Source organism: Zea mays, chromosome 3, assembly GCF_902167145.1.
Source record: "Zea mays cultivar B73 chromosome 3, Zm-B73-REFERENCE-NAM-5.0, whole genome shotgun sequence".
Classification (NCBI taxonomy): domain Eukaryota; kingdom Viridiplantae; phylum Streptophyta; class Magnoliopsida; order Poales; family Poaceae; genus Zea; species Zea mays.
This window is the reverse complement of record NC_050098.1, coordinates 163,742,026-163,811,349: the sequence shown is the minus strand read 5'-3', so window position 1 is coordinate 163,811,349 and position 69,324 is coordinate 163,742,026. Positions and strand designations below refer to the sequence as shown.

At 53.0% G+C, this 69,324-nt stretch overlaps 5 protein-coding genes and 1 pseudogene across 10 annotated transcripts; 1 reads left to right on the top strand and 5 right to left on the bottom strand.

Moving 5' to 3' along the window:
* The first annotated feature begins 31,267 nt into the window (after positions 1-31,267).
* Positions 31,268-38,624, top strand: LOC103650852 (leucine-rich repeat receptor protein kinase MSP1). 5 transcript variants are annotated; one of them, XM_008676446.3, is made up of 4 exons: positions 31,305-31,553; positions 32,773-32,857; positions 33,939-34,063; positions 34,477-38,624. In XM_008676446.3, exon 4 carries the CDS (start codon positions 34,499-34,501, stop codon positions 38,378-38,380), a length of 3,882 nt encoding a protein of 1,293 aa, XP_008674668.1. In that variant the 5' UTR covers positions 31,305-31,553; positions 32,773-32,857; positions 33,939-34,063; positions 34,477-34,498; the 3' UTR covers positions 38,381-38,624. The 5 variants fall into 5 exon arrangements, with proteins under 5 accessions (XP_008674666.1, XP_008674668.1, XP_023157788.1 ...); XM_023302020.2 differs by lacking the exon at positions 31,305-31,553 and adding an exon at positions 31,593-31,915; XM_008676444.3 differs by lacking the exon at positions 33,939-34,063 and having other exon boundaries at positions 31,268-31,553.
* A 4,948-nt stretch (positions 38,625-43,572) lies between these two features.
* LOC100285421 (Wiscott-Aldrich syndrome, C-terminal) lies at positions 43,573-44,951 on the bottom strand. Its single transcript, NM_001158314.2, has 2 exons — positions 44,310-44,951; positions 43,573-44,218 (listed from the first exon to the last, which is right to left on the bottom strand). The coding sequence occupies exons 1-2, from the start codon at positions 44,458-44,460 to the stop codon at positions 43,803-43,805; spliced, it is 567 nt and encodes a 188-aa protein (NP_001151786.2). The 5' UTR covers positions 44,461-44,951; the 3' UTR covers positions 43,573-43,802.
* Positions 44,952-50,353: 5,402 nt separating this feature from the next.
* Positions 50,354-50,943, bottom strand: LOC103652330 (neural Wiskott-Aldrich syndrome protein-like; annotated as a pseudogene).
* An 819-nt stretch (positions 50,944-51,762) lies between these two features.
* LOC100381751 (putative RING zinc finger domain superfamily protein) lies at positions 51,763-53,084 on the bottom strand. Its single transcript, NM_001174554.1, has one exon. It carries the CDS (start codon positions 52,926-52,928, stop codon positions 52,008-52,010), a length of 921 nt encoding a protein of 306 aa, NP_001168025.1. The 5' UTR covers positions 52,929-53,084; the 3' UTR covers positions 51,763-52,007.
* A 1,690-nt stretch (positions 53,085-54,774) lies between these two features.
* On the bottom strand, positions 54,775-55,932 carry LOC103652329 (uncharacterized). Its single transcript, NM_001367265.1, has one exon. It carries the CDS (start codon positions 55,229-55,231, stop codon positions 54,803-54,805), a length of 429 nt encoding a protein of 142 aa, NP_001354194.1. The 5' UTR covers positions 55,232-55,932; the 3' UTR covers positions 54,775-54,802.
* An 8-nt stretch (positions 55,933-55,940) lies between these two features.
* On the bottom strand, positions 55,941-59,688 carry LOC100280154 (uncharacterized). 2 transcript variants are annotated; one of them, XM_008674528.4, is made up of 9 exons: positions 59,305-59,688; positions 58,261-58,316; positions 58,051-58,173; positions 57,470-57,558; positions 57,264-57,324; positions 57,076-57,178; positions 56,929-56,966; positions 56,773-56,853; positions 55,941-56,631 (listed from the first exon to the last, which is right to left on the bottom strand). In XM_008674528.4, exons 1-9 carry the CDS (start codon positions 59,334-59,336, stop codon positions 56,357-56,359), a joined length of 858 nt encoding a protein of 285 aa, XP_008672750.1. In that variant the 5' UTR covers positions 59,337-59,688; the 3' UTR covers positions 55,941-56,356. The 2 variants fall into 2 exon arrangements, with proteins under 2 accessions (XP_008672750.1, NP_001146558.1); NM_001153086.2 differs by having other exon boundaries at positions 55,946-56,631; positions 56,929-56,972; positions 59,305-59,593.
* Between the last annotated feature and the right edge of the window lie 9,636 nt (positions 59,689-69,324).

Genomic DNA, 69,324 nt, shown 5'->3' with positions numbered 1-69,324 from the left:
TGGACGGTCGTGCGCACCATGCGCGGCGGTTTGGCTTCTTCTGCCCTGAGCCGGCTTGCATGACATGCGGGACCCAGCCCCCGAGTCGCAGGGGAGGGCCTTGGAGCGTGTTGGAGAAGACTCGGCCCGCGGCGCTTGGGGGCGCACGTAGGGGGAGTTGCCTTTAAAAGGAGGGAGGCTCCCTTCGTAAGGCAACCATGTCTTCTTCCTCCCTTAAGCGTCGGGTCTTCCCGTCTTCCAAGCCCCCGGATGGGGGGTATCCGCCGCCTTTCCGCCTCCTCGTTGGAGGAACGCAACTCCATGGGAGCTGGTACCTCTCAGCCATCGTTCGGCTTCAAGGATTTTCATCAGCCGGCCCGGCCGTACCCCCATGCCGACGATCACCCAGGATGGTGACTGTCGGTTTCTGGGTGGGGAAGAGCAAGCCAGGCTGCGATCTTGGTCCCACCCTCAGCTTCAAGGATGTTCATCATCCCCGCTGGGGCGGGAGCCACGCTGAGCCGGCGCTCTACCTTCCGCGTGGGTCCGCGGGTCGCCCTTTCCCGTGGCGCTTGGGGGTAGAGGCGTTCGCTGGCCCTGCGGACGGCGCGGACTTCGATAACGTGGGGTTGAACGACGGCGAGCGTCGTCACCTCCAGCGTGTCGGAGTCGTCGGCCGGGCTTCCGGCGGCCCCTCCTGCCGGAGGGCGGCCGCCGCATCGTGTGCACGGGAGGGCCACCCAGGGTTCCACGCGCCATTAGGGCGGCGTTCGTGTTCTGGGGTGGTCCTGCTTTTGCACTGGAACGACGCCCTTGCACAGAGGCCGGCGCCCCACTCATCTGGGAGGATTTGAGTGGGGATCTGCCGGGGGGCTGGTGTCCCCTGCCATCGGCGCTGATGCAGAGGCGGCTTGAGAAGTCCTCGTCACCGACGGGATCACTGCCATCACCGGCGCCTCGGGCTACCGCGCCGGTGTGCTTGTCCTCGCCCCCTCGAGCGTCGGCGAGGGCGAGGGCAAGATCGCAGCAGCGCCGACCCACTGTTGTCGTAGTCGGGACGAGCGGCGGTGAGCCGGCCATCGGCCTTCCGTGGTTCCGTCGAGGCCTCGGATCGGGCTGGCGCCCTTGGGAGCCGGTTGACCGAGGCCCCAGGGGTAACCGGTTGAGCCGCCTGCTCGGGCCGGATTCCCGGAGGAGCCCCTGGACCGCGGCGCCGCCCGAGGCTGGGTCGGGCTTTGCTGAAGACGTCGTCGATGCCGAGGGTGCTACGGCTCCCTTCGGCGTGAAGACCCGAGCCTGCAGGATCCGATCATCTTGTAGCGTGTGCTTCCTGCGGCCGCCGAGGCCAGAAGAAAACACCCTCGCTGCACTTGCGAAGCTGCGCCTTTTTTCCTCCTGTTTCGAGCATCTGGACTTCGTCGGTAACAGGGATGTTTGTGTGAGCAAGAGCTGCTTTTCGCGGAAGGGACGAGTGAGGTATCCGTATCCCAGAGGCGTGGGAATCCCTCGGCTCGGTCGGCCTTGCCGCTTACGCGTACTTTCACCCGTCCATGAGGCCCTGTCCCCGACTTAGTCGAGAAAGCTTGAAGGACTGCTTCGGCAGGAGAGCTTCCGAACGTGATGACTCGTTCGGTCCACGGAGTCGCTTTATCCGAGCGCAAGTTACTTATCGCAGAAGGGGACGAGTGAGGTATCCGTATCCCGGAGGCGTAGGAGTCCCTCGGCTCGGTCAGCCTTGGCTGCTTACGTGTACCTCGTCGTTTCCAGGATCCGCTTTCCGAAGTAGTCAAGAAGCACGAAAGAAATCCTGCTAAAAAGAGATCCTTTTTCGAGGAAAAATTCGACGCAGAGGGGGTCTCCCCCCTTTTAGCCCCCGAGGGAGGGTCGGGTTTTGCCGAGGCTAGGCCGACCCTTCCTTGACAACTAAACTTTGCGTAGGTGCGAGGTATATGAACAACTTGAAAACATCTTAAGGATAGAAGCGACGTAGCTGTTTGATGTTCCAAGCGTTGCCGTAGATCTCGCCTTGATTGCTGGCCAGCTTGTATGTTCCGGGCTTCAGAACTTTGGCGATGACGAATGGCCCTTCCCAGGGGGGCGTGAGCTTGTGCCTCCCTCGGGCGTCTTGTCGCAGCCGAAGCACCAGGTCGCCCACCTGGAGTTCTCGGGACCGGACCCCTCGGGCGTGGTAGCGTCGCAGGGACTGTTGGTACCGCGCCGAGTGTAGTAAGGCCCTGTCCCGAGCTTCCTCCAACTGGTCCAGCGATTCCTCTCGGCTGGCTTGGTTGCTTTGTTCGGTGTAGGCCCTCGCCCTTGGGGAGCCGTATTCCAGGTCAGTGGGCAAGATAGCTTCGGCCCCGTAGACCAGGAAAAACGGCGTGAAGCCCGCGGCACGACTCGGCGTCGTCCTTAGGCTCCAGACCACCGAGGGGAGTTCCTTCATCCATCGCCTGCCGAACTTGTTGAGGTCGTTGTAGATCCGAGGCTTGAGCCCTTGTAGAATCATGCCGTTGGCACGCTCTACCTGCCCATTCGACATGGGATGAGCCACGGCGGCCCAGTCCACCCGGATATGGTGATCTTCGCAAAAATCCAAGAATTTTTTGCCGGTGAACTGGGTGCCGTTGTCGGTGATGATGGAGTTCGGGACCCCGAAGCGATGGATGATGTTGGTGAAGAATGCCACCGCCTGCTCGGACCTGATGCTGTTCAGGGGTCGGACCTCGATCCACTTGGAGAATTTGTCGATGGCGACCAGCAGGTGCGTGTAGCCCCCGGGCGCCTTCTGCAAGGGACCGACGAGGTCCAGACCCCATACAGCGAAGGGCCAGGTGATGGGTATTGTCTGCAGAGCCTGAGCGGGCAGGTGTGTCCGCTTCGCATAGAATTGGCACCCTTCGCAGGTGCGGACAATTCTAGTGGCGTCAGCCACCGCCGTTGGCCAGTAGAAGCCTTGCCGGAAGGCATTTCCAACAAGGGCTCGGGGTGCTGCGTGGTGGCCGCAAGCCCCCGAGTGTACTTCTTGCAGCAGTTCCCGACCTTCGGCGATGGGGATGCATCGCTGGAGGATGCCCGAGGGGCTGCGATGGTAGAGTTCCTCTTCGTCGCCCAGCAAGACGAATGACTTGGCGTGTCGCGCTACCCGCCGAGCCTCGACTTGGTCGAGGGGTAGCTCTCCTCGACGGAGATATTGCAGGTATGGGGCCTGCCAATCTTGGTCTGGCGTGGCCCCGCTCTGCCCTTCCTCAACGTTCAACGCCCCGCCCTCGGGGGCCGAGGGTACCTCGGGCTGAGCCGAGGGTACCTCGGGCTGAGCCGAGGGTACCTCAGGCTCGGGCGCGTCGTCGAGCTTGACGGAGGGTTGATGTAGATCCCGGGAGAAGACGTCCGGGGGGACTGTCGTTCGCCCCGAGGCTATCTTGGCCAGCTCGTCTGCGGTTTCGTTGTAGCGCCGAGCGATGTGGTTGAGCTCGAGCCCGAAGAACTTGTCTTCCAGGCGCCGAACCTCGTCGCAGTAGGCCTCCATCTTCGGGTCGCGGCAGTGGGAGTTCTTCATGACTTGGTCGATGATGAGCCGCGAGTCACCGCGGGCGTCGAGGCGTCTGACCCCTAGCTCGATGGCGATCCGCAATCCGTTGACCAGAGCTTCGTACTCGGCCACATTGTTGGACGCCGGGAAGTGGAGGCGCAGCACGTAGCGCAAGTGCTTTCCGAGGGGCGAGATGAAGAGAAGGCCCGCACCGGCCCCCGTCTTCATCAGCGACCCGTCGAAAAACATGGTCCAGAGCTCCGGTTGGATCGGAGTCGTTGGTAGTTGGGTGTCGACCCATTCAGCCACGAAATCCGCCAACACTTGGGACTTGATGGCCTTCCGAGGGGCGAACGAGATCGTTTCGCCCATGATCTCCACTGCCCACTTTGCGATCCTGCCCGAGGCCTCTCGGCACTGGATGATCTCCCCCAGGGGGAAGGATGACACCACAGTTACCGGATGGGACTCGAAGTAGTGTCGTAGCTTCCGCCTCGTCAGGATCACAGCATACAGCAGCTTTTGAACTTGTGGGTAGCGGATCTTAGTCTCGGACAGCACTTCGCTGATGAAGTAGACCGGCCTCTGAACGGGCAATGTATGCCCTTCCTCCTGCCTTTCGACCACAATCGCGGCGCTAACCACCTGAGTGGTCGCGGCGACGTAGACTAAGAGGGTTTCTCCGACCGCCGGCGGCACCAAGACTGGCGCCTTTGTAAGGAGCGCCTTCAGGTTGCCGAGGGCTTCCTCGGCCTCAGGGGTCCAAACGAAACACTCGGCCTTCCTTAAGAGGCGGTACAGAGGCAGACCTCTTTCGCCGAGGCGTGAGATGAAGCGGCTCAGGGCCGCGAGGCATCCCATGACCCTCTGTACCCCTTTTAAGTCCTTGATGGGCCCCATGCTGGTGATGGCCGCAATCTTCTCCGGGTTGGCCTCGATGCCTCGCTCAGAGACGATGAACCCTAGGAGCATGCCTCGGGGCACCCCGAAGACATACTTCTCAGGATTAAGCTTGACTCCTTTCGCCTTGAGACACCGGAATGTCACTTCAAGGTCGGAGAGGAGGTTGGGAGCCTTCCGTGTCTTGACCACGATGTCATCGACGTAGGCCTCGACTGTGCGACCGATGTGTTCGCCGAACACATGGTTCATGCACCGCTGGTACGTCGCGCCTGCATTCCTCAGGCCGAACGGCATGGTGACGTAGCAGTACATGCCGAACGGCGTGATGAAAGAAGTCGCGAGCTGGTCGGACTCTTTCATCCGGATCTGGTGATACCCCGAGTAGGCATCGAGGAAGGACAGGGTTTCGCACCCAGCAGTGGAATCCACGATTTGGTCGATGCGAGGCAGAGGGTAGGGGACCTTCGGACATGCTTTGTTGAGACCAGTGTAGTCTACACACATCCTCCATTTCCCCCCTTTCTTCCTCACAAGCACAGGGTTGACAAGCCATTCGGGATGGAATACCCCTTTGATGAACCCTGCCGCCATTAGCTTGTGGATCTCTTCGCCAATCGCTCTGCGCTTCTCCTCGTCGAATCGGCGCAGAGGCTGCCTGACGGGTCGGGCTCCGGCCCGAATATCCAGCGAGTGCTCGGCGACATCCCTCGGTATGCCGGGCATGTCCGAGGGACTCCACGCAAAGACGTCGGCGTTTGCGCGGAGAAAGTCGACGAGCACTGCTTCCTATTTGGGGTCGAGCCCGGAACCGATCCGGATCTGCTTGGTGGCGTCGCCGCTGGGGTCGAGGGGGACGGCCTTGACCGTCTCCGCTGGCTCGAAGTTGCCGGCATGGCGCTTCACGTCTGGGACCTCCTTGGAGAGGTTCTCCAGGTCGGCGATGAGGGCCTCGGACTCGGCGAGGGCCTCGGCGTACTCCACGCACTCCACGTCGCATTCGAACGCGTGTTTGTACGTGGGGCCGACGGTGATGACCCCGTTGGGGCCCGGCATCTTGAGCTTCAGGTAGGTGTAGTTGGGGACGACCATGAACTTCGCGTAGCATGGCCTCCCTAACACGGCGTGGTAGGTTCCTCGGAACCCGACCACTTCGAACGTCAGGGTCTCCCTTCGGAAGTTGGAGGGTGTCCCGAAGCAGACTGGGAGATCGAGTCGCCCGAGGGGCTAGACGCGCTTCCCAGGGATGATCCCGTGGAAGGGCGCAGCGCCTGCTCGGACGGAGGACGGATCGATGCGCAGAAGCTTGAGGGTCTCGGCGTAGATGATGTTGAGGCAGCTGCCCCCGTCCATCAGGACCTTGGTGAGCCTGACATCGCCGACAACGGGGTCGACGACGAGCGGGTATTTCCCCGGGCTCGGCACATGGTCGGGGTGGTCGGCCCGGTCGAAAGTGATGGGCTTGTCGGACCAGTCTAGGTAGACTGGCGCCGCCACCTTCACCGAGCAGACCTCCCGGCACTCTTGCTTGCGGTGCCGAGCCGAGGTATTCGCCGCATGCCCTCCATAGATCATGAAGCAGTCGCGGACCTCGGGGAACCCCCCTGCTGGGTGTTCTTCGTTCTTGTCGTCGTCGTGGGCCCTGCCACCCTCGGCGGGTGGCTCGGCCCTGTGGAAATGACGCCGAAGCATAATGCACTCCTCGAGGGTGTGCTTGACGGGCCCCTGATGGTAGGGGCACGGCTCCTTGAGCATCTTGTCGAAGAGGTTTGCACCTCCGGGGGGCTTCCGAGGGTTCTTATACTCGGCGGCGGCGACAAGGTCCGCGTCTGCGGCGTCGCGTTTCGATTGCGACTTCTTCTTGCCTTTCTTCTTGGCGCCGCGCGGAGCAGACGCCTCGGGAGCTTCTTCCGACGGGCGGCCCTGGGGCTGCTTGTCCTTTCGGAAGATAGCCTCGACCGCCTCCTGGCCGGAGGCGAACTTGGTGGCGATGTCCATCAGCTCGCTCACCCTGGTGGGGGTTTTGCGACCCAGCTTGCTCACCAGGTCGCGGCAAGTGGTGTCGGCGAGGAACGCGCCGATGACATCCGAGTCGGTGATGTTGGGCAGCTCGGTGCGCTGCTTCGAGAATCGCCGGATGTAGTCCCGGAGCGACTCCCCCGGCTGTTGCCGGCAGCTTCGAAGGTCCCAGGAGTTCCCGGGGCGCACATATGTGCCCTGTAAATTGCCAGCGAAGGCTTGGACCAAGTCGTCCCAGTTGGAAATCTGCCCCGGAGGCAGGTGCTCCAACCAGGCGCGAGCAGTGTCGGAGAGGAACAGGGGGAGGTTGCGGATGACGAGGTTGTCGTCGTCCGTTCCGCCCAGTTGGCAGGCAAGGCGGTAGTCCGCGAGCCACAGTTCCGGTCTCGTTTCCCCCGAGTACTTTGTGATAGTAGTCGGGGGTCGGAACCGAGTCGGGAATGGCGCCCGTCGGATGGCCCGACTGAAGGCCTGCGGACCGGGTGGTTCGGGCGAAGGACTCCGATCCTCCCCGCTGTCGTAGCGCCCCCCACGCCTGGGGTGGTAGCCTCGGCGCACCCTTTCGTCGAGGTGAGCCCGACGGTCACGTCGATGGTGCTCGTTGCCGAGGTGGCCCGGGGCCGCAGGCGCGGTGTTGCGCGTGCGCCCGGTGTAGACCGAGGCCTCCCGCATGAATCGGGAGGTCGCGGCATGAGGTTCCGAGGGATATCCTTGCCTCCGGGATGCAGTGCTCTCGGCCCGCCGGGCCGCAGCGCCCTCCAGGAGATTCTTGAGTTCTCCCTGGATTCGCCGCCCCTCAGTGGTTGACGGCTCCGGCATCGCGCGGATGAGCATCGCTGCGGTCGCCAGGTTCTGACCGACCCCGCTGGATGCGGGCGGCGGCCTGATCCTGACGTCGTTGGCGACGCGGTGCTGGAGACCTTGGGGCAGATGACGTATTTCTCCGGCCAGGGGTTGGCCCACCCATGTCTGTCCGGCGTCCCGACGGATCGGCTCAAGCGCCCCTGTTCCCTCGTTGAGCCTGGCCTGCGCCTCGCGGACTTGCTCGAGTTGTGGGTCGTAACCCCCCGCCGGAGCGGGGACCACAGCTAGCTCCCGTGGGATGTCGGCGCGAGGCACCGGCCTAGGGAGATCACCATCCTCCGGCATGCCAAGATGGTTGCTTTCGGTGGGATCCCCTAGCTTGATGTGGAAACATTCGCGGCTTGGGCCGCAGCTCTCGTCACCGAGGCTGCGGCTTCCGTCGGAATGGTCGGATAGACAGTAGTCACATGCGGTCATGAAGTCCCGCATGGCACTGGGGTTGCCATGTCCGGAGAAATCCCAACCGATGCCGGGATCGTCATCTTCCTCGGACCCGGAGGGCCCGTAGGTCGAGACGTCCGTCAGTCGGTCCCAAGGCGACCGCATACAGAACCTCAGTGGGGTTGCACTCGCCTCAATGAGAGCGCCCGCCAAAACGAGGTCGTTTGGCGGGTTGAGGCCGAGTCGAAATGACGCAAGATGGGAGTTAGTCGTTACCTTTTGGTCGACGTGGAGCGACGTAGTCACATCGGGGACTGGTTGCGCCGTCATCTCTGGTTCGAGGGCGACGTCCTGCAGGCTTTCCGCGAGCGCGCCGGCGTCGTCTTCTTGCTCGGGGTCAGCGTGCCGCGGGGGGACGGCGCTTGCCTCCGTCTCGAACGCGAGGTCGACGTCCGGCGTGCCTTCCGTCGGGGCGTCGGGGGCGTCGATTCGCTCGACGGCCAGCGAAGCGTGGCCTCCCGTCTGGCCTTGACGGCCCCGCCTCCTCCTCCGTTGGCGGGGGAGAGAACGGAGCGAGCCCGAATGTTGCTCTTCCACCACGCGGGGTAGACGTCGTCGATTCCGCCGCCGGCGGGCGGGTTGTCGGCCGCCATTGTCGTAGTCGCGCGGCGGTGGAAGAAGTGTCATGTCGTAGCTGCCGTCGAAGGACATGAACTCAAGAGTCCCGAAACGAAGCACCGTCCCGGGCCGGAGAGGTTGCTGGAGACTGCCCATCTGGAACTTGACGGGGAGCTGTTCGTCAGCACGCAGCAGGCCCCTACCTGGCGCGCCAACTATCGGCGTTTCGAGACAGGGGGGTCCCTAAGCCGACGAGTGAGTGTGCTGCGTGCCCCAGCCCAGATGGGTCGAGCGCGTGGGCGAGCGCGAAGGGGGGAGAGGCGAGGCGGCCGGAGCCGAGCGTGAGAGAGGTGGAAGTCCCGCGGCCTTCGTGTTCGTCCCGCGCCCAGGTCAGGTGCGCTTGCAGTAGGGGGGTTACAAGCATCCACGCGGGTGAGGGAAGCGAGCGGCCCCAAGAGAGCGCCTGTCCCGTCCTCGGTCCCGCGCGGCCAACCTCCTCTGAGAAGGCCCTGGTCCTTCCTTTTATAGTCGTAAGGAGAGGATCCAGGTGTACAATGAGGGGTGTAGCAGAGTGCTACGTGTCTAGCGGAGGGAGAGCTAGCGCCCTAAGTACATGCCAATGTGGCAGCCGGAGAGATCTTGGCACCCTGCTGGCGTGATGTCGTGGCTGTCGGAGGAGCAACGGAGCTTGGTGGAAGGACAGCTGTCGGAGCGGTCGAGTCCTTGCTGACGTCCACCTGCTTCCGTAAGAGAGCTGAGAGCCGCCGCCGTCATGGAGCTTGGGAGGCGCCATCATTGCCTATCTGGCGGAGCTGGTCAGATGGGACACCGGTCTTGTTCTCTGCGGCCCGAGTCGGCTCGGGGTAGAGTGGTGATGGCGCTCCCTGTTGACGTGGCGGGCCCGCGCCCGAGGCCGGGCGACGTGGGGGCTCCTCCGAAACTGGGGTCGAATCTGTCTTCCGTTGCCGAGGCCGAGCCCGAGCCAAGGGGTCGGTCGAGGCGGAAGTCGTTCGGCCGAGGCCAGGGCGGAGTCCGAGCCCTGGGGTCGGGCGAGGCGGAGTTTCGTCGTCTTCCGGGTCTTAGCCCGAGTCCGAGCCCTGGGGTCGGGCGGAGCGGAGTTCGCCGTCTTCCGGGTCTTAGCCCGAGTCCGAGCCCTGGGGTCGGGCGGAGCGGAGTTCGCCGTCTTCCGGGTCTTAGCCCGAGTCCGAGCCCTGGGGTCGGGCGGAGCGGAGTTCGCCGTCTTCCGGGTCTTAGCCCGAGTCCGAGCCCTAGGGTCGGGCGGAGCGGAGTTCGCCGTCTTCCGGGTCTTAGCCCGAGTCCGAGCCCTGGGGTCGGGCGGAGCGGAGTTCGCCGTCTTCCGGGTCTTAGCCCGAGTCCGAGCCCTGGGGTCGGGCGGAGCGGAGTTCGCCGTGGCGCCTTTGGCGAGGCCTGACTGCCTGTCAGACTTACTCTGTCGAGTGGCGCTGCAGTCGGAGTGGCGCAGGCGGCGCTGTCCTTCTGTCAGACTGGCCAGTGGAGCGGTGGAGTGACGGCGGTCACCTCGGCTCTGCCGGAGGCGCGTGTCAGGATAGAGGTGTCAGGCCTCCTGTGCGTTAAATGCCCCTGCAATTTGGTCAGTCGGTGTGGTGATTTAGTCAAGGTTGCTTCTGAGCGAAGCCAAGGCCTTGGGCGAGCCGGTGATGTGTCCGCCATAAAAAGGGGGCCTCGGGCGAGACGGAAGTCTCTCGAGGTCGGCTGCCTTCGGCCGAGGCTAGGCTCGGGTGAAGCGTGATCGAGTCACTCGTGTGGACTGATCCCTGACTTAATCATGCCCATCAGGCCTTTGCAGCTTTATGCTGATGGGGGTTACCAGCTGAGAATTAGGTGTCTTGAGGGTACCCCTAATTATGGTCCCCGACAGGATGTGTGTCCTAAGGAATCCGAAGAGCCTCCACATGCACAAGATCAACCATCCTCCTCCATGCAAGCATCTCCACCAACTCAAATTGAGGATGAGGCTCAAGATGTTGAACAAGAAGATCAAGAAGATGAGCCACCTCAAAATGACGGCAACGATCAAGGGGGAGATGCAAATGATCAAGAAAAGGAGGATGAGCAAGAACCAAGGCCGCCACACCCAAGAGTCCACCAAGCAATCCAACGAGATCACCCCGTCGACACCATCCTCGGCGACATTCATAAGGGGGTAACTACTAGATCTCGTGTTGCACATTTTTGTGAACATTACTCGTTTGTTTCCTCTATTGAGCCACACAGGGTAGAGGAAGCACTACAAGATTCGGATTGGGTGGTGGCGATGCAAGAGGAGCTCAACAACTTCACTAGAAATGAGGTATGGCATTTAGTTCCATGTCCTAATCAAAATGTTGTAGGAACCAAATGGGTTTTCCGCAACAAACAAGACGAGCATGGTGTGGTGACAAGGAACAAAGCTCGACTCGTGGCCAAGGGGTATTCACAAGTCGAAGGTTTGGATTTCGGTGAAACCTATGCACCCGTAGCTAGGCTTGAGTCAATTCGCATATTATTGGCCTATGCTACTTACCATGGCTTTAAGCTTTATCAAATGGACGTGAAGAGTGCCTTCCTCAATGGACCAATCAAGGAAGAGGTCTATGTTGAGCAACCTCCCGGCTTTGAAGATAGTGAGTACCCTAACCATGTTTATAGGCTCTCTAAGGCGCTTTATGGGCTCAAGCAAGCCCCAAGAGCATGGTATGAATGCCTTAGAGATTTCCTTATTACTAATGGCTTCAAAGTCGGCAAGGCCGATCCTACTTTATTCACTAAAACTCTTGCAAATGATTTGTTCGTATGCCAAATTTATGTTGATGATATTATATTTGGGTCTACTAACGAATCTACATGTGAGGAATTTAGTAGGATCATGACACAGAAATTCGAGATGTCTATGATGGGGGAGTTGAAGTATTTCCTAGGATTTCAAGTGAAGCAACGCCAAGAGGACACCTTCATTAGCCAAACGAAGTACACTCAAGACATTCTAACCAAGTTTGGAATGAAGGATGCCAAGCCCATCAAGACACCCATGGGAACTAATGGACATCTCGACCTCGACACGGGAGGTAAGTCCGTGGATCAAAAGGTATACCGGTCGATGATTGGTTCATTGCTCTATTTATGTGCATCTCGACCGGACATTATGCTTTCCGTATGCATGTGTGCAAGATTCCAAGCCGACCCTAAGGAATCACACCTTACGGCCGTAAAACGAATCTTGAAATATTTGGCTTATACACCTAAGTTTGGGCTTTGGTACCCTCGGGGATCCACTTTTGATTTGATTGGTTATTCGGATGCCGATTGGGCGGGGTGTAAGATTAATAGAAAGAGCACATCGGGGACTTGCCAGTTCTTGGGAAGATCCTTGGTGTCTTGGGCTTCAAAGAAGCAAAATTCGGTTGCTCTTTCTACCGCCGAAGCCGAGTACATTGCCGCAGGCCATTGTTGCGCGCAATTGCTTTGGATGAGGCAAACCCTGCGGGACTACGGCTACAAACTAACCAAAGTTCCCCTTCTATGTGATAATGAGAGTGCAATCCGCATGGCGGATAATCCCGTTGAGCATAGCCGCACTAAACACATAGCCATTCGGTATCATTTTCTTCGGGATCACCAACAAAAGGGGGATATCAAGATTTCATACATTAACACTAAAGATCAATTAGTCGAATCTTTACCAAACCACTTGATGAACAATCTTTTACCAGACTTAGGCATGAGCTTAATATTCTTGATTCTAGGAATTTCTTTTGCTAAACTTGCACACATAGCTCATAAGTATACCTTTGATCATGTCTCTTTTATATGCTATGACTAATGTTTTTTCAAGTGTATTTCAAACCAAGTCATAGGTATAATGAAAGGGAATTGGAGTCTTCGGCGAAGACAAAGGCTTCCACTCCACTCTACTACTCATCCTTCACCGTCACTCCGAGCATCTCTCCAACTTTGGTATAACCTTCACTCATTTATCTTATGACCAAAGGAGGAGAAAGTACTTCGTTGGGCTCTAATGATTCTGTTTTTGGTGATTCATGCCAAAGGGGGAGAAAGTATGAGCCCAAAGCAAAAGGACCGCACCACCACCCTAATTTTAAAATTAATGATTTTCAATTGGATGGAAAATTTCAAAATTGGTATCTCTTTGTGTTCTAAAGGGGGAGCAAGTAGTATTTTCAAAACTTGTTATCTTAAAACCCTCTTGAACACCAAGAGGAGAATTTATTTGAGGGGGAGTTTTGTTTAGTCAAAGGAAAAGCATTTGAAACAAGGGGAGAAAATTTCAAGCTTGAAAATGCTTTGCAAAAATCTTATTCATTTACCTTTGACTATCTTGCAAAAGGATTTTGAAAAGAATTTACAAAAGGATTTGCAAAAACAAAACATGTGGTGCAAATGTGGTCCAATATGTCAAAAACAAAGAAACAATCCATGCATATCTTGTAAGTATTTATATTGGCTCAATTCAAAGCAACCTTTGCACTTACATTATGCAAACTAGTTCAATTATGCACATCTATATTTGCTTTGGTTTGTGTTGGCATCAATCACCAAAAAGGGGGAGATTGAAAGGGAATTAGGCTTACACCTAGTCCCCAATTAATTTTGGTGGTTGAGTTGCCCAACACAAAAAATTGGACTAACTAGTTTGCCCAAGTGTATAGATTATACAGGTGTAAAAGGTTCACACTCAGCCAATAAAAAGACCAAGTTTTGGATTCAACAAAGGAGCAAATAGGAAACCAAAGGCATCTCTGGTCTGGGGGCACCGGACCGTCCGGTGTACACCGGACAATGTCCGGTGCACCACCGGACAGTGTCCGGTGCACCAGAGGACTCCGACTCGAACTCTTCACCTTCGGGAATTTTCAAGAGCCGGCGCGCTATAATTCACCGGACTGTCCGGTGTGCACCGGACAGTGTCCGGTGCTCCAACGGGACGCGGCTCAGGAACTGGCCAGCCTCGGAAAATTAGAGCGACTGCTCCGCTATAATTCACCGGACATGTCCGGTGTGCACCGGACTGTCCGGTGAACCAGCACAGCAACGGCTAGCCGGCGCCAACGGCTACCTGCGGCACATTTAATGCGCGCGCAGCGCGCGCAGAGGTCAGGCGCGCCCATACTGGCGCACCGGACAAGGAACAGTGCATGTCCGGTGTGCACCGGACATCCAGGCGGGCCCACAAGTCAGAAGCTCCAACGGTCAGATTCCAACGGCACTGGTGACGTGGCTGGGGCACCGGACATGTCCGGTGTGCACCGGACTGTCCGGTGCGCCATCGAACAGACAGCCTCCACCAACGGTCATGTTTGGTGGTTGGGGCTATAAATACCCCAACCACCCCACCATTCATTGCATCCAAGTTTTCCACTTCCCAACTACTTACAAGAGCTCTAGTGTTCAATTCTAGACACACCAAAGAGATCAAATCCTCTCCAATTTCCACACAACGCCATAGTGATTAGAGAGAGAGATTTGCTTGTGTTCTTTCGAGCTCTTGCGCTTGGATTGCTTTCTTCTTTCTTGATTCTTTCTTGTGACCAAACACTCACTTGTAATTGAGGCAAGAGACACCAATCGTGTGGTGATCCTTGCGGGAACTTTGTGTTCCAAGTGATTGAGAAGAGAAAGCTCACTCGGTCCGAGGGATCGTTTGAGAGAGGGTAAGGGTTGAAAGAGACCCGGCCTTTGTGGCCTCCTCAACGGGGAGTAGGTTTGAGAGAACCGAACCTCGGTAAAACAAATCCGCGTGTCTCACTTCATTATTCGCTTGTGATTTGTTTTGCACCCTCTCTCGCGGACTCTATTTTATTTCTAACGCTAACCCGGCTTGTAGTTGTGATTATTTTTGAGAATTTCAATTTCGCCCTATTCACCCCCCCCCTCTAGGCGACTTTCACTTGTCCTTCCGGAAGATGGCCTCAACCGCCTCCTGGCCAGAGGCGAACTTGGTGGCGATGTCCATCAGCTCGCTCGCCCTGGTGGGGGTCTTGCAACCCAGCTTGCTCACCAGGTCGCGGCAGGTGGTGCCAGCGAGGAACGCGCCGATGACATTCGAGTCGGTGACGTTGGGCAGCTCGGTGCGCTGCTTCGAGAATCGCTGGATGTAGTCCCGGAGAGACTCTCCCGGCTGCTGGCGGCAGCTTCGGAGATCCCATGAGTTCCCAGGTCGCACGTACGTGCCCTGGAAGTTGTCGGCGAAGGCTTGGACCAGGTCGTCCCAGTTGGAGATCTGCCCCGGAGGCAGGTGCTCCAGCCAGGCTCGAGCGGTATCGGAGAGGAACAGGGGGAGGTTGCGGATGATGAGGTTGTCATCGTCCGTTCCACCCAGGTGGCAGGCCAGCCGGTAATCTGTGAGCCACAGTTCCGGCCTTGTCTCCCCCGAGTACTTTGTGATAGTAGTCGGGGTTCAGAACCGGGTCGGGAACGACGCCCGTAGCGTCCCCCACGCCTGGGGTGGTAGCCTCGGCGCACCCTCTCGTCGAGGTGGGTTAGACGGTTGCGGTGATGGTGCTCGTTGCCGAGGCGACCCGGGGCCCCAGGCGCTGTGTTGCGCGTGCGCCCGGTATGGACCGAGGCTTCCCGCATGAATCGGGAAGTTGCGGCACGATGTTCCGAGGGGTACCCCTGCCTTTGGGAGGCAAAGCTTTCAGCCCGTCGGACCGCGGCATCCTCCAGGAGATTCTTGAGCTCTCCCTGGATACGCCGTCCTTCGGTGGTTGATGGCTCCGGCATCGCGCGGAGAAGTATTGTTGTTGCAGCCAGGTTCTGGCCGACCCCACTGGAAGTCGGTGGCGGCCTTGCCCTGACGTCATCGGCGATGCGGTGCTGGATGCCCTGGGGTAGATGACGCGCTTCTCCAGCCGGAGGTTGGCCCGCCCATTCCTGCCCGATGTCCCGGCGGAATGGCTCAAGCGTTCCTGCTCCCTCATCGAGCCTGGCCTGCATCTCGCGGATTTGCTCGAGCTGTGGATCGTGACCCCCCGCCGGGACGGGGATGACAACTAGCTCCCGAAGGATGTCAACGCGAGGCACAGGCCTAGGGGGATCACCGTTCTCCGGTATACCAAGATGGTTGCCTTCGCCGGGACCCCCTAGATCGACGTGGAAACATTCATGACTTGGGCCGCAGTCCTCGTCGCCGAGGCTGCGGCTACCGTCGGAACAGTCGAAAAGGCAGTAGTCGCATGCGGTCATGAAGTCCCGCATGGCACTGGGGTTGCCAAGTCCTGAGAAATCCCAACAAAAGTTGGGCTCGTCATCTTCCTCGGAACCCGAGGGCCCGTAGGTCGAGACAGCTGTCAGCCGGTCCCAAGGTGACCGCATACGATACCCCAGAGGGTTTGGACTCGCCTCTACGAGAGCGTCCACCGAAGCGAAGTCGCTTGGTGGGTCGAGGCTGAATCCGAAAGGCACGAGATGGGAGTCGGTTGGTACCTCTTGGTCGACGGGCGGTGACGAAGTCACGTCAGGGGTAGACTGCACCGTCGTCTCAGGTACAAGGGTGACACCCAGCAAGTCCCTCGCGAGCATGCTGGTGTCGTCCGTCCGCTTGGAGTTGGCGTGTTGCGGGGAAACGACACTCGTCTTCGTCTCAGACGCGAAGTCGATGCCCGATGTGTCCCCCGTTGGGGCGCCGGCACTGTCGACTCGCTCGACAGCCGACGAGGTGTCGCCTCCTGCTTGGCCTTGGTTGCCCCGCCTCCTCCTCCGTCGGCGGGGGAGGGGACGGGACAAGCCCGAATGTTGTTCTTCCGCCATGTGGGGAAGACATCGTCGATTTCGCCGCCGGCGGGCGGGTTGTCGGCCGCCATTGTCGCCGTCGCACGGCGGAGGAAGGAGTATCATGTCGTAGCTGCCGTCGAAGAACATGAACTCAAGACTCCCAAAACGGAGCACCGTCCCGGGCTGGAAAGGTTGCTGGAGACTGCCCATCTGGAGCTTGACGGAAAGCTGTTCGTCAACACGCAGCAGGCCCCTACCTGGCGCGCCAACTGTCGGCGTTTCGAACCCGGGGGGTCCCTGGACTGACGAGTAAATTGTCGCCGCGTGCCCCAGCCCAGATGGGTCGGCGCGAGACGGAGCGCGAAGGGGGGAAGAAGCCTGTCGGGGACCATAATTAGGGGTACCCTCAAGACTCCTAATTCTCAGCTGGTAACCCCCATCAGCATAAAGCTGCAAAGGCCTGATGGGTGTGATTAAGTCAGGGATCAGTCCATTCGAGCGACTCGATCACGCCTCGCCCGAGCCTAGCCTCGGACAAGGGCAGCCGACCCCGGAGGATTTCCGTCTCGCCCGAGGCCCCCATCCAACGGCGGACACATCTTCGGCTCGCCCGAGGCCCTGCCTTCGCTAAGAAGCAACCCTGACTAAATCGCCGCACCGACCGACCAAGTCGCAGGAGCATTTAACGCAAAGGCCCTGCCAAAGGCACCATAGGAAGCTCCGCCCGACCTAGGGCTCGGACTGGGGCTCAGCCCCGGAAGACGGCGAACTCCGCTCCGCCCGACCCAGGGCTCGGACTCGGGCTCAGCCTCGGAAGACGGTGAACTCCGCTCCGCCCGACCCAGGGCTCGGACTCGGGCTAAGACCTGGAAGACGGCGAACTCCGCTCCGCCCGACCCAGGGCTCGGACTCGGGCTAAGACCCGGAAGACGGCGAACTCCGCTCTGCCCGACCCAGGGCTCGGACTCGGGCTAAGACCCGGAAGACGGCGAACTCCGCTCCGCCCGACCCAGGGCTCGGACTCGGGCTAAGACCCGGAAGACGGCGAACTCTGCTCCGCCCGACCCAGGGCTCGGACTCGGGCTAAGGCTCGGAAGACGGCGAACTCTGCTCCGCCCGACCCAGGGCTCGGACTCGGGCTAAGACCCGGAAGACGGTGAACTCCGCTCCGCCCAACCCAGGGCTCGGACTCGGGCTCAGCCCCAGAAGACGACGAACTCTGCTTCGCCCGACCCCAGGGCTCAGACACCGCCCTGGCCTCCGACGACGACCTCCGCCTCGCCCGACCCAGGGGCTCGGACTCGGCCTCGGCCATGGAAGACAGACTCGACCTCGGCTTCGGAGGAGCCTCCACGTCGCCCAACCTAGGGCGCAGGCCAGCCACGTCAACAGGAAGCGCCATCATCGCCCTACCCCGAGCTGACTCGGGCCGCAGAGAACAAGACCGGTGTCCCATATGGCTGTCTCCACCAGATAGGCAATGATGGCGCCCTGCATGGCCTGTGACGACGGCGGCTCTCAGCTCTCTTACGGAAGCAGGAGGACGTCAGCAAGGACACAACCGCTCCGACAGCTGTCCCTCTGCCAGGCTCCGCCACTCCTCCGACGGCCAAGACATCACACTCGTTGGGTTCCAAGGTCTCTCCGGCTGCCACATTGGCATGTACTCAGGGCACTAGCTCTCCCTCGCTAGACACGTAGCACTCTACTACACCTCCATTGTACACCTGGATCCTCTCCTTACGCCTATAAAAGGAAGGACCAGGGCCCTCTTAGAGAAGGTTGGCCGCGCGGGACGAGGACGGGACAGACGCTCTCTTGGGGCCGCTCGCTTCCCTCACCCGCGTGGACGCTTGTAACCCCCTACTGCAAGCGCACCCGACCTGGGCGCGGGACGAACACGAAGGCCGCGGGATTCCCACCTCTCTCACGCCGGTCTCCGGCCGCCTCGCTCCTTCCCCCCTTCGCGCTCGCCCACGCGCTCGACCCATCTGGGCTGGGGCACGCGGCACTCACTCGTCGGCCTGAGGGACCCCCCGGTCTCGAAACGCCGACAGTTGGTGCGCCAGGTAGGGGCCTGCTGCGTGTTGACGAACAGCTTCCTGTCAAGCTCCAGATGGACAGTCTCCAACAACCTCTCCAACCCGGGACGGTGCTCCGTTTCGGGAGTCTTGAGTTCATGTCCCTCGACGACAGCTACGACATGATACTCCTTCCACCGCCGCGCGACAACGACAATGGTGGCCGACAGCCCGCCCGCCGGCGGCGGAATCGACGACGTCTTCCCCGCGTGGCGGAAGAACAACATTCGAGCTCGCCCCGTCCTCTCCCCCGCCAACGGAGGAGGAGGCAGGGCAACCAAGGCCGAGCAGGAGGTCGCGCCTCGTCGGCTGTCGAGCGAGTCGACGTCCCTAGCACCCCAACGGGGGGCGCGTTGGGCGTCGACCTCGCGTTTGAGACGAAGGCGAGCGTCGTCTCCCCGCGACACGCCAATCCCGAGCAAGTGGACGACGCCAGCGCGCTTGCGAAAAGCTTGCAGGACGTCGCCCTCGTACCTGAGGCAACGATGCAGTCAGTCCTCGACGTGACTCCATCGCCGCTCGACGACCAAAAGGTACCAACCGATTCCCATCCTACGTCATTTGTACTCTGCCTCAACCCGCCTAGGAATCTCGCTTTGGCAGGCGCCCTTGTAAAGGCGAGTACAAACCCTCTGGGGTTTCGCTTGCGGTCGCCTTGGGACCGGCTGACGTACGTCTCGACCTACGGGCCCTCTGGGTCCGAGGAAGATGACGACCCCAACATCTGTTGGGATTTCTATGGATTTGGCAACCCCAGTGCCATGCGGAACTTCATGACCGCATGTGACTACTGCCTCTCCGACTGTTCCGACAGTAGCCGCAGCCTCGACGACGAGGACTGCGGCCCAAGCCGCGAATGTTTCCACGTCGATCTAGGGGGTCCCTCCGCAGGCAACCATCTCAGCATGCCAGAGGACGGTGCTCCCCCTGGGCCGGTGCCTCGCGCTGACATCCCGCGGGAGCTAGCTGTGGTCCCCGTTCCGGCGGGGGGTTACGACCCACAGCTTGAGCAAGTCCGCGGGGCGCAGGCCAGGATCGACGAGGGAGCAGGAGCGCTTGAGTCGATCCGCCGGGACGTCGGGCAGGCATGGGCGGGCCAACCCCCGGCCGGAGAAATACGTCACCCGCCCAGGGTCTCCAGCACCGCGTCGCCGATGTCGTCAGGGTCAGGCCACCACCTGCATCCAGTGGGGTCGGTCAGAACCTGGCCGCAGCAGCGATGCTCCTCCGCACGATGCCGGAGCCATCCACCACCGAGGGTCGGCGAATCCAAGGAGAACTAAAAAAATCTCCTGGAAGGCGCCGCGGTCCGACGGGCCGAGAGCACCGCCTCCCGAAGGCAAGGATATCCCTCGGAACCTCATGCCGCGACCTCCCGATTCATGCGGGAAGCCTCGGTCTACACCGGGCGCACGCGCAACACCACGCCTGCGGCCCCGGGCCACCTCGGCAACGAGCGCCATCACCGCGACCGTCGAGCCCACCTCGACGAGAGGGTGCGCCGAGGCTATCACCCCATGCGTGGGGGACGCTACGACAGCGGGGAGGATCGGAGTCCCTCACCCGAACCACCCGGTCCGCAGGTCTTCAGCCGGGCCATCCGGCGGGCGCCGTTCCCGACCCGGTTCCGACCCCCGACTACTATCACAAAGTACTCGGGGGAAACGAGGCCGGAATTGTGGCTCGCGGACTACCGCCTGGCCTTCCAACTGGGTGGAACAGACGACGACAACCTCATCATCCGCAACCTCCCCCTGTTCCTCTCCGACACCGCTCGCGCCTGGTTGGAGCACCTGCCTCCGGGGCAGATCTCCAACTGGGATGACCTGGTCCAAGCCTTCGCCGGAAATTTCCAGGGCACATATGTGCGCCCTGGGAATTCCTGGGACCTCCGAAGCTGCCGACAGCAGCCGGGAGAGTCTCTTCGGGACTACATCCGGCGATTCTCGAAGCAGCGCACCGAGCTGCCCAACATCACCGACTCAGATGTCATCGGCGCGTTCCTTGCCGGCACCACCTGCCGCGACCTGGTGAGCAAGTTGGGTCGCAAGACCCCCACCAGGGCGAGCGAGCTGATGGACATCGCCACCAAGTTCGCCTCTGGCCAGGAGGCGGTCGAGGCTATCTTCCGAAAGGACAAGCAACCCCAGGGCCGCCCGTCGGAAGATGCTCCCGAGGCGTCTACTCCGTGCGGCGCCAAGAAGAAAGGCAAGAAGAAGTCGCAAGCGAAACGCGACGCCGCCGACGCGGACCTTGTCGCCGCCGCCGAGTACAAGAACCCTCGGAAGCCCCCCTGGAGGTGCCAACCTCTTTGACAAGATGCTCAAGGAGCCGTGCCCCTATCATCAGGGGCCCATCAAGCACACCCTTGAGGAGTGCGTCATGCTTCGGCGCCACTTCCATAGGGTCGGGCCACCCACGGAGGGTGACAGGGCCCGCGACGACGACAAGAAGGAAGATCACGAAGCAGGAGAGTTCCCCGAGGTCCGCGACTGCTTCATGATCTACGGCGGGCACGCGGCGAATGCCTCGGCTCGGCATCGCAAGCAAGAGCGCCGGGAGGTCTGCTCGGTGAAGGTGGCGGCGCCAGCCTACCTAGACTTGTCCGACAAGCCCATCACCTTCGACCAAGCTGATCACCCCGACCACGTGCCGAGCCCGGGGAAATACCCGCTCGTCGTCGACCCTGTCATCGGTAACGTCAGGCTCACCAAGGTCCTTATGGACGGGGGCAGCAGCCTCAACATCATGTACGCCGAGACCCTCGGGCTCCTGCGCGTCGATCTGTCCTCCGTCCGAGCAGGCGCTGCGCCCTTCCACGGGATCATTCCCAGGAAGCGCGTCCAGCCCCTCGGACGACTCGACCTCCCTGTCTGTTTCGGAACACCCTCCAACTTCCGAAGGGATACTCTGACATTCGAGGTGGTCGGGTTCCGAGGAACCTACCACGCGGTGCTGGGGAGGCCATGCTACGCGAAGTTCATGGCCGTCCCCAACTACACCTACCTGAAGCTCAAGATGCCGGGCCCCAACGGGGTCATCACCGTCGGCCCCACGTACAAACACGCGTTCGAATGCGACGTGGAGTGCGTGGAGTACGCCGAGGCCCTCGCCGAGTCCGAGGCCCTCATCACCGACCTGGAGAGCCTCTCCAAAGAGGTGCCAGACGTGAAGCGTCATGTCGGCAACTTCGAGCCAGTGGAGATGGCTAAGACCGTCCCCCTCGATCCCAGTGGCGACGCCTCTAAGCAGATCCGGATCAGTTCCGAGCTCGACCCAAAATAAGAAGCAGTGCTCGGCGACATCCCTCGGCACGGCCGAGCACTCGCCGGATATTCGGGCAGGAGCCCGACCCGTCAAATGGCCTCTGCGCGGATGACACCTGGGGGCTGCGCCCCCCCGGGGAAGGCCGCTTGTCATCGCCGACATTCTGAAGCCCGGAACGCACAAGCTGGCCGGCGGTCAAGGCGGGGTCTACAACAACGCTTGGAACGTCCGACAGCTACGTCGCTTCTACCCTTAAGACGTTTTCAAGCTGTTCGTACACCTCGCTCCCGCACAAGTCTCAGTCATCAAGGAAGGGTCGGCCTCGCCTCGGCAGAACCCGACCCTCCCTCGGGGGCTAAAAAGGGGAACCTCTCTGCGTCAAGACTGGGTGTACCTCTCCGCATCCAAAATTTTCGATCAAAAGGGCTTTTTGCGTTCTCCCGGCTATATCAGAAGCAGGGCCCCAAGGAGCAAACGTGGGTGCATGTAAGTGGCAAGGCCGACTGAGCCGAGGGATTCCTATGCCTCCGGGTTAAGGACACCTTCACTCGTCACCTGCCACGAAAAATGACCCCTACTCGGAAAGCCACCCTGTTATTGACGAACAAAGTCGGACACGCAAAATAAAAGGAAGAGTACGACTTCATGCAATAAAAGCAAAGTGTTCAGGCCTCGGCGGCCACAGGAGGACGCGCGCACATCCAACAGAAACTGATCCAACAAAAGTTAGGCGTCGCCTTGGGAAGGAGTCGCGCCTCCAGCTCCGTCTCTGCCTTCGGGGAGGTCCATCTCGGCTTCCGGCGACGGCGCAGGGGGGAGGATTTCCGCCTCAAAGGTGGTCGCCAGCACTGCGCTCGGACCCTCGGCGACCGCGTCGAGCCGCTGGACTTCCGCCAGAGCAGCTTCGTCTTCGTCAGGAAGACAATACCCCTCGCTGACCCGCTCCAGGTCCACAACGTAGTGGGAGGCAAGCACGGCGAAGGCCCGCCTGACGCCGTGGTGTAGCGCCTCGCGGAGCCTGCCGCGCGCGTGATCACCCAAGGCTTGAAGGCGGCTTCGAGGGGAGCTTCCTGAGGGGACGTCGCCGGAGCCAAGGATCCGATAAACGTCCGAGATGGCTTTGGACATGGCCGTGAGGTCGGCTTCTCTCTGCTCGGCCGCCCCGGCAAGCGCCTCGGCAAGCGCCTTGGCGGACTCATCGAGGGCGGACTCGAGCTCTGCGAACAACCAAAAGAAAAATCTCAAACACAAGCAGAGGAAACAAACAAGAACAAGAACCAAGGATGGTCAAGGCATACCCCCGGCTCAAGCACGCTGCTCCGAGGTCGCGGCCTGGGCCGCGGCTAAGTCGGCCGCGAGGGCGTCGGCCCGGCTTTTGGCCTCGGTGGCCCGGCCTCGAGATCGGTCCCGCTCCTCGACGACCTGGACGAGCTCCGACCGCTACCGTTGCACCTCTGCGCGCGCCGCGGCCACCTCCGTGCGCGCTGCTGCCGCCTCGGCTCTCAGGTCAGTGCAGAGCAACTGGAGGTCCGCTACCTCGGCACCCTGCTGAGAAAGGCGCGCAGTGGCCCTGGCAAGCGAGGTCCTCAGGGACCACAGCGAGCCCCAGACATCGGCTTCATGGCGGATGAACGACGACTTGGCGGCGCTCCGACCCGACAGATCCTGAGGGAAGGAAACGGGGCGTCACGAAGAACGTCTCGGTCACAGAAGAAAAACAAAGGTATGCCCGAAACCGTTACCTGGAGGATTTTGGGAACGTCCCCGCAGAAAACCTCCAGCAACGACCGGAGCGACCCCACCGTTGCTTCGGCACGCTCGCGGAGCTCGTCCCAGGACTGGTCCTCCCGTTCATCGTCGAGAACGAAGACGGGGTCCGAGGCCTCGCGGGTCCGGAACCGGAGCAACTAGCGCCGGACCTCGGGGCTCCGCCGCACAGCGACGAGGCCGCCGCCCGGCAGGACGAATTGTGCCTCCCCGCCCGCCTCTTCCGAGGCGCCGGGCGCCGACATATCAGCCGTCTCGGCGTCGGCAGCAACCGGTCGCTCCTCGACCGGGACGATGGCGACTTCGGTAGCGACAGGCGCCGGCATGGCCGGCACGACCGGTTGGCTCAGAACCACGTCGGCGCCAGCCGCCTCTCCTATCACAATGGCCGCCTCGGCAGAGGAGCCGGCCTCAGGAACCTGCTCCACGACGACCGGCGCCGTCTGAGCCCCCTGAGGTGGAACGCCGTGCGAGAGGGTCGATTGAACGGCAAGGCCCGAAGCGGCACTGGCCGCACCAGCCGACGTCGTCTTAAGTACCTTCCGGGGTGCCAGGTCGGTCGGGCCATGGCTTCGCTTGCTGAGGAGAAAAGAAAAATCACGGCCGGAACCTATGAATGGAAAGCCAGGACGAAGACATTCCGAGATACTTACCCGCTCCGGGCCATGATCCACCGTGCCTGGGGGGAAGTCTCTTGGATCCCGGCCCCCGGAACCGTCGCCGAGGCCCGCTTCGCTGGCAATTTCGGCACCGCCCTCGCTTCGGACGCCCAGGGGGCGGATTGCCCAGGCACTGTAACGGTGGCCCGAGCCAGCGCGAACGGCGGCTCCTGGGGAGCAGACGCCCTGGCCTGGTCCTCCAGGGTCACCTCGGCCCCTCCAGCCGAGGTGTCAGGAGCCCTCTCGGGTTGCCCTTGCCCCTCAGGCCGGGACGCTGACGCCCCGACTCCGGGGACTGACGGTGTCAGCCCGCTCGGGGGCTGGCTTGACGGCTCCTGGCCAGACCCCAAGCCGGGGCTGAGGCCAAGGCGAGTGGCCACGTCGTCCTCCTCGTCATCATCTTCATCATCGTCGTCGTCGGGCGTTTCTGGCGACGGCTCCCTCGGGAGTCCCTCCCTCTCCTGTTGGCGACGACGTTTTTCCAAGGCGTCTCGAGCCCGCCTCTGCTCGCGGGCCCGGGCCTTCTCCGCGTCCTTCTTCTTCTTCCTCTCCTCCGCGGCGACCCGCCGCGCTGCCCGGGCCACCGCGTCCCGCGGGACCCGAGGCAGGGAAGGCTTGTGCCACCCCACCTCCTGAAGAGGAGGGAAAAAACCTCAATCGTAAGAACCCGGAGCAACCGGATGTATGAAGAAGGAAGAAGCGGACACTTACCAGAGTCACGCACCCCTGGTCGGGGCGCATCAAAGGCTGGGAGAAGGCGTGGGAGTCCGGCTTCCCCAACGCAGCGGACACACGCCATCTGAGGGCATCAAAGGGAAGAGGATCAGGGGACATCCGCGAGCCCTCCCAGTCAGCCTCCGGGGTCATCTCCCAAAGTGACAGTCGCCGCTCCGCCAAGGGAAGCACCCTCCGACGGTGGATGGCGGCAATCACTCCCGCAGCGGTGAGTCCACCTTCCCGCAACGCCTCCAAGGCCTGGAGAAGTGGCTCGAGGTTCTTCTGCCTCTCGTGCGAGGTCCCGTGGCGCCAGGCGTCGGTGGCAGCGGTGACTACTCGCTGGGAGAACGGCAGGAGCAACTCGCCGTCATTCCGGAGGTAGAACCACCGGCGCTGCCACCCCTTGTTCGAGGACGCGAGGGTGGCAGGAATATACAGCGACGCCCGCGACTGCCTCAGCAGAAGGGTACAACCGCCGGCCCGCGCCGCTGCACGGACTTTCCTCCCCCCGTCGGCGAGGCGAAAAGCTCCGCGCAAAAGAAATGGGTCCACAAATCCCAATGGGGGGCGATCCCCAAGTACCCCTCACACACCGCAACGAAGATGGCGGCCTACGAGATGGAGTTAGGGGTGAGGTTATGCAACTCCACCCCATAGTGGTACAGGATCGCCCGCATGAAGCGGCCCGCCGGTACGCCGAATCCCCGCTCGTGGAAGGAGACAAAGCTCACGATGTACCCCGGCGGTAGGGACGGAGCGGCACCACCCGCGGGAGGAATCCATTCCGGTCGCTGCTTATCGGTGAGGGGACGGAGCAAACCCTCGCCGACCAGATCTTCCAGGTCGCTCGCCGTCACCGTGGAAAGGGGCCATGGATCGCGCGACGGAATGATGGTCACCCGCTCAGCCATCACCGAGCTAAAAGGGATGGCGGCGCGAAGGGCAGGAAGGGCAGTTCTCTCTTCTCTGGCTAGATCTCTCGGGTTGCGAAAACCTAAGAGGTAGGCAGGAAGCGGAGCAAAGAACCGTCACCGGACCCTCTCCTGGGTATATAAAGACCAAGGCGAGGACGGCTCCAACGTTCCGCCTGGACCGGACGCGGGATTCAAAAACGCGAAGCGAAACGGTCGTTCCTCGAACGGCTCGCGCACGCGGAACGGCCGCCCCGCCAACTACTCGCCTCGTCGCATTAACTCCGCGGCTAGACAGGCGGCGCTTCTGGCAGGAGCAGCGGGCGACGCTTCGCCTTCACCGAAATAACCGCGCCAAAAAAGGTACGCCGCGTTGTTCGGTTTCGTATCCTTTTCCCTTTTTCCTCTTTCTCTATCTCTTGCGACAGGGACCGGGAAAAGGGGATACCCCGAAAGGGATCCTTCCCCGTGAAGGAACCAGGCTCCGAGCCTCCTTACTGATCAGAGGTTCAAAGGCTGGCCCACCGAAGGGTTCAACAGCCGCCTCAGATCGCGTGGGCCCTACACCCACTACTGGTCAGAGGTTCGAAGGCCGGCCCCCCGAAGGGTTCCACGGCCGCCTCAGGCTACTCGGGCTCCGCGCCCATTACTGATCAGGGGTTCGAAGGCTGGCCCCCGAAGGGTTCACAGCCGCCTCAGACGCCGAGCGAGGGATGACCAGGTGTACGTTCGATACATAACCAAGGCTCGGGCTGCGCTCCCGAGGTACCCTAGGACATTTCCGAGACCAGCGGGAGCGATCCTGTAACGGAATCCCATCGGAGGGAGGCATCGAGCCCTCGGACCCCGTCGCCAGGGGACCGGGTCCGGCAGATCACCCGCAGGTACTTTTGGGCGTGCCTCCGGGCCCCTAGCCGACCCCTAACGAACGGGGCACGGACGTCCACTCGGATTACCCGCTTGCAGCTCACCGGAGACACCATGTTCGACGCCCATCGAGGGTAACATGGCGCTCTCCCCCCTCCTCCTTGCGGAAAGGCGACACAGGGGCGTATGCAAAAAAGCCGAGTCTGTCCCTGATCGCCCTCTTGCCCTGTGCAGAGGCTCGGGGGCTGCTCTCGCAAACCCGGCTCCGGCCAAACCGTTGACAGCGTCAACATACCAGCCCGAGAACTTGGGCCCCGACCGTACACCCAGGCTACGGCCAGCTCGCATGAGGGAACAACCAGACCAGCCGAAGCATTACGCAAGGCATTAAGACCTCGAAGGAGTGAAACCACTCCTCCGAGGCCTCGGGGGCTACACCCGGCGGGTGCGCTCGCGCGCACCCACCGGAACAAAATGCAACCGAGAAAGGCTGGTTCCCTTGCAAAAAAGTGCGACGAAAGCCTCCAAGCGAGTGCTAACACTCCCTTCGAGGCTCGGGGGCTACTGTCGGGGACCATAATTAGGGGTACCCTCAAGACTCCTAATTCTCAACTGGTAACCCCCATCAGCATAAAGCTGCAAAGGCCTGATAGGTGCGATTAAGTCAGGGATCAGTCCATTCGAGTGACTCGATCACGCCTCGCCCGAGCCTAGCCTCGGACAAGGGCAGCCGACCCCGGAGGATTTCCGTCTCGCCCGAGGCCCCCCTCCAACGGCGGACACATCTTCGGCTCGCCCGAGGCCCTGCCTTCGCTAAGAAGCAACCCTGACTAAATCGCCACACCGACCGACCAAGTCGCAGGAGCATTTAACGCAAAGGCCCTGCCAAAGGCACCATAGGAAGCTCCGCCCGACCCAGGGCTCGGACTCGGGCTCAGCCCCGGAAGACGGCGAACTCCGCTCCGCCCGACCCAGGGCTCGGACTCGGGCTCAGCCCTGGAAGACGGCGAACTCCGCTCCGCCCGACCCAGGGCTCGGACTCGGGCTAAGACCCAGAAGACGGCGAACTCCGCTCCGCCCGACCCAGGGCTCGGACTCGGGCTAAGACCCGGAAGACGGCGAACTCCGCTCCGCCCGACCCAGGGCTCAGACTCGGGCTAAGACCCGGAAGACGGCGAACTTCGCTCCGCCCGACCCAGGGCTCAGACTCGGGCTAAGACCCGGAAGACGACGAACTCCACTCCGCCCGACCCAGGGCTCGGACTCGGGCTAAGACCCGGAAGACGGCGAACTCCGCTCCGCCCGACCCAGGGCTCGGACTCGGGCTAAGGCCCGGAAGACGGCGAACTCCGCTCCGCCCGACCCAGGGCTCGGACTCGGGCTAAGACCCGGAAGACGGCGAACTCCGCTCCGCCCAACCCAGGGCTCGGACTCGGGCTCAGCCCCAGAAGACGACGAACTCCGCTTCGCCCGACCCCAGGGCTCGGACACTGCCCTGGCCTCCGCCGACGACCTCCGCCTCGCCCGACCCAGGGGCTCGGACTCGGCCTCGGCCATGGAAGACAGACTCGACCTCGGCTTCGGAGGAGCCTCCACGTCGCCCAACCTAGGGCGCAGGCCAGCCACGTCAACAGGAAGCGCCATCATCGCCCTACCCCGAGCTGACTCGGGCCGCAGAGAACAAGACCGGTGTCCCATCTGGATGTCTCCACCAGATAGGCAATGATGGCGCCCCGCATGGCCTGTGACAACGGCGGCTCTCAGCTCTCTTACGGAAGCAGGAGGACGTCAGCAAGGACACAACCGCTCCGACAGCTGTCCCTCTGCCAGGCTCCACCACTCCTCCGACGGCCATGACATCACACTCGTTGGGTTCCAAGGTCTCTCCGGCTGCCACATTGGCATGTACTCAGGGCACTAGCTCTCCCTCGCTAGACACGTAGCACTCTGCTACACCTCCATTGTACACCTGGATCCTCTCCTTACGCCTATAAAAGGAAGGACTAGGGCCCTCTTAGAGAAGGTTGGCCGCGCGGGACGAGGACGGGACAGGCGCTCTCTTGGGGCCGCTCGCTTCCCTCACCCGCGTGGACGCTTGTAACCCCCTACTGCAAGCGCACCCGACCTGGGCGCGGGACGAACACGAAGGCCGCGGGATTCCCACCTCTCTCACGCCGGTCTCCGGCCGCCTCGCTCCTTTCCCCCCTTCGCGCTCGCCCACGCGCTCGACCCATCTAGGCTGGGGCACGCGACACTCACTCGTCGGCCTGAGGGACCCCCCGGTCTCGAAACGCAAACAAAGCCGGAGGGAGACAGGCGTAAAAGGGGAAACCCGCGACCTTCGTGTTTGTCCCGCGCCCAGATCGGGTGCGCTTGCAGTAGGGGGTTACAAGCGTCCGCGTGGGAGAGAGCAAGAGGCTTATGCGCGCCGTCCCGTCCTTCCCCCGCGCGGCCAACCCTCTGTAAGAGGGCCCTGGACCTTCCTTTTATAGGCGTAAGGAGAGGATCCAGGTGTACAATGGGAGGTGTAGCAGTGTGCTAACGTGTCTAGCGGAGAAGAGCTAGTGCCCTAAGTACATGCCGTCGTGGCAGCCGGAGGGGTTTTGGCACCCTGTTCGTGTGGTGTCGTGGCCGTCGGAGGAGCGCTGGTGCCTGGCGGAAGGACAGCTGTCGGGGCTGTCGAGTCCTTGATGACGTCTCCTTGCTTCCGTAAGAGGGCTGAGAGCCGCCGTCGTCATGGAGCATGCATGGCGCCATCATTACTTGTTTACCGGGGCGAGCCAGATGGGACGCCAGTCTTGTTCCCCGCAGCTAGAGCTAGCTAGGGGTAGGGTAATGATGGCCCCTATTGTGACGTGGTCAGTCCGAGCCCTGGGTTGGGCGAGGCGGAGGCTCCTCCGAGGTCGAGGTCGAGTCTGTCTTCCAAGGCCGAGGTCGAGTCCGAGCCCCTGGGTCGGGCGAGGCGGAGACCGTCGGCTGAGGCCAGGGCTAAGTCCGAGCCCTGGGGTCGAGCGAGGCGGAGTTCGTCGTCTTCCGGGGCTGAGCCCGAGTCCGAGCCCTGGGGTCGGGCGAGGTGGAGTTCGTCGTCTTCCGGGGCTGAGCCCGAGTCCGAGCCCTAGGTCGGGCGAGGCGGAGCTTCCTATGGCGCTCGAGGCCGGACTTGGCTGCTGCCAGCCTCACTCTGCCGAGTGGCGCAGCAGCCGGAGCGGCGCAGGCGGCGCTGTCCTTTTGTCAGGCCGGTCAGTGGAGCGGCGAAGTGACTGCGGTCACTTCGGCTCTATTGACTGAAGGGCGCGCGTCAGGATAAAGGTGTCAGGCCACCTTTGCATTAAATGCTCCTGCGATACGGTCGGTCGGCGTGGCGACCGGGCCAAGGTTGCTTCTTGGCGAAGACTGGCCCTCGGGCGAGCCGAAGGTGTGTCCGTTGATTGAGGGGGCCCTCGGGCGAGACGTGAATCCTCCGGGGTCGGCTGCCCTTGCCCGAGGCTGGGCTCGGACGAGGCGAGGTCGTGTTCCTTGAGTGGACCGAGCCCTGACTTAATTGTACCCATCAGGCCTTTGCAGCTTTGTGCTGATTGGGGTTACCAGCTGAGATTAGGAGCCTTGAGGGTACCCCTAATTATGGTCCTCGACAATAGTTTCTATCAGTTTCTACGAACATGGATGGACCTCCGCCGTTGGCTCCACCTGAGACAAGCGATCCACCATCGGACCTGCCCGATTCCGACCGCCTGGAGCCTAGCTTCGCGTCCAACTCCGACGAAGGACGTCGGGAATGAACAGGCGCTGTAGAGAAGACGGTTGTACGGGAAGGAAGAGCAAAAGGAAAGTTTCCACTCCAACGCGGGAGAGAGAAGTGACCAGTGTAGCGAACGTCTGAAATCTGCCACATTTAACGTCTCCTTCGCGTCCGGCAAATTTTAGCGCTCCATTTGGCGTGTTTTGTTGGAGGCATACAGGAGGACATGGTGCGCTAATTTTAGCGTACAGAACTCTTTACAAGGTGTTGTTGGAGGCAGTCTAATACCATTTCTATAAGGAAACCGCGGTACGATTGGAATAGCTATCTGCCTAACTCTCATTGTCTATCTTTTGCTCACGCGTGCAAGAATACAAACATAGAGACTTATGAATCTTAAGGTCTCGTTCCAAACCCTCTAGAGCTAATTATTAGTCAGCTAATAAGTTGTTAGCTGATTTTAGATGGATTAGAACCACTAACGACTAATAAATATTTGAGAGGTATAACTAATAATTAGTTGGTATATTAGCTGACCCGTTTTTAAACCTCTCAGCTAATTTTAGCTGCTACTTGTTAGTTTGAGAAGTTTGGAACGAGTTTAAGTACACAAGTGATAACAACGTACTATAGACTTGTTTTGTTTCGTTGCCTGACTTAATTACCACAATTTACCATGTCTAATATTATACAATTTGATCGGTTTAGATGCGTTAGATGCGTGTTTGATTATGGCAAGTTTTTTTCCTGTTGTGTTGGTTCTACTCGTCAATAACTTATTAAAAGTGTGCCAAGATTTTCTTAGACATGCAAGATGTGACGAAGAATTTTAGTGTCTAATCTTAAACAAATATACAAATATGGTGGCAGAAAATATACGCAATATATGGCGCTTATACATATAACCAAATAGGCTCTATATACACAGTTTTATCACCCTCTTATACTTTGTTTTATTATACGCCGTGGAATGACCAAGAATATGATACTTTTACATGTTCTAAGATACTATTTCCACGTAAACATGACTAATCATTAGGAAGAAAACAAAACATTTTAAACTAAAGCTAACAGCTGTGTTGTGTTGTGATCTTTAGCAGCTGTGTCGTACGGCACTGGAAACGGAAAAGACTAGCAGCTGACCGAGATGACGCAACGCACGACCCCACGGGCCGTGGGCCGTGGCTTTTACCGGCCGGAAAGGAAGGCGCTTTAGCACAAACGGACGAACTCGAAGGCAGGAGCCCCCACGGAAAGGCAACCGAGAAGCCGAGAAAACCTCAAAACCCCGCCGCGGCCGTTTCCTCCCATTTCCTGCTGCCCAACACAACACCGCCTCCCTCCCATCGTCGCCCCTCGCGCACGGCCACCACCAGTTCGTGCGTGAACTCCGCGTCCCCTCTCGGCTCTCGCCGCTCACGCGTTCCTCGTGCCCGCGCCACACACCGCGGGGGCACGGCACTGCCGAGACCGGCATTGTGGAGCGCCCGCGACCCCGGCGAGGTAAAACCATGATGCTCCCGCAGTCCCGCTTGGTGTGTACCGCCCTCCCGTTGTTCTGGACAGGGTTTGAGAGGGGCAGATGCGCCGCGGTGCCCGCAGTAGATGCCGCGGTGTCGGTTCGGTGTTGCCTTGCGTTGCTCGTGCTTGTGGCGCTTCTGCTGCTGCTGAGTTCTCCCGCTTCTTCGCGGCCTTTCCCCTTGTCGGTGCGCTCCGTGCACTGGATTGGTTCGGTGCACTGGTTCTGTGGGTGGTTCATGGCCCCGGCAACCACGGGGTGCCGGTGGTACCATGGCAGGGCGTGAAATTCTGCCGTTCTAGTCGTTCGTGGTGTGGCGGTGGCGCCGCCTTCGGGCTTCATCCGGGTAAATAATCGTGGGAAAGCACAAGGGTTCAGTTCGCATGAGTTGGGCACTTGGGCGCTGTTTCGAGTTTTTGGTTTCCGATGATTCTGTTCTTCGCGGGTCTCAATTTTTTTTTTCGTTTAATCGCTTGCCTTTTTCCTCGGAGAAAAGGCGTTCCATTTCGCTCCTCCAAGTCCCCACCCCCATTTCGCTCCCCGTGCCGTGGCTTCAATTCCTTCGTGCCGTCTCGGGCTACGTGCTAGTAGTTGCGCTGGTTGTTTTTTAAGGAATGCTGCTATTGAATGCGACTAGAGCATTTATTTGGACTTGGTTGCTCAGCCACAGCCACACCGCCACACGGCCCGATAAACAAATCACAACCCAAATGATGGCCCAAGTCCCAGGTGGAGAAGAAAAGAAACATCCCCAGGAACCAGCAGCTTCTGCTGTATCGGGTCACGGGCGTACTGATCTGCTGCGAGATCAACAATTCAGTAAACCTCCTGGGATCAAGACAGGAAATCCTGATCTGCTACAGTGCTTGTACTACTAAGTACTAATAGTACCCTAGAGCCTTAGATTTAATTGATATGGTTCATCTGTTGTATTTGTTTGGCAACCTGTGAGAACAGGACGAGAAGAACCAATGGTTCCGATGGTAACTAAACTGAAGTTCCTTCTTTGCCTTTTATGCTTGTAGAACTGTTGGTGTGGTTGCTATTCGGCAAAATTTAACGCATCTGCAGTGTTTGGCAATGGCATGACAATATTTGCTATATATACCGCTTTATTAGTTTGGGCGGACACAATATACTCACTCCCGAGTTCCGACCAAGGCTAACCATCGAATTGACATGTTCACCTTTTTTTCCCTCCAGGATCTATATTGTTATACATTGCCGCTTTGATTGCTGATCTTCTTCTGCTGCCACTACTTGGATGGAGAATGCCATCAAGTTAAAGGTATTGACAATAGTTTCAGTTTCAGTTTAAGTTGCGGTTCTGTCGTTCAAATCTGTACATATAGTTAGGAATATGGCACTACACGCATGAAGTTCCCGGAACAACAAAAGTTTGGACACTTTGTATATGTAGCGGGTTCCTTTTAAGGCACTCCCCACTTGAAACAAAATTTAGCCCTAAATTTGTGTCGGAGCTAATGTAATTAAAATGATTAATAATATATTAACTGTCTAATTTACCTGCTAATGATGGTACCACTGGATTTTATTTTAAGGTCCTCATCAACAAAAGGAAACTCTTCCGGTTTTTTTGATAGATTTTGTCCTTGAATTCCTCTGGCTTCCTTCCCTACTCCAAATCAGGAGATAGCAATGTAATATAATCTCCCATCCTTTCTCGCAAATGATGCTGCAACGTTGCATGCATAAGCAGCATGTCATCAGGACTAGAATGCTTTTTCATACCAATGCTCTGAAACTAGACAGGTACCTGCCAATTTTATCGAGTTTATTTCCAGCAACGCACTTTGATTAATTCGCCTTCTTGAAACAGTAGATAAGTTCTTTGCTATCTCTCAGGATACACATTGTTATTACTATCTCCTCTCCAAGTTTTACGTAAATAAAAACAACAAGCACTTAGTTCACATTCCAAAGCATTTCAGTCATTACAATGGCAGCAAACATGTGCTGGTACAAAACGACCCACAAGCACATAAGCTTTGTTTGGCAAGGTTACAGCTCTAAGCTCCACAACGCAGTTTTACGCCTGTTTTCATCCAAACACCATAATGTGCCTCAGCTCTATGTTCTGCCAAACATGCTGTACTCAACTACTAAATACAGGAATCAAAACTAGTAACTGATGTTTGAATAACTTGTGCACTTCCATTTTTTATGACCAACGCCTACGGCCTACCTCTGATCACATTTTTTATATCAGCTATCACCCCTATGTGAAACTGTCTTTCTTTAATTAGTTTCTCAAATGCCATCTAATTAACACTTTTAGCTCCGCCATTGCCATCCTGTCAGTTAGAACAGTAAACAATATGTGTTCTAAAATATTTCGTCACATCCAGATGTTGTATGGTGCATGTCACGATCACACCAATTGAATTAGAAGTATCTCATCTCTTGCTGATATGAATGGAAAGATTAGAAAGAATGTTGCATAAACGCTAGCATATGGACCGCTTTATACCAGGTACATGTGCAAATATTAGTTAACAGTTATGATTGTATTAGGCAACAAATAAACATTTTTTTTCATGCGTGCTGTCTTTCCAAAAGCATGATTAGTTTGGAGGCTGCTAGTTTGGGAGCACCTTAAATTTTTCCATGTGTAGTTCAGGGTTTAGCCATTAAACTAAAGTATGATTAATGGTCTCCTAGACATTTTAGTCTTTGTGCTTTTTAAAAAAATCAACAAAAAAAATCTTAATGTCCTGTTGGAGGCAGAGCCAAGTTTGGTTCAAAATATTTGAAACCAGATTGCCACTTTAATTGACTTCTTCTGTAGAACCGAGGAAAAACTATAGGACATCTTTTCTCCTGCAGCTTATGTTGATCCTGTGTGGTCCTTTTGCAGCTACTAACTTGACTATTTTCTTTGTGCAGGTTACAATTTGAACTGCTGGCAATGGGGCCTCATTGTTCCTTCATCTTGATCCTACTGCTATGCTTCACCCCCAGCTCTGCTTTGACTGGACATAATGATATAAATACATTGTTCAAACTGAGGGACATGGTCACTGAAGGGAAGGGATTTCTCCGTGACTGGTTTGATTCAGAAAAAGCCCCTTGCAGTTGGTCAGGTATAACTTGTGTGGAACATGCTGTAGTGGATATAGACTTGTCATCTGTGCCAATTTATGCCCCGTTCCCGTTATGTGTCGGGTCATTCCAATCACTGGCTCGTCTCAACTTCAGTGGTTGTGGGTTTTCTGGCGAGCTTCCGGATGCCTTGGGGAGCTTGCACAATCTTGAGTACCTTGATTTGAGCCATAACCAGCTTACAGGGGCCCTTCCTGTTTCATTGTATGGACTGAAGTCATTGAAAGAAGTAGTGCTTGACAATAATTTCTTTTCTGGTCAATTGAGCCCTGCTATTGCACAGCTTGAGTACCTCAAGAAGTTTTCTGTATCCTCAAATTCTATCTCTGGTGCCATTCCTCCAGAGTTGGGCAGTTTGCAGAATCTGGAGTTCCTGGACCTTCACATGAACGCACTTAACGGGTCGATACCATCAGCTTTGGGTAATCTGTCTCAGCTCTTGCACCTTGATGCTAGCCAGAATAATATCTGCGGCTCGATATTTCCAGGAATAACTGCAATGGCAAACCTAGTTACAGTTGATCTCTCTTCAAATGCTTTGGTGGGGCCACTACCTAGGGAGATTGGTCAGCTACGGAATGCTCAACTGATAATATTGGGACATAATGGTTTCAATGGAAGCATTCCAGAAGAGATCGGTGAACTAAAGCTGCTGGAAGAGCTCGATGTCCCTGGATGCAAGCTCACAGGCATCCCTTGGACAGTTGGTGATCTTAGAAGTTTGAGAAAGCTTGATATTTCAGGGAATGATTTCAATACTGAACTTCCGGCATCTATTGGCAAGCTGGGAAATCTGACTCGTCTATATGCAAGGAGTGCTGGGCTTACTGGGAATATTCCGAGAGAACTTGGTAACTGCAAGAAGCTTGTCTTTGTTGATCTCAATGGCAACTCCTTTTCTGGCCCTATACCTGGAGAACTTGCAGGTTTAGAAGCCATTGTCACATTAGATGTGCAAGGGAACAATCTATCTGGTCCCATTCCAGAGTGGATCCGGAATTGGACGAACCTTCGTTCAATATATCTGGCGCAGAACATGTTCGATGGACCCCTGCCAGTACTGCCATTGCAGCATCTAGTTATTTTTTCTGCAGAAACCAACATGCTATCAGGTTCTATTCCTGATGAGATCTGTCAGGCCAAATCACTGCAGTCACTCTTGTTGCACAACAACAATCTGACTGGGAATATCATGGAGGCATTTAAAGGGTGCAAGAACCTTACGGAACTTAACCTGCAAGGAAACCATCTTCATGGTGAGATACCACATTACTTGTCTGAGCTACCACTAGTAACAGTGGAATTGGCCCAAAACAACTTCACAGGAAAGCTGCCAGAGAAATTGTGGGAATCATCAACTATTCTGGAGATCACACTCAGCTACAATCAGCTTACTGGCCCTATACCTGAAAGCATCGGTAGACTCTCCAGTTTGCAGAGGCTACAGATCGACAGTAACTACTTAGAAGGGCCTATTCCGCGGTCAATCGGCTCTCTAAGGAATCTGACAAATCTCTCTCTATGGGGCAATAGGCTGTCTGGGAACATTCCACTTGAGCTCTTCAACTGCAGAAACCTTGTCACCTTGGATCTAAGTTCTAACAATTTGTCTGGCCACATCCCGAGTGCCATATCACACTTGACATTTCTCAACAGCTTGAACTTGTCCAATAACCAGCTGTCCAGTGCTATACCTGCTGAGATCTGTGTTGGATTTGGGAGTGCAGCTCACCCTGACTCAGAGTTTATCCAGCATCATGGTTTGCTTGATCTTTCATACAACAGATTGACTGGTCATATACCAGCAGCGATCAAGAATTGTGTTATGGTTACAGTCCTCAACCTCCAAGGAAATATGCTAAGTGGTGCCATTCCACCAGAGCTTTCAGAACTGCCTAATGTTACATCCATCTATCTTTCTCATAACACATTAGTTGGCCCCATACTTCCTTGGTCTGTACCGTCGGTTCAACTGCAGGGCCTTTTTCTCTCTAATAACCACTTAAGTGGCTCCATTCCTGCTGAGATAGGTCAAATACTTCCCAAAATCGAAAAGCTAGACTTATCCAGTAATGCACTTACTGGAACACTACCCGACTCTTTACTCTGCATCAATTACTTAACCTATCTGGATATCAGCAATAACAGCCTCTCTGGACAAATCCCATTGTCTTGTCCTAAAGAAAAAGAGGCATCGAGCTCCCTGATATTGTTCAATGGGAGCAGTAACCATTTCTCAGGGAACCTAGATGAGTCTATTTCAAACTTCACACAACTGTCTTTTCTTGATATCCACAACAACAGCCTCACTGGAAGTTTGCCCTTCTCACTTTCTGATCTCAGTTATTTAAACTATCTTGACCTCTCAAGCAATGACTTCAATGGCCCCGCCCCTTGTGGTATCTGCAATATAGTTGGCCTCACATTTGCCGACTTCTCTGGTAATCACATTGGCATGAGCGGCTTAGTGGATTGTGCTGCAGAAGGCTTTTGTACTGGAAAGGGTTTTGATCGGAAGGCACTTAATTCATCTGATAGAGTTCGAAGAGCAGCAATCATTTGTGTTAGTATACTCACTGTTGTCATTGTCTTAGTTTTTCTGGTGGTTTATCTGAAACGGAGGCTATTGAGAAGCAGACCCTTGGCTCTTGTACCTGTCAGCAAGGCCAAGGCTACCATTGAACCAACCTCAAGTGATGAGCTCCTAGGGAAGAAGTTTCGAGAACCCTTGAGTATCAATCTTGCAACATTTGAGCATGCACTTCTGAGGGTCACCGCAGATGATATCCAGAAAGCCACGGAGAATTTCAGTAAGGTGCACATTATTGGGGATGGTGGGTTTGGCACTGTCTACAGGGCAGCACTTCCTGAAGGTCGGAGAGTAGCGATCAAAAGGCTTCATGGTGGCCATCAGTTCCAAGGTGATCGTGAATTCCTGGCCGAAATGGAGACAATTGGAAAGGTGAAACATCCTAACCTTGTTCCTCTACTTGGCTACTGTGTATGTGGTGATGAAAGGTTCCTGATATACGAGTACATGGAAAATGGGAGCCTTGAGATGTGGCTCAGGAACCGGGCTGATGCCATCGAAACACTTGGATGGCCAGACCGCCTGAAGATATGTATTGGTTCTGCCCGCGGTCTTTCGTTCCTGCATCACGGTTTTGTGCCCCATATCATCCACCGTGACATGAAGTCAAGCAACATTCTATTGGACGAGAACTTTGAGCCAAGGGTCTCTGATTTTGGCCTTGCAAGGATAATCAGTGCATGCGAGACTCATGTCAGCACTGACATTGCTGGTACATTTGGCTACATACCTCCAGAGTATGCCCTGACAATGAAGTCCTCTACAAAAGGCGACGTCTACAGCTTTGGCGTTGTCATGCTTGAGCTGCTCACTGGACGGCCACCTACAGGGCAAGAGGAAGGGGAAGGGGGTGGAAACCTTGTAGGCTGGGTGCGATGGATGATGGCACATGGCAAGGAAGGTGAGCTGTTTGATCCTTGTTTGCCTGTCTCAAGCGTGTGGCGGGTACAGATGGCCCATGTGCTCGCCATTGCCCGAGACTGCACTGTGGACGAGCCATGGAAGAGGCCAACTATGCTGGAGGTGGTGAAGGGCCTCAAGATGGCCGAAACGATAGAATGTGGACCTCTGGTTGTGACAGTCACCAAGGACATGTAATGCTGACGGCATCAACGCTGATGTATGGAACTGGGTGTTCAGGGAATGTTGTTCTTGTGTCGATATAATAATGTAGGCTCCTTGTTGCTGTAGCTGTACTGGTGACTGTAATGAGAAACTAACGCTGCTCATGTTCAGGCTGTAGTTATTGATGTAACCTTTTCATCTGGACCCAAGCAAGCACTTATGATATGGCAGGGATCGTTTAAGCACAAAAGATGCAGTGACTAGGTTTAGCTCTTGAGATTTTGCATTCTACTACATTTTCTACTTTGTTGTTCTACTGCTCATGGTCCTCCCCAGATTCAACCCATGCCAGTTTGGCCTGATTACTCAGCTATCCTTGCTGTCTTAATGGGGCTATACCGCTATACTGCTGCTGTGTACGAATTTGTCTGCATTGATGCTGTCTCTAACCTTACACGCCTCCTTTATTAACGCCTCGTCAACCCTTTGTAGGTGAGCCCTAAACCTAAGCTAGTGTGTCAGCTTAAAAAGAACATGCAAATAAGTTATCATGCGGATTTTGCCAAAAACTAAATCATCTCTAGTTATCTAGATAGCCCAGTAAATCGCTGCAACACCTGTAATAATAAAATATTTAGTCTTTGACGGAACACCAAGAAGGCAATTGCCAAAGATGTGGTTAATAGACCTTGGAGTGCGTAATCCAAAACAATAGTGTATAAATCTCCAAATGAACTGCGCAAAATGGCAATTTATAAACAAATGTTGTATAGATTCATCTGAGTCATAGAACACACATTTTTTATTACCTTACCAATTACGCTTAATTAAGTTAGCTTTCGTTAGAACCACTCCTTTGATTAAATACCACATAAAGATCTTTATCTTGAGAGACACTTTTAGTTTCCATAGTAGTTTATGATAAAAACACATTTGCATTATTTAGAAAGAGCTCTATACATTGACTTAACAGAGAATTGACCGGATGTAGTTAAGTTCCATTTAAACACATCCTTCTCATCACAAAGTTTTATATGAGCAATTCTAGCGACCAATCTATGCCAAAGCACTAGATTTTCCCTAACTAGAGTTCTACGGAAAGAGATATTTAATGGAATCCTATAAAAACATCTGCTACTGTAGAACTTTTTTGCGCACTATATTATAAAGAGAAGGGTACTGAAGCATGAAAGGTTGGTTCACAAGCGAAGTATCTTGCCAAAATTTGATTTGATTACCATCCTTTAGGATAAAAGAACCTAGACTTAGGAAGGATTCTTTGACTTTCATTAGCGCCCCGACAAAAAATGTGAATTCCTTGGTTTCCTTGCAACTTTGGACAAAGTATCTTTTCTTAAATATTTTTGTAGAAGTAATCTTTGGCAAAGGCCATCCTCGTTAAATAATTTAAACAACCATTTACTAAGAAAACACTTATTCTATACATCTATATTCTGAATTCCTAACCCCCTTGCTCTTTAGGTTGGTTTAGGATATCCCATCTAACAAGTCTATATTTTTTCTTATGTTCATCCCCTTGCCAGAAGAATCTAGAACAATAGTAATCTATTTTTTCTAGGACACCCCTTGGGACTAAAAAAAGATAACATAAACATTACTACACTAGTCAGTACAAAATTAATCAATACAAGACGACCTCCAACTGTCATAAGCTTCCCTTTCCAACTACTAAGTTTCTTCTCGATCTTGGATTCAATGATTTTCCAATCATTATTGCTCAATTTTCAAAAATGCATAGGGATACCCAGATACCTAAAAGGGTAATTTCCTTTTTTACACCCGAACAATCGAACATAACTATCTTCCTCTTCTTTGGCATGGCCAAAACAGAAAATCTCGCTCTTGTGGTAATTTATCTTTAGTCCCGAGACCTCTTCGAAAGCTAACAATAAGAGCTTCAAGTTACCTGCTTTTGCCACATCATGATCTAAGAAAAGGAGAGTATCATCCACATATTGTAGTATGGACAAACCACCATCAATCAAATGCGGGATAAGCCCGTTGAATTGGTTTGGTCATTGACTTTAATTCCTACATGCCCATCTGTCATAATAAAATTAATCCAAGAACACCATTTACTAGAAAAACCTTTCACACGCAAGGTTTGTTGTACAAAGGGCCATTTGACCTTATCATACGTTTTCTCAAAATCGATTTTAAAAATCACTCCGCTCTTCTTCCTGCAATGCAACTCATGTATCGTCAAATGCAATACAATCACCCCCTCCATTATATTCCTCCCTAGAATAAAGGCGGTCTGAGTAGGGCCAATCAATTTGTCATCCACTCCAAAAATCCTATTTGTAAGTACTTTCATAAATATTTTGAAGCTTATATTTAGTAAGCAGATCGGTCTGTACTGCTGTATTGGTATTGTTAACGCCTCTTTGCATTTAGGAAGTAAAAACATGGTACCAAATTTCAAGTTGTATAAAGGAAGCACATCCTTATGAAATTTAGTAAATAAAGCCATCAAATCATACTTAATCAAGTTCCAAAAAAAACTTGATAGAATTCTGCTGGAAAACCGTCTGGACCCGAGGAAGATCACATTCCTAATCTCATCCTCTGAAAATATGGAAGTAAGAAAAGAATTCTCATCATCTAAAACCCGAGGGATGTCTTGTACCAGGCTCTCATCCAGAGTAACCTCTGATGTTTCAGCTGCCCCAAACAGTCCCTTATAATATATGATATGATATGCCCTTTAAGTTCAGCATCACCGTCAATTACGATCTCCATTTTTTAATTGATAAATTCTTGACTTCCTATGTTTTCCACTGGCTATCAAATGAAAGTACCTCGTATTCAAAGCCCCTTGTAACAGATCTTTCGTCTTTGCTCTTTGGTACCATTTTACATCCTCTTCTCTAAGTAATTCTGCCAATCAATTTCGTAAGTATTGCTTTAAGTCGAGTTCTTGACCCGATAAGCAAACTACTTCTGCTTTTTTTTATCTAGCTGATCCAGATTATTTAATATAGTCTTTTTCTCCTCCTTATATGTCCCACTTGTATTCTTTGCCCAGCCACGCAAAAATTTGCCTAAGTCTTCTTATTTTGGATTGCCACCTTGTACTCCATTGGAGTTTTACCTCCAGACTCATTCATCAAAACTTCTGTAACCAACTCATAGAATCCATCTGGTATATAACCACCCAATGCTGAACAGAACAGATGTGCTATGTGAAGCTATAACTTACTACTACTGCATTGTGCATCCGGTTGAATTGAAATATGGTTTCTAATTTGATTAGTACGCTAGACGGATGTGCTGTGAAGCTTAACTTGCTTGCGCTGTGCATCCAGTTGAATTGAAGGGCCGTCCTTCGCTTCATTCCCATTGTTGATGTTGAAGCTGGAGACTGACCGAGAGTCCCTTGCGAAGTACATGTGTGAAGGTGCAGAGCGCAGACCATTGTCACTCTCCACCCAGCCATCATCGCGCGAGCTTGCTTGGCCGGCTGGGTACGGGTATTTTTGCGGTATGGACAGATGCACGTAGGTAAATGATCTAAAAATAGCTTGTTTTATATCCGCTAATATATCACGCGTCATCCGCTTGCAATTAATAAAGTCAACGCATGAGGTAATTCAGGTTAAGACGGTGCAGGTAATTCAGGATAAGATGGTACCAATAACCAATAAGACGGTCAGAATCTCACAGATGAAAGAACTGCCGAGACACAGGTGTGTTCCGGTTGGAATAGAATCCAAAAACCATCCATGTGCGCATCGCGAAACAGGCGGCGCGCGGCGGGCAAGACAAAAGCGAGTAGCCAACAAGCGCCCGTGCCCGTGGCCACGACACGGTATTTTTCTCCGGAACAGGAACCGATGCCGCGGCTCGTGACGTGCATGAGACAAGAGTGCAGCCGCAGCAGCAGCTGGGGCTAAGACTGAGAGCCACAGGCTGCCGAGTTCTGCTGAACCCGACACACACGGACACTGTGTTCCTCTGGAGTCTCTAGACCCAACCCGACGGGATCGTTATCTTCATATCACACCACTTTTGCCTCGGCAGAACCGTGTCATCGGAGACGACGGGCGGACCGGCGGACGGATCACGTAGCGCCCTGCCCCTGGTCTTAATGAATGGCGCACGGAACTATAACAGCAGCGCTCGTATCGTATGGCGCAGGCCTGATGCATGATTCGGATCGTATCGGCAGGACAGCAGGGATAGAGACGCGACATGGGACGGGACACGGGAGGGAGACGCAGGCGCCGTCAGTGCCCGTGGCAGTCACGCAGCAGCGCGGACGGCGGCTCGTCCGACCCGGCGATGGTTATTGCCGTCACGGGCACCCGGCAACGACACCAAAAGTACAGCGACGCTCGCGTGGGACGGGACATGGACACGGACACGTACGCACGGCGGCCACGAATTGAAGCCGAACACAATGTACCCGCTCTCTAGACTGATCACTGGCAGTGGCAGGGCAGATTGCTCGCTTCCTCGGATCCTGCACGCACGCTACAGTACACTGGCGGATCACACATCCGACGGGAGACAAACGGGAATATTGAACGAGAGCCAGGCGTACAATCGGTCCCAGTGGCCAAACGACTACGCTACTGAACCTGCGTGTGCCGACAGCCATGAACGTTTCCGTTTCCGTTTCCGTGGAGCAGGACAGGCAGGCAGGGAATAATGATTCCTGGTGAGCAAAAATAATAAAAATAAAATAAAAGGAAGCCATTGTTGGCTGGCAACACCACCGCGACACGAGCCTGCAGACAGACGTACGTCACCCATAAACGGCGTGCGAGGATCCAGGCGACCCTAACTGCAAGCCCATCACCATCGCGACACGACCGCACTACACCCCCTGTCCGGCTTGCCTCCGGAACCCGTGATCGCGGAACAACGCACGCGATCACGGGACCCCGCGTGGACTGGAGGGCGCAAACGGCCGTCGAGATTGGGCATGCGCGCCAGGAGCCGGCGACACAACAGTACATTTCACAGGCAAGGCGAGCAAGCAAGAGGACAGATAAACCAAAAAAAAAGAGAGAGAGAGAGAAGGCGGTGGCATGGAGCAGCGTGTAACAATTAAGATTTTGTAACGGCAGTAAAAGTGACACAAGTAGCAGGCGAACAAGGAGAACCCCGCCCCCCTCGTTGAAAAATGGCTACGTACAGCGCACCGCAGTTCCGCAGCGATGGCGCCAAAGCACAAGCAAACGAAGCACGCACCAACTCCGACGACCAGCACGGACGGACGGACGGACGGGAGGTAGAGGACAGGCGGACAGCGCCGCCAGGCGCTCGCGCCGTCCGTCCGTCCGCCCGCCGGCCCCCACCCTTCTTTTTCTCTCCACTCCACATGGGAGACACAGTGGGGCGGCAGAAACGGACGACGGCCTGTGACTGACGCCTGCTGTCTGAGTCTGACTGACGACGACGACCCCCACCAACTCTCTGCCTCACGCTAGCTGTGACGCCGGTGGGCAGCCCCGCCTCCGCCTCCGCCGGCCTGGGCGGCCATGGCGAGCTCGAACTGCTGCATGGACAGCGCCGGCAGGGGCAGCGGGTACTGCTCCTGCTCCTTGGGCGCCGCGGCGGCGGGCGCGGACGACGACGACGAGGCCGGTGGAGGCGGCGCGGCGCGGTTCCAGGAGCGGAGGCTGCTGGTGGTGCTGGTGCTGCCGTCCCATCCGATGTGGGCCACGTGCTTCACGTCCGTGGGGAGCCCGATCACCATCTCCCGCTCCTCCTCCTCCTCCTCGTCCTCGTACACCGCGAAGATCTGGGACAGGTTCTTGAAACCGCGCAGGAGCCGCGCCACCAGCGACTCCCCCTTGCCCCCCGCCGACGCGCCGCCTGGCACCGCCCCTGTTTCAGCCCCTGCCAGCCACAACTCTCTTCGGTAACTGTCGCCACTCGTCGAAAGAAACAGAACACAACATAAGCGACTGCGGGGTGCGCGCGCGCGCACCTTGCGGGTGGGGCTTCTTGCCGTTGCCGGCGTGGCGCGCGGTGTCGACAACGTCGACGCTGGAGTGGGAGCGGCAGCCGGAGGAGGAGAAGGAGGGGATGGCGATGAACCGCCGCTGCGCCGGCGCCGGCGACGGCTGCTCCCTGCTCATGGCGCTGCTGATTCCACGGCGAGGAGCCTCGGCAGCTGAGCCGAAACCGAACCGAAGCGACGACGCGAGGGCCGGCCGGGTCCGCGCCCGGCGCTGGCTCTTGTTGACTTGCTGGTGGAGCAAGCAGAGCAGATAGCAGGGCAGGTGGCGAGGCTCTTTACTCCAGCGTAAAGGACGCGTTTTAGGTCCGCACGCGCGCACGCAGACGCAGCACTGCAGCAGGGAGTAGGCACTAGTGTCCCCGTCGTCCGGCCATACAGCACACACACACGCACCGCTCTCGTCGGGTGCAGTGCAGGGAGGAAGAAAGGCCAGCCGGTGAGCCGGAGACGGTGGATTGGGGATTGGGATACTATAGGCGTATCAGTGGTGGTGCCACTGCCACTACCACTCTACCATGGCATACACTACCCCTAGCGCTAGCACTACTATATTGATATGGCCACGGCGTGCCAGAGGCCACTCCGCCCTGCCTCTGCTCGACTGCTGTGATGTGCGGAGTCGTTTTGCGGGCGGGTTGGGTTGGTTGGTGTTGGGTTTGGTACCTCCACCCGAACCCCAACGCCTTTCGGCTTGCGGCCAGCGGGGATCGCGGCAGACACGCGGACGGATGCACGGCCTGACGGACGGGGTTGGGTTGGGTTGGGTTGGACCAGCGTGGGTGTCCGTGCGCCCTAACTTGCACCCTCTCCTCTGTCTCCGGCAGTACCCGCTCCGTGCCTGCCGCCGACGCCGTGGATACTGGATAGGATAGGCATCAGCCGGCCGGCCGGCCGGCCTTCCGAAGCCTGCGGCGGTCGTCAAAGTGGACTACGCAGCGTGAACGCTTGTGCCGACGAGGTGCCTGCGTGCGTGATGCGTCGTACCGTGCGATCATGTGTTCGTGAACCAGCGCCAGCCGGCATCTGCAGGCTGCACGGGGATGGATTTCGCGCATCAGCCTCAGGGACCATACTGTACGCTCGTATACTGCGTTGGAAAAATCCGAAACCTGAATGCCATCATTTTAGGCCTGTTTGGGAACAAAGTTTTTGAAAACCACAGTTTTTGAAATACTACAGTATACTTTAGTCATGACAATACCGCAGTTTACAATACTACAATTTTGGAAACTGAGGTCTAGACCTAAGTTTAGAATACCTTAAAACAACTATAGTATTTGCAATACTTCAGTTTTGAAAACAGAGATTTTAGCTAGCTTGTCAAACATCATTCTGTATATAATACTGCAGTATTTGAGAATACTACAGTATTCTTCCAAAACTGTGAAAAAACTTCACTCCCAAACACCCCCTTCTCCTTTTTTTTAGCCTAGCAAAAAGACACAAGAAAAACCCTATCGACGTTAGTAATAGAAAACGATGATCCGAACTTTACATGTCTATTATAGTTTATCCTTTACATAAAATCCCAACTCTACAGTTTATTTTACGATTAATTATAACATACACAATATATGTTAGTATTGGCAATAATATGACAATGTCTTATTACCCATCAGCTTAAAATATTTTTTCCTCCCAATTTAAAGCATAAAATATTTATACACAAATCTACAGCAACTTTATTTTTCATCTATCCAGTACTGCTACGGTTGGACATTGAGCTCCATGATATATATATTGCTAATCTCTAATTAAAGCTGGCAAGCAGTTGGTTTTCACCAGCAATGATTATGACATGGATCTCTCTCGATTTTTAGTATATCAGTCTTTATCAGAGATTGCAGAAATATATTTATTTTCTTTAATTCGACAAGGATAAGTTGCCGCCGATATAATGGAAAACGTCTCTCGTTTTTTTTCACATATCCGCCTTTTATCACGTACTAGAAAAAGAAAGTGCCCTATCGGGCGCTGTATCAGACATATTGAGATAAGGAGATATAACATATACAGTACGAAAATAAGCGACAAATTCATACATACGAATTTAGCATTAGCATGTTGGACCTGGACACTACGAAATCAATTACATATTTTGGTGATCAAAAGACGTCAGCTATCCAAGTAACTAAACAACACAATTTGCGGCTAGAAAATTCTAAGAACCATATTAACCTACAGTGGGCTTCATCAGAGCAGCCACTGCACGTGGGAACTGCAGTAAGATATTTACATGCAGAGATCAAGTTGTGTTGGCTAGCACGAGAAGGGAGGAAGGTCCACAGTCATGGTTAGAAGCAGAGATCAAGTTGTGTTGGCTAGCACGAGAAGAGATCAAGTTGCGTTGGCTCGCTAGCATCTCATAGAATTAGAGCGCCATGGTCCAATGGTGACCTGTAAAGACACATTAGTGTGAGACTGTCAAAACATGTACTGAGCAAAAGGTTTCTTAAACATCGCTTAAAACATGTAGCGAGAACTGGACTGGACTTATGAAGAAGGAATTCAAACGTTGAAGGTACAGACTTGCATATGTTCACCGCATTGTAAGGTCCTACCTAACGAAAATTTAAAACATGTTAATATCATTCTCAATCCTAATCGTTTCACTCAAAGGTGCTTGTGTCGACGCATAAATCTGATCGCATCAAAGGGGTTTTCAAATTATTCTATTATTAAGAGTACCGAGATAGCAGCGACTGTAAAACTCTAATGACTATTTTCCTTGTCTAATGAAACTGACCAACGGATCATGTTCAAGACACTCATGTTTGAAACCACAACATAGGATGGTGAGTCCAATTGAACGGCTGTTGGATAGACAGAATCGAAGACGCAAGAGCACTCAAGGCCTGATGTCTCTTGCATGCAGCTTTGGCGAAGCTGACTATCTTACATAGATGAAACTGTTAGTCTGCTAACCATGTTCAAATTGTTATTACCAATTAACAATGAGTAGCAGCTAAATGTCTTGAGACAAATGCTTTATTCCATGCACAGCAATCAAGATTCCATCCCAAAACTGAGAAGATATTCAGTGGGACTGGATTTTTTTTCTATTATATGCGCTCATGTTAGATGACACATGAGAGGTGTCCATCAGTCTGTCAGCTCTAATTTTGGAAGGCAATCTCATTAATGTTCAAATGCCCAACTATCTGGTTTAGTTGTTCTTTTGTCCCCCAACAAATGCATTTCATTGGCCTATCTCTGAAATGTGGCATAAACAAATGGAACGATAAAAACATATGTGCTTCATGAGACTATAGAACTACTTTGAAGATGTCATTTCAAGATTGCAGCTATAAGTATCTATAGGAAACAAATTCTTAGGAAAAAGATAATTAGTTTCTAAATCTAGGATGTTTTCCTACCAACCGTATTGGGTTCATTAACACCTGATGAAACCATACCCTATCTAGGTTTGTGATCACTGATCGCTAGCAGAATATGAAAACGGGATTTCAGGCACATGATTGTTAATTTCTGGGAAATGAATGTTCCCTAAATCTGCATGTATAGACCATGTATCAACATTGTCCAAGTTTATTTAATTTATGACGTGTCCCTCAACTTCAACATCATGCAGACATCTAGTGCTTACATGAAAACAATACCATGAGAGATGTGACAATGGTTAAACCTCTAGAAAGAGCACCACAAGAAGTAGCAAGCACAATCCACACATCATACACTGTGGTTAATAATGTGTCCATTCCAATGCTAGGTAGAACTCAAGAACAAAGGCAACCCAATTGAGTCTAACTTCACTGGTTGGCAAAACACATTAGGCAATTCAAGAATCACAAAACAAAATGTACCTACATGTGATAAAACAGGAACTCATAAATTCATAAGGTACGACGAGCAAACCAGACTAAGGATAGTGGACTATTTCATCAACGGTATTAACTGGAAGCAACAAAAGATGAGGAAGACAGTCTGTTGCACTTACATTTTCTTTATTAGTGATATTCATGTTCTCCTCCCGCCTTTCATACTCTGATATAGCATTCAGATGTGCCGCATGCTCCCTCTTCAATATCTCCTCTCTCCACGTCATCACTTGACCGAGTCCTTAAAAGTTTGTTACCCATTCTTTCTTTTCAATCAAAAGGAGTCTCATACTGTACTGATATCCATGCAACTGCACATGTGGGATGAATACACAAATAAATAACTGTTGTTAAATAATAATTAAGATAATGAATGGAAGCCAATAAACCAGAGATCTAAAGTGCCCTGGTAACATGATCTATTTGAAAAATTCGAATAATGAAAATACCAAATAACATGATCTTACATTATCTTACTTTCTCAACAAATTTCCGTCCACACTTGAATTCAGCGTTAGGAATATTCTTTTCTCTGATCTGGTAGAGATTTCACCTCTATATAGATATTCTCGAACCATATATCCTCTAGAAAGAGTTCATTAAAACCTATTTATTCTGAATTTTAAAAAAATGGAATCTAGTAATAAAGGAGAATATGCATTTCATAATTTTCTACTTATAATGATCCTACACCATCATTTTACTACTTCACAACCGAATTTTATCGCACGCCAAACAGACTGATGCCTAGCAATTCTTGTCCAACAATGGCCTACAAGGCTACAAGGCCATTGATGTTGCTGGAAACACCCTGTCCAGTAGGGTATAAACACCTTTAGCAAGTAGAAATGCACACCGACAAATGTCTATAATCATGCTGTTAAATAAAAGCATCACAAATGTCTTCAGTTTTAAAACCTTGAGTGTAAGCAAAAAATGAAAAAGGATAGTTGAAACAAGATTTAACCAGTTAATTTATAGAAAAACACTCAGATTTCAAGAAAAAGATACTTGATTGGGTTTATCCATGCTGATTATATTGTGAATGACAACAAACTCTACATAAGACAAACTTAATAATTAGTGGCACAAAATAGAATAAACTACTTTGATCAATTTACCTTGTGTTGTTATATTTTTTTGAGTAATTCAAAGTTCCAATCTTGTTTAGAAAATTTCAACTCGGTTTGAACACCCACCATGAGGCTTAGTGATATAGAGATTGGTATCTTAATATGGAACATAAAAATTATCTGAGTAGGTAACACCTGAAAGGAGGCTAGCAGGAGTAGATCGAGGGTAAAAAATCGCTGAAAAACAAAGGAAGCTGCAATTCAAGTACCTATTAAGGACAGATGATAAACAACTTAGAGAAGATTACATGTATATTTATAGGATGAAGCAGGAATACGGTTTTCATAGGAACGAACTATCATAAAAAGTGGTTTATACTTTACAGCTCATCGTCTGGTTTCTGTTTCTTCTCTTCCGACTTATTTTCTTGTTTCTGTTGTTGCTCTTGTTGGGCCTTCCTTTGTTTCTTTTCTAGCTTCTCTGCCAACCCACTCAATTGCCTACCCTCTGTACATAGGAAGATGTATATGCTCATGAAAGAGGGAAAAATAAGCATTAAAATTATATGTAAAGAACACGATACACTCTAACAACAAAACCAAATAGCAGAAAAGCACCTTGTACTCCAATGCATTTATTCCCTTCCACACAAAATCAAACAAAAATTTTAAATTCTCTGGACTTGGAGCGACGACAAATATATTTGAATACCTAAGAAGTCAAAAAAAATGCACTAAGAAGAATTGCACACTCTAACTAAATATTAACTTCCCTTAGGTTGAGCTCTACCCAGTTGCTACAACTCCAGCAATGGCAAGACCAAGGCATGCTGATTTACCACATCCACGAGCAGGAAGCAGATCAATCTTACTTCGCAGGGACTTCTCAGGAACTAAGGGAAACAATAGTTATGCAATTATCCATTATTTACCAAACCAAAAAAAAATCTACCAAGATATTACACAGCGCTATGGCGGGGAGCCACAGTAACGCTATGGCGGGGTCAGCCTTACAGAAAAGGAAGAAATAGAGTGACTATTGAACTTAAACTACATATAGAACACTTCGACTTCAAGAAAGCACCTGAACCAAGTAGATCTATGTACCCTGCTCTAGCTGGAGCAGCACATCTCTTGCAAGAATCGAATAGGCAAAAGGAGTGAAGAGTGTAGATCCGGACCTGACTTCCAGGTTGCCGGTGATGTTCCGAAAGAGCTGAAGTCCGCATATGCCCATAGCAACACCCATCGTCACGAACAGCGGGTACACCTGCGCAGCACCAACCAAACCACCATCACACATATCAGAGAGAGAGAGAGAGGAAGTGTGTGCGTGAGGAACTCGCCTTGGGTTGGACCCAATGGGTGGCCATCAGTCTGAGACGCGGCCGCGGTGACGAAGGATGGGGAGAGTGGAGATGCGACGTCGGAGGAGGGGGAGCCGCTATCGCCTCCGCAGCCTCGCGCACCGTCGCCGGCCCCCGATCCGCCGCCGCGGAGGTCAGGGGCCTAGGTCTCATTGGGCGATGAGGCGGGACCGGAGGGGGGAAGGAACATGAGCACCGGAGGGGGAGAAGGAACATGGGCGAGCGACTCACGACGACGGCTCTCGGAAGGCTGGGAGGGATAGCGTGGGGGAGAGAAGTTCGAGGGGAGAGGGGTGCACACCTGTGGTATGGGTATGGCCATGGCTGGAGGTTTCACGTCCGTTGAAAGCCAAGTTTCGCGTCCGCGTGAGTCAGACCAGAGAGGACGAGCGTGTGGCCATCGGTAGCACACGTGTCGCGCGACGAATAGCGAGTACGCCGCCAAACGCGGACAGGCGTCTAAAAGGGGATCAGGTTTTAATAACTTAGATTAGATTGCATAGACATATTTATTTAGACTGGGTTGTAACACCTAAATTTTAATATGAGAGTTAAGTAGGAAGGTCTTCAAGTTTTTTTATGTGTGAATTAGTTTTATATTTTCAGATTATTTTATGCCAGTCTATTGTATATTTTTAATAAAATATATAAAATAAAATATTTTTGTACCTCTTTTTTTGTAAGACGCTGATTTAAGGTACCGTTGTAGTGGAAAATGCTATAATCAAATGCAGAGTGAGCAGTATTGTCTAGTGAAATGATAGGCTGCCATATCCGTGGGCTTGCCCTCCACGGGATGGGCCGGAAAACAAGACGGGTCAGCCCGCGAAATGCGAAGGGCCGGAAACAAAAGGGGCCGAGATGATCATGCCTGCAAACTGCACCATGCATGTTTCCGTTATCGTTAGATCAGACGGTGAGAAGAATAATTCTGATAGTTCAGTTTCAACTTCCAGCTAAGAAAAATGAGAAGTGGGGTACAATCATACAGGGCTCCTATGAGCCTCAGCTAAACAAAAGATGCTCCGGTTAGTTGGATGCAGAAGCAGGAGTTCTTCTGAATCTTATCTTGGTTCTGGTTGGTCAACCTAACAACCACTCTGAAATACTGTACTAATACGGAAATACACACACATTGCGTAGATACTATACCATTTTATTGCAACGTACGGTAGCATACGTACTTGAACGATCAATGACATCCCCAAAAAGAAAATCTAGCAAACAACAGAGTTTTGGTGCTGGGTAGCTCGAAATCGAATTCGTCTACGAGAGGTTCAGTTTCACTGATTCCGGAGTGTCGCATCGGCCACTCACATCCTCGTCTAGGATATGAAGCGGAAGCAAGCTAGACGATGGTGATCGACGGCAAGCTCGATCGATCCGTCAGAAGATGTCGAGGATCTCCTGGATGAAGCCGTTGCAGAGCGGGCAGTTGCCGCGGCTGACCCAGAGCTCGCGGGAGCAGAGGCGGCAGAAGGTGTGGCCGCAGGGGATGAAGGCCGCGCCCTTGTGCCGCACCATGCACACGCAGCACACGTGCACCATCTCCTCCTCCCGGCCCTCGCCGTCGTCCTCGTCGTCGTCGCCCTCGCCTTTCTTGCGCGCGCCGCCACCGCCGCCGCTCTCCTCCTCGTCCTCGTCGTCGTCCCACTGGCTGTCCGTCTGCTCCAGCAGCGCCATCAGCGACATCTGCGCCGCGGGCGCCTCCTCCTTCTCATCCTCCTCGTCGCCCTCGTCGTCGTCGTCCTCGCCCTCGTCGTCCTCTTCCTCGCCCCCGTCGTCGGCGTCGGCGTCGTGGCGTCGCTCGTCGACGTCGCGGAAGTCGTACGTCGCGGGGCGCCTGGAGCTGGAGCGGGACGAGGCGGGGCCGAGGCGGGTGGACGCGACGCGCGAGAACGTGGGCGTCGCGCGGAGTGACGGCGCGCGCAGAGAGGGCGCGCGGGAGAAGGTGCGGGAGAACGCCGCCGCCGCCTCGCCGGGGTTGTAGTTGTACCTGTTGCTGAGATTGCCGCTGTTGGTCGGGGCGTGCGCCGCGGCAGCGCCGGGCTTATTAGGCGGCGTCTGCCAGGCGCCCGCCGCGCGCCGGAGCCGGAGCCGGTCCCGCAGCGGCTTCCAGCCGCTCGTCCTGCCGGCGCGGGGCCCCTGCGCGTCCACAGCCGAGGGGCTATCTTCGTCGTGGAGGATCCCGCCGACGTCGGCGTCTTGGGGGATCTTGAGGAAGTCGCGGATGGCCGGGTCGGGCGTGGACGACAGCTGCTCGGACAGCGTCATGGTCCGCCGCATCTCCGGCCGCCCGCCGTCCATCTCTCTGGGCCGCCGCAGCAGGTAGGTGCGTGCGTGCGTGCCTGGCTGGCTGGCGTCGGGGTTGGAGGTCGGGTCGTGATAAGGTGGCGGCAGATGCGGGGCGGTGGCGTCTTATGGGCGGGTTGGATCCCGCGCGGGGAAGGGGGAGGAGAGGCGTTGGACACGGGGCAGCTTGGAGCGGGTCTCGCGGGCTTTTTAAACTGCTGGCGTAGGAGTATACAATTACCGCAACGTGCGGACAGTTGGGCCCAAACTCCCGAGGTTACAATGCATGCGTAATCACCGGCCTTCCTATTTATGTTTCTGGGTGGATTCTTTCTTTATAGTAGGAGGGAGTTTCACGTCCCATGCTCTTTCAATTTTAGAGCCATGCTATTTGTAGCACGCAATTTTAGGTGCCGAAAAATGAGAATTTTTTTTGTTTCCATGGTGTCCATATACAAACATAAGAAACGATTAAAAATATTAGCGAGCTATCAATAGTACTTGATTGCCTTGTTTTGTTTTTTATCTCTGTCGGCATAGTTTTGCTAGTGCTTGGTCTTCTTAAAAAAAATGGTAAAACTAGGGGGGAAACATATGTTCTGCTGGTTTCAGCTTCTAAGTAAAAATCACTTTTGGTTTCACCGGTTTCGCTTTCAGAAGCCATTACACGCTTGGTAGGTAGCGTTGATTAATCCAATCGAGAAGCCTAAATAAATGCCCTCTGGCCTCTGCTTTAGCAGTTATGTACGGCCATGTCATGTATCTCGCGTACATCAACCGCTCGCTTTGTGATTCTGATTTTCCTTTCCCCCATCTTAACACTTGTGCTGTTGCAGTTAACTTTTTCTTGTTGCTACGAGCCTACGACGCCTGTCGAAGTTTTGGTCCATTTTGAAAGAACGAAAAAAAAACAGTGGAAATTGTGAGGAGGATCTTGGTCCACCCCCTCCTTCCCTCTCCGCCCCTGTTTGTGAACACTGCCTCTACAAGTAGCATCATCAACAAAGTAGTAGCACGATGCACCTGCGCTTGAACCCTGTTCTCCACACGCTTCGCCTCGTACTCGTACCCGTAGCTAGCGATCGTGGCATAGTTTTGGACTTTTTGCAGGACCTCTGTTCTCATGCGTGGTGCATGTGGATGACGGTACCAAAAAAAAAGAGTAAATACATTCCTTTAATAAAATGAAATTGGCTGCTTGATCGGTTTCTGCGTGGTGCCTGCGTGCAAGCAACGGTACGTCAGCGGGTGCATGTCCCGTTCTTTGCTGTTTACCAGGCCACTAAACATTGGTGACTGCGTGATTACTCTAGGGCTCTAGGCCTAATCCATCTAAGTCACTAACAATAGGAATCTAGAATAGTACGTACTCCCTCGGTATGAAAATAAAATTCGTTTTGCCTTTCTATAGAATTCATACATTAACTCGCGTACATGTTCGTCTATATTCGTTAAGAGCTAAAACGAATATTATTTTAGAACGACCGAGAGGGAGTACTTAGGAACGTTTGGTGTGCCTGTCTGACTGTTGAAGCTTCCCGTTCCTCGTCCATCAGGACATTATGGCACCGGTCCAGCTTGGTGTTTGGTTGGAGGACGAGGAGGACGACGACGTCTCTACTGCCAGAAAAGACGCCCCGCGTACCGCAGCGTTAGAGCATATTTGGTGGTATGCTGGACCTCTCCATTTGGATTTTAGGTCTGGAATCTCTGATGAGGGGATTTCACCTGCCACCTCCTGCTGACGCTCTGCAGTCCGAACCGGAGTCCTGCATATGATTTGCCTGCCATTAAGGTCTTCTAATTACAGCACAGCACAGCACCACGCAAGTCAAGGAAACAGTTGCTTCGCGAGGGGTGACGAGGCCGATCAACTGTGTCAGTGCTCATCAGCTTATGCGATGGAGCGAGGACGCCAACAAGGTAGTGCGTGACGCGCTAGGCGCTACGGAACGAAGGCGAGGCCGGCCCTCGCGCCCCGGAGAAGTGCCAAAACTGGCATCCGGATTGGATCTGCATGCCGGCCGGAGGAGCAGCGAAGCATCATCAGCTGCTGTTGGGACGCTGGGTTTGTCTTGGCAGCAAGAAGACGAGCTGCCGGTGATTGGGCGCCACGGGCACGCGGTGGGTCCGCGGTCCGCCCAGGAAGGCGCCGCGCCAACAGACTCCCTCCCACGCCTCGCGCCAGGCTGTGGCCGTACGCGTGGTGGGGTGTGCCTCCGGGCCCCGGCCTCCGCCTCCGCCTCCTCCCCGACCCCGACGACGTGTTCGCTCGGTCTCGTGCCCGGGCAGGCAGGGACGCCTGATCCCCGGCTCATGCTCCCATCGCAGCCTAAAGTACTGTCGTCTCACAGCAGACGCAAGCTGTCTCCGTAGAGTTTCTGTGATTGGATCCCAGATCTTCTGCTCATCTCCTGTTGCGGTGGAACGGAGCGGCAGCAGGCACAGCCACCCGTATCGCCGTGCTGCAGGGACACCCACCCCGGTGTCGGTATGTACGGGCGCACGGCGCGACGCGTCATCACTCGCCCGTGCCGCTGTCGAGCGGCACCAGGCCCGGGCGCCCGTGCAAGCCTCTCGGCCATGGCTGCCGTCCGTCCGGGACCTGGCGTCTCTGCCGCGCTTCAACTCCTCCGGCTTCGCGCGTTCGTGTGCGTCATCCAATCCAACAGCCGGACCGGACGGACGACGGCTGTGGCGGGCGCAGGTCAGTCGTCATTTCAGCAGAGATCTGGGCGCACTTGCTGGGATCCTGACAGGTCGTATTCCCGACCGACAGGAAGCCCAGGGCGCGGGCAGGACAGTTGGGGTTCGGGACCATGACGAGCTCGCTGGTCCATCGTCGGACCCAGAGCGGGCTCTTGCCGATGACGATGATCATGAGCAGCGACAGCGACACCACAGGCCACAGCATTGGGCATCATTCGTCGAGCCAATCATTGCTGCTCTCCTGCTAGACTCGCTCCAGATTGGACCATACTGTTTCTGCTGTTGGGCTTAAGGCAAAACCATCCCAGATAACAAAAAAAAAAAACCGTCAAGCCTCCATCCCGTGGATTTATATAGCCTCACCAAATCAATATGTCCATATTAATTAATCAAGCTAAACCAACTACTACTTCGCCTTCCCAACAACACAAACCAACCAAAGCACAGCTGCGACACCCCTACTACAAGCGTGATCCAACACCCAACCCAACTACGCGTCTAATATCTATCTCTCCCACAAACAGCAAGCACAGGCAGAGATGCCCACCCACACAAGCCAGTAAATGCTGCCTAGTATAAGCACTCTAGACTCCACTAATAAGGCCATGCACCTCTTGGGCCAACAAAACCAACTGGGGACGAAGACGAGCCCAGAGCACCAGAAACGCAAAAAGGCCAGTCGAACTATTAGCCGCCACTGTGCAGTGCAGGTGTCACAACCGCAAATGGTCAGCTTAGCCTCTGGTTCTGGTGATCGTGATGCTCCCCTTGCCCCCCTCGGTGTGGATCTTCGTCTTGTGGACCACAGGCTTCCCCGAGATGGCCGAGGCCTGGAGCGAGCTGGGCTCCTCGTCGCTCTTGTGCCTGATCTTGTACGGCGGGGGCGCGTGGAGCTTCTCGTTTATGTCGCTCAGGGTGACGTCGCCGCGGATGCTGCTCGGCTTGATGAGCTCGAAAGGGAAGGCCACGGATGTCCTCGCCTTCTTTGCCCCGATGATGCTCTTGCCAGCTGTTGGAACAGATGAAAGCAGCGTGTTTTTTTAGTTCAATCCGCAGGATGCGTTGCATGACCAATATTGGCACTCTATACTGTTCTTCAAAGGGGAGAATAAAAACCATATGATTCCTTAAGCACGCGTGGAGGGCACACCTTTCAGCGGTGTAGGTCTAGCCTGTGCACGATTGTTGTTGACTACGATAGACTGTTGACTAGGCGAAGCATTCTGATGTGCTGGAAGAAAAAAAAAACAACTTAGAATCTGCTATAAACTGCAAGAATGAAATCTCATGTGAGGTTTGTACCAACCAGACGTATCAACATCTTTTTCCGTGGCAGCAGCAGGGCTATTCCTGCCAAGGAGGTTTAGACGCCATAAGTACAGCTTTAATGACAGTGAAACTCAACAAAACTCACAAATCCTAGCGCTCATGAAAACTGGAATGGAGCACATACATTTCTTCTGCCGGAAAACCAGGCTCGGTGTCTTGTGAGCAATCGACTAGCCATTCTTCTGGCAGTTCATCAGTCCCGTCAGAGTTCAGTAAACAGTTGGTACCTGGAGTTAGCACTCTAATTAGGAATGGAAAAGAACGCTCCCAGACTGAACACCAGAAGTCTAGCAGTAATGATGGAAGGTATACCTGAAAAATCCATCTCCTGAAGACTTTCCAAAAGCCCCTCTTCAGTCATAGAACGTGTCATCTAGTACAGACATAGAAAGGCATTATACCAATGAAGGCAAAACAACATACCACCGTAAATTGACACAGTTTCCGACACAACAACATTACTAATAGTTCACTTCATCTTTAAGGATACTTTGATAGATCGACTAAAGAGCATGTACCTCAACATTTTCTGGACAGAACTGCAACATGCGTCTGCGCTTTGCCTGCAAAGTTTCCTTCCCTTCTTCAAACTCCTTGACGATGATATCTGCATTGCATTTTTACTAGTCAGAAAATGCAACTAACATTGAAGCGCCTTCTTGAGTGTTTGCGGAAAAGGTCAGATGGGATAGAATTAGGAAATATCAATTGGAATCCATTGTACTAATAATTAGGTCAGATCCTATATTAGTTGCATTTTATAGCTCAGATTAGACATACGCAAGAGGGAAATTGTAACCTGGAAATGTACTCGATCCAATTGCCATGATCAGCTGATTTTGTTATTATATTAGTCATTTGTTTGTGGATTTACACTTTATATATTACTACATATATACGAAATACAATGTCAATAACGCAATTTCAGGAAGCAGAGAGAATTAGACAACATATATTAGCATCTAAAAGGTGGTACTACAGGTCGTATTGGACCGTGGAAAACCATTTGCGCAGATAAGTTGGTGTGAACTGAAATAGTTCAGAATCTACATTTAAGCTTGTGACTGTAGATTTCAAAACCACGAGAACAAGACTTTACCTCCTATATCACAGAACTGAAATTCGAAGTCTGTACAATGTTTAATTGGTGTTTGCTCATCAAACATGCTCCAATCATCACCCATATTGTTGGGTGCTTCAGCCCACAAGCTGCTACATGGAGCTGCCAAACCGGAAATACAAGATGCTCAGGTCTTTGCGTGGATATATATTTAGGGCAGAATGAGTAATGCAACGGCACGGTGCAAACCAGCTAACAAATCTTTCTGCAGACCATACTCCTGACTTTGCCATTCCCACAGCTCACTGTAAGTTCCACAGCAACGAGCTCAATCAGAAGTGATTAATCTTGCAAGAAACTTGAGGAGAAGTTCAGAGCAAGGAGTGAAAATGTGGAGCATAAAAGTATGCCCAGCTAACGTCGCAGAAAAGGGTAAAAATCTTAACAGTGAATTGTACTGGACTGAAAGGTAAATTTGGGAGGAATGTAGATCATGAATAATGCATCGGTGACAAATAACAACTGGCACGAAAGGCAAGCAACAGCCACAAACAGACATGGTAAAACTTTAATCTTGAGTACAGCAAATATGTAAAAGTTTTTTTCTACTATTTTTCTTTTTTGGATGTGTAATGACAGAATGTTCAGCGTTCGGTAAATATATATCAGACAGTAAACTAGCGAGGGTTAGAAGCTCGTGATAGCAATCTAACAACGAAAACGGATGAAACAAGAAAAACAAAAATCCTTGGATAAGTAAGGAAATGCATCAGAAGTGGTGTCCGAAACAAGACACTACAGCACCAGCTTTGTCACGAACTTCACGGGAGCAGCTAACAGGCAGGGCAGCTAGGGTTTATATGGCCGGAAAAGCCCAAGACAACTGAACCGCTGCTAGCTGATTATGGACGCAGCACGCCGAAAAGGCGCAAAAGCCACAGCAAAGCTTCGTACAAAAGAAGGGAGAATACGGCCCTTTGCCCCCAGAATTAGTAGTCCCTGCGTCCTGCTCCCTTAACATCATCGTAGGACGCATAAAGAGCTCACCCACCAAAAAGGGGCGCAGCAACTTCCGGGCTCTAGTACCTGCTGCCACACCCACCCGAGCTCCCTTAACAAAATTGGGGATCGACGGTGGGCTGCAGCCTGCAGGGACGGAACCGAAGCGAGAAAAGAGAAGCCGGTGACTGGAATTTCGTCCCCAGCCGCGGGCACCAAGGCGCGGCCTTTCTCCGCGGCGCGCGACCCAGGACCAGTAGTACCACGGACGGTGTTTCGGTGCGCGCAACTCACCCCTGATCGCCAATGGCGCCGTCGAAGTCCATGACCGCGCGCGCGGCGAGGGCCGCGGATTGGATCCGGCGTCACGCGCGGCTACTGCTTCACCGGCGGGCGACAGCGACGACGGGCTGGCTGGCTGGTTCTCCGCGCCGGACCAGGGAGCGGGGGGCAGGTGGAGAGGGGGACTGGAGGGGAGGAGGTGGTGGAAGTGGAAGAAGTGGGGTGGGCGCGGGGTGCAGGGCAGCAGGCAGGCGGTTTGAGCCCTCTCCTCCCTCTGCCGTCCCTTTCGCTGTCTAGACACAAGTCCAAACTCCAAACCCCCGATGCTTTTATCCACTCTCTCCTCTCGCTCTCACGCTCTCTCTCTCTCTCACCAGTTGTGGTGACAGCACAGTCTGCAGAGCGGCACGGAACCCCGCGAAAACCAAAAAGAATCGAGAGGCGTGGGCCGCGGATTATCTTATGATGACTAAGGGTCTGTTTGTTTACCTTCATGGATTATATAATCTGGATTATTTTTGGAGGATTATATAATCTAGATTATATAATCTCGATTATATAATCTGAGTAGTCCCGTTTGTTTACCCAGATTATTTGAGTTGTTAATAGGATTCTTTTGTATGAGGAAGACAAGAATGCCCTCTATATTTGTACTAGGTTGAAACTCATATATGAAAAAAATAATTCAATTGACACTGTCAAATATTGCATTAGCAATATTATCACGGAAGGCATTCATGTCACCTTCTTCATCCCCAAATTGACTAGTACTAGGCGCAAAAACGATTTGGTGGATTATAATGGCAATGGTGGGTAATTTCTAGGAAACTTGAAAGGGTAGTGGGGAAGTGGGAAAAAATAATCTGAAATAAGCACCTCCTCACTTGCTTATGGATTATCATAATCCAAGGGGTTAGATTATATAATCTGGGCAAATAAGCTGGACTGTTTGTTTGCCTCTTAGGATTATTTAATCCAGATTATATAATCTGGGGGGTAAACAAACAGGCCCTAATCCTGACCCGGATTTAATAAGTAACTACTAATCCAAAGCGGTTGCCAGGCCATTTTGTTAGGAACAGCCCTTGCCAGGCCGTGAAGATTGCTGGGGAAGCCATTGACTGGGCCTGGAAAGCTTGCACCGGAAGGAAGCCCAGCCCGAGGATTTTGCAACTCCAAATGAAATCATCATAAAGATGCTACAGTAGATTCATTTGTACTAGTACTACGTCCCGGCGGAGATGGCATGAGCTACAGTGAATGCGCAGGGCGGGGGCAGGGCACGGGGTACATCGTGGCCATTAACTGCGGACCCAGGGCGTTCATGTGATCCGGAGCATTCAAGACGAAGACGGGAGACGGCCGAGCCCGAGCCTCTCTCACTCCGTCCGTTGCGTTGCTACGGACGGTACGGTTGCAGGCTGCAGGAGCAGGACCAGCGAGCCCCGACGCTGGGAGGTGGGCCCTGTGGATCCGTCTATTCCATGGCCGGATGGCCCCCGCATGTCGGGAGCTTCCTGTCCCGTTCTGTTGGACTGCTACGGTTACATGCAGGAGCTCCAGGTCCAGTCCAGATGCACATGGGGCCGCCCGCTACGGCCGGCGTGGAACAGTAAAAATTCCAAGAATGTCAGGCTCCTCTGATCCGGATTGGACTAATTAATTAAAATACGTAATTATCGAAGAGATGATCCACGATTAATTAAAAATACTCGGAGCTTTAAGACGGAGGGAGAGCAGCCGCGCGGGTCGTCCTAGAAAAGGTGCCCAGGCGTACAGTATAGTACGCGAGGCTGGATTTTGGATCTTCACTTTGATCTCTCGGTCGTTTACTGAATACTGACGGATCATCACTTCACAGATCTGTTTACCGGCGAGTTTACCGGCGGGGGACCATGCCCTCGTGGACCGTGTGGCTAACTTTAGGTAGTGTTTGGTTGAAGATCCAAGTAGAACGGAGCCGTTCTGTCCTAGTTTTGTTGCTGTTTGGTTACAAAGTAACTAGAACGGAATGACTCCAATTAGAGAATATTCTCCTCAGATCCGGAACCATTCCGCTCCAAAAAATCAACCGGACGGAGCCGCTCTGTTCTCATCCCGCTCTCACAGTCACGCTTCGTTCCGTTCACTCTGCAACCAAACAAAAAACAGAGCCGCTCCGTTCCAGATTACCAAACACAGAACAGAGCGGCTCTGTTTTTAGAATCAGGGATGGAACGACTCCGTTCTACTTGGCTCCTCAACCAAACACTACCTTAACTTCGCCCGACTGCACATGTCGAATCAGATCGCCGGTGACGGTGAGTATACTAGTAGCATTTTAGTTTGCGACGACCAGACCAGATCGCCGGTGAGTACGAGGCGCGTTTGTGGCTGTAGGCTGCGTACGTACGTATGCATGTACAGATAGATGGACTCAAGTACAGGTTGATAGGCGCTGATAAAGCTCCCTTCCAAGCAGTTGATCATTATTCCACTATAACCAGCCTATCAGGGTACCATCATCACAACACATCGTCGACATGCCTGGTTCAGAGAATCAGGGTAAACATTAGCATCGAAATGATTACGGTGACACGTGCAGCGCACGGCTTCCTACACCACGGCAAACACGAAACAAACCATCAGCCCCGCCACCGTGCACAAAAAAAAAACGTACTAGTACATAGGAGAGGACCAGGAGACAAGATGGTCAGTAAAGCGAAGCACACTTCGAGCAGGCGGCGCATCATTGGTAGTACAAATGAAGGCAGGATATATTTAGGGGGTGTTTGATTACACCCCGCTAAAATTTAGCCCATGTCCCATCGAATGTTTGAACCTCCGTTCCGGGTATTAAATGTAGTCGGATTATAAAACTAATTTATCAGCCGAAGATTAAAAGACGAGACGAATCTAGTTCAATTGGTTGGGTCTATATTTCATACTCCTATTTAAAAGTCAAACGCTTGATGTGACCCGGGCTAAACTTTAGTAGGAGCAACCAAACACCCCCTTAAGGGATAGATAAACGAGACATGACAGGCCAAAGTACCAAACCATACTAAGGCTGGTGCCAGTGCGGGCGGCAGCGCGGGCGAGAAGAGGCCGCTGCCGCCCGCGCGCGGGCGATAGGCGGGCGAGAGGCCGGCGCCGGGCGATGGCGCTGGCGCCCGGCGAGAGCGGGCGATATCGCCTCGCTCTCGCCCGCGCTGGAGCGCCCGCCCGGGCGAGAGGCGGGCGAGAGGGAGGCGAGAGGGAGGTGAGGCACTGGCGGGGCGAGAGCGCGGGCGAGAGCGACGTGGCGCGATCTGACTGGTCCACGTGTCGCGATCTGATTGGTCCACGTGTGCTAGCCGTTGCAACTAGCCGTTTTTGACCGTTTGGAGTCCAAAAAATTCGAAAAAAATTGCAAAAAATTACAAATTTCATCCCCAATCCCTCTATATATATCCCTACCCGGGTGGAGCTCATTTCACACACCATTTCATCTCATTTCTCTCTTCCAAACTCGCCTTTTCTACTCATCTTCACGTCATGTCTTCCTCGAGCACAAACTCAAGTGAAGGAGCCGAAGGGGCAATCTGCAATGCATTGCAAGCAGCCATGGAGGAGGCTATGCTCAACCTCAATGAAGAGTCGTCGAGCAGGCCCAAGCGTCGTCGACGCTACATCAATCGTGATCGTGAGTCTGCCCATGATCGGCTTCATCAAGACTACTTCGCCGATGACTGTGTGTATCCTCCAAATTACTTTCGGCGCAGGTATCGCATGAGGCGACAACTTTTTTGAGTATTATGCTTAGATTAGGTGAATACTCTCCGTATTTCACCCAAAGAGAAGATGCTCCGGGTCGACTCGGGCTCTCTCCCCTACAAAAGTGCACCGCAGCTCTGCGCTTGTTAGCCTATGGATCCGCTGCAGATTCGATAGATGAGTACTTAAAGCTAGCTAGATCAACTGCATTAGAGTGTCTAGAGAAGTTTTGTGAGGGTATCATTCATTGTTATGAGGAGGAGTTCTGTCGTCGACCAAATGTCGCGGATATTCAGCGTCTACTAGCAAAAGCAGAAGAGCGTGGCTTTCCAGGCATGCTAGGAAGTATCGATTGTATGCATTGGCAGTGGAGGAATTGTCCGGTCGCCCATGTCGGTCAATTCACAAGGGGGGATATCAAACATCCCACCATCATCTTAGAAGCTGTTGCATCGTATGATCGGTGGATCTGGCATGCTTTTTTTGGGGTGGCCGGGTCCAACAATGACATTAACGTACTGAATCAGTCGCCATTATTCAAGGATGTCCTTCAAGGTCAAGCACCCATAGTGAACTTCATGGTTAATGGACATGAACACAATATGGGATACTATCTTGCCGACGGCATCTACCCTTCCTGGCCGGTGTTCATCAAGGGTATTCCGCTTCCACAAAGTGAGAAACATCAGTTATTCACAAATGCTCAAGCAGCATGGCGCAAAGATGTTGAGTGCGCTTTTGGAGTGTTGAAATCTCGGTTCAACATTATAGCAGTTCCTGGACGTTCTTACTCTCAACGTACTCTTGGTTTGATCATGCGTGCATGTGTCATTTTGCACAATATGATCATCGATGACGAGCGTGATGCCGATTTAGACGAGACATATGAGACAGTTGATTCTACAGTCGGCCCGTCGATCTACTACAATGCAACCCCGAGCCTAGCAGCTAGGATTCAAATGGACAACGAGATGACGGACACATCGATGTATACACAACTACTAAATGATTTGGTTGAACATGTATGGGGACATAATAATCATTAGATCTATGTAATTTTCTATTAATTATTATGTATTTTTAAATCGTCATGTAATTTTATTTTAATTATTACGCAATTTGTAATTTTTAATTCAATAAAAATATTATGTTGTGTGTTTTCTGAGCGTTGAAATAAATCCGCGTGAATTACTTAATTCTGAAATAGAAAAGCTGATGTGGCTATAGCCTGAGGCTGTAGCCTGCTGCAGCCTGTGCACTGGAGCAGCAGAGGCGAGAGTGGAGGCGAGAGCTGACGTGGCAGGGGCGAGAGGGAGGCTGTGCACTGGACTAATGATGTTCCTCCCATTTCCAGCTGGACAGGCATGCCAAATATCAGTCAAATGCTGGAAACTGGAAGCTACTGGAGAAGTGGGTCTGCAAGCACCACGAAGCCTGCGGCCATCAAACAGGAATGCAATGGCATTCATGTCCACCGACTGACTGGCGCTCGCAATAGGCGTTCATCAGCTGGGTGGACCTCTTAATCCGCAAGAACACCTCATTGCCGTCCTATATATTATTATAAAGAAGAAAAGGGTAACAGATCGTATTTAGGACAGCAATGTCACAAGTTTGAAACAAACTGACATGTAAATTGATGTTGCAGTGTTGATCTCCCAATCTAATCGATCACTTAAAGACAAAGTAAAATTCAAGTTTCAACTTTTTATTTTTTTTAAAAAAAGCAAATAGATTTAAAATTTTGATCTATGCTTGAAAGATGTCGAAGTTGCATTATCCGATGATAGAAAAGATTTTTTAGCAAAAAAGTACACCTATGCAAAACTCATGTATTAACCATTTGAAGTTGCCTGACTACCATACTTTATAGACCACATAATACATAGCAATAAATTTTAAAAAAACACTTCAAAATGTCAGCCTAACTATCTCGCCACTCTCAATAACAGCAAATTAAACGAACCTTACAACAGACGCCTTGTACACAACCCCTAGACCTATCTCAAATACCTACAATTATACAACTCACAGATCACAGGTTTCATTTGGGTAAATAGAAATTCCTGAGAAGGGTGTCCCCAACATTGTTTCAAATACACAGAAACATATTTTTGGCTCTCGGTGCTTCTCTTTTTTTTTTCATTCGATGCCACTGCAGACGCCCTAACCAACTCACAAACTAGGAGTAGGGCCTTTAAAATAAGTCATAATACATCTGTCATATCAAAACAGTTTCACTAAGATGAATTTAACGCCGTTATATACCGAGCCGGTGTGCACATGATCGGCTATATGGCTAAACCTCGCACTCTTGGAAATTATTTTTATAATTCACGGAGCCGTGAAAAGTGTCGGCCCGATGACGTTGGCCAACAACTAGATGATGCGGCACCCGATCCTAAGGTACACCGGACCGGTCTGGTGCCCATTAGCTAAAGAAACCAATTAATCAGATTCTGGGCTCGAGGCACGTGGACCCGGTCCGGTAGTGCATCGGACTAGTCTAGCGCCCCGCAGAAGACTAGATTTCAGCATCTTTTTAGAAGGACAACACCTATGGAGAGTTTTGTGGCTATAAAAAGACCCCATGGCACACCTCTTTAGTACCTAGCACTCCAAGAAAAGCACATCACTCCGACACTATGCTGCAACGCACTCTAGTGATTCTAGTGAGATCCGAGCGCCGTTTTTTAGATGTTCTTGTGACTTTGTGTATTTTGCGCTCTTGTGATCTCTCTCTTGCGTTGTGTTGTTGTGTTTTGCTCTTGTGTGTACTCCCCTCTCTTGTGTTGTCACTGAGTTGTAAACCCCATTAATCTGTGTGCGAGAGACTCCAACTTTGGAGATTCTTGTGAGGGCAACCATATTGATATAAGGAAGATTGTGGCACTCAAGTTCGATCTTTGGATCACTTCAGAGGGATTGAGTGCAACCCTTGTCCGCTTGGGACACCACAACGTGGAGTAGGCAACCATTTTAGGCTTGACCGAACCACTAGAAAGATAAACATGTCTTGCAGGCTATTTCTTTGTGGTTTTCCTTTCTCTTCCTTAGTTCTCCTAATTCACTTGAATATTTCTCTTATGTCTATTTTATATCTTTCAAGAGCAATCAAGTGAAGAGAACTTTCTCTCTTCTTATCTCTCGAACTTGGTTTAGCTTTGCACCAAGTCTCATCTTTTAGACCAAGATTGTGTTTTTAGTGATGATATTGCAGGATCACCTATTCACCCCCTTTTAGGCGCTCTCAATTGGTATTAGAGCCAATCTCCTCAATTTAGGACTAATCGCCCGAAGAGATGGATCCAAAGGGAAGGGAGAGGTGTCCGACGAGAAGGAGAAAAACCCCATCGATGACAAGTCCAAAGGAGAAAATACCGTCGACCCAAGATCGGGCAACAATAAGGAGGGCAATAAGAAGAAGCGCATCAAGAAGATCATCTACTACGATAGCGACACTTCTTCGCAAAAGGACGACAACGCCTTTACTTCAAAACAAACGACGGTCAAAACTTCCTTTAACCACACTCCTTTATATTACTCGCACATTTCGCGTTCATCAAATGCTCAATTGCTTTCTATCCCATTAGGCAAGCCTCCTCACTTTGATGGGGAGGATTATTCATGGTGGAGTCATAAAATGTGTAGTCATATATTTTCTCTTCATCCATGTGAAAGTCGCCTAGAGGGGGGTGAATAGGCGTAATCTAAAATTTACAACTTTAAACACACACTACAAGCCGGGGTTAGCGTTAGAACTAAAATCAAGTCCGGGAGAGAGGGGGAAAACAAATCAAATGAGAATCAAGCGAATGAATACGATGATTTGTTTTACCGAGGTTCGGTTCCAAAGAACCTAGTCCCCGTTGAGGAGGTCACAAAGACCGGGTCTATTTCAACCCTTTCCCTCTCTCAAACGGTCACCTAGACCGAGTGAGCCTTCTCCTTAATCAATCGGGTCACTAAGACCCCGCAAGGACCACCACACTCTTAGGTGTCTCTTGCTTTGATTACAAGTCACTTGAGAACAAGAATGAGAAAGAAGAAAGGCAATCCAAGCAACAAGAGCACAAATGAACACAAAATTTCTCCCTCACAAGTCACTAAGTGTTTGAGATGAATTTGGGACTTGGAGAGGATTTGATCTTTTGAATTGTGTCTTGGAGTGAATGCTAGAGCTCTTGTATTGAATGTGATCTTCAGAAAACTTGGATGCCAAAGGTTGTGGTGGTTGGGGGGTATTTATAGCCCCCAACCACTTGGATAGCCGTTGGGGAGGCTGCTGGCGATGGGCGCACCGGACAGTCCGGTGCGCCACCGGACAGGCACTGTTCCCTGTCCGGTGCGCCGCCAAGTCACCCAACTGTTAGGGTTCAGAGCGGAGTCAACCGTTGGAGCTTTGTCTTCTTGCGGCACCGGACAGTCCGGTGCCCCTCTGACTTGTTGCTCTGACTTCTGTGCTGCACCGTTGATCTGTCAGAGTCGACCGTTACGCGCAGGTAGTCGTTGCTCCGCTGGCTCACCAGACAGTCCAGTGAATTATAGCGGAGTGCGCCTTCGTTTTCCCGAGAGTGGCTTGTTGACACCTGTACGGTCCTGGTGCACTGGACACTGTCCGGTGGCACACCGGACAGTCCGGTGCACCATTCTTTAGCACACTCAAGTTATTTTGCTCCTTTAGAAATTGTGTCCCTAACTTGATTCTTTTTTTGGTTTGTGTTGAACCTTATGCACCTGTAGTACATGAATTCTAGACAAACTAGTTAGTCCATATGTTTGTGTTGGATATTCAACCACCAAAATTAATTATAGGAAATGGTTAACCTAATTTCCCTTTCAATCTCTCCCTTTTTGGTGATTGATGCCAACACAAACCAAAGCAAATGTAAAGTGCAGAAATGTAACTAGTTTGCATTTATGAATATGCATAGGTTGCTTGGAGTTAAACCAATTGAAAATCTCACTAAATATGAATGGATTGCTTTTTCTTCTATTTAACATTTTGGACCACTTTTACACCACAAGTTTGTTTTTGCAAATTCTTTTGGAAAATCTTTTCAAAGTCTTTTTGCAAATAGTCAAATGTATATGAATAAGATTGCAGGAAGCATTTTCAAGATTTGAAATTTCTCCCCCTGTTTCAAATGATTTTCCTTTGACTAAACAAAACTCCCCATTAATGAAATTATCCTCTTAGCTTTCAAGAGGGTTTTGAGATAGATATCAATTTGGAGTTTTACTTCCACAAATCAAGTGAAACATAAATACCAATTGATATTAGATACTAAATTGAGAATACATCAATTGAAATACCATTTCTTGAAAGATACCAATTTGAAAAATACCAATTAAAACTTCATTTCGAATTTTTTTGAAATGGTGGTGGTGCGGTCCTTTTGCTTTGGGCTTAATTGCCAAAAACAGAGAACTTGAGAGCCCTTGTATACTTTTCCCCCCCATTGGTAAAGAAATATGAGTGAAATGTTATACCAATTGAGAGATATACGAGTAATAGCAAAGGGTAAGTGATATCGTCAAAGTTTGAGTGGAAGCCTTGTTTTTGCCAAATACTCCATTGCCCTTTCAATATAAGACTAATCATAGAAATATACTTGAAAGTATATTAGTCTTAGCTTTGGCACAAGAAGAATAAGAAATATGCATTTGCGCCAAATGAAAGAGACATGATCAAAGGTATATAAATGAGCTATGTGTGCAATGTTTCAATCAAAGTTCCGAGAATCAAGTATATTTAGCTCATTCCTAAGTTTGCTAAAAGTTTTCTCTTCTAGTGCCTTGGTAAAGATATCGGCTAATTGATTCTTGGTGTTTACATAAGCTATTTCGATAAGCCCCTTTGTTGGTGATCTCTCAGAAAGTGATACCGAATGTCTACGTGCTTAGTGCGGCTGTGTTCAACGGGATTATCCGCCATGCGGATTGCACTCTCATTGTCACATAGGAGAGGGACTTTGCTCAATTTGTAGCCATAGTCCCTAAGCGTTTGCCTCATCCAAAGTAATTGCGCACAACAATGGCCTGCAGCAATGTACTCGGCTTCGGTGGTGGAAAGAACTACGGAGTTTTATTTCTTCGAAGCCCATGACACCAGGGATCTCCCTAGAAACTGACAAGTCGTTGATGTGCTCTTCCTATCAATTTTACACCTTGCCCAATCGGCATCAGAATATCCTATTAAATCAAAAGTGGATCCCTTGGGGTACCAAAGCCCAAACTTAGGAGTGTAAACTAAATACCTCATGATTCTCTTTACGGCCCTAAGGTGAACTTCCT

Excerpts from the sequence above, each read along its gene's own strand:
- LOC100280154 (NM_001153086.2), bottom strand. The coding sequence starts at position 59,336 with ATGGACTTCGACGGCGCCATTGGCGATCAGGG. Across the intron at positions 58,174-58,260 it reads GCAGAAAGATTTGTTAGCTG|CTCCATGTAGCAGCTTGTGG; the intron begins GTTTGCACCGTG and ends CCGGTTTGGCAG. Across the intron at positions 56,973-57,075 it reads GGTTTTCCGGCAGAAGAAAT|GAATAGCCCTGCTGCTGCCA; the intron begins GTATGTGCTCCA and ends CCTCCTTGGCAG.
- LOC103650852 (XM_008676444.3), top strand. The coding sequence starts at position 34,499 with ATGGGGCCTCATTGTTCCTTCATCTTGATCCTACTGCTATGCTTCACC.
- LOC103652329 (NM_001367265.1), bottom strand. The coding sequence starts at position 55,231 with ATGAGCCGGGGATCAGGCGTCCCTGCCTGCCCGGGCACGAGACCGAGC.
- LOC100285421 (NM_001158314.2), bottom strand. The coding sequence starts at position 44,460 with ATGAGCAGGGAGCAGCCGTCGCCGGCGCCGGCGCAGCGGCGGTTCATC. Across the intron at positions 44,219-44,309 it reads CAAGAAGCCCCACCCGCAAG|GGGCTGAAACAGGGGCGGTG; the intron begins GTGCGCGCGCGC and ends TGTGGCTGGCAG.
- LOC100381751 (NM_001174554.1), bottom strand. The coding sequence starts at position 52,928 with ATGGACGGCGGGCGGCCGGAGATGCGGCGGACCATGACGCTGTCCGAG.